This window comes from Lotus japonicus, chromosome 2 (genome assembly GCF_012489685.1).
Source record: "Lotus japonicus ecotype B-129 chromosome 2, LjGifu_v1.2".
Classification (NCBI taxonomy): Eukaryota; Viridiplantae; Streptophyta; class Magnoliopsida; order Fabales; family Fabaceae; genus Lotus; species Lotus japonicus.
The window spans coordinates 40,143,631-40,215,719 of NC_080042.1; the positions used below are offsets into that span (position 1 = coordinate 40,143,631).

At 40.9% G+C, this 72,089-nt stretch overlaps 3 protein-coding genes and 1 long non-coding RNA gene across 4 annotated transcripts; all 4 read right to left on the reverse strand.

Annotated features, from left to right (window-relative positions):
• Positions 1-4,024: 4,024 nt before the first annotated feature.
• LOC130737997 (uncharacterized) lies at positions 4,025-6,448 on the reverse strand. The gene is made up of 2 exons (XR_009019081.1): positions 5,842-6,448; positions 4,025-4,475 (listed from the first exon to the last, which is right to left on the reverse strand). It is a non-coding gene; the product is annotated as an uncharacterized LOC130737997 (long non-coding RNA).
• A 1,604-nt stretch (positions 6,449-8,052) lies between these two features.
• LOC130737998 (cationic amino acid transporter 2, vacuolar-like) lies at positions 8,053-26,113 on the reverse strand. Its single transcript, XM_057589871.1, has 14 exons — positions 25,745-26,113; positions 25,429-25,630; positions 23,407-23,491; positions 22,635-22,775; positions 22,313-22,431; positions 22,040-22,136; positions 21,671-21,843; positions 21,044-21,110; positions 11,324-11,482; positions 10,362-10,617; positions 10,058-10,163; positions 9,765-9,877; positions 8,775-8,850; positions 8,053-8,565 (listed from the first exon to the last, which is right to left on the reverse strand). The coding sequence occupies exons 1-14, from the start codon at positions 25,887-25,889 to the stop codon at positions 8,409-8,411; spliced, it is 1,896 nt and encodes a 631-aa protein (XP_057445854.1). The 5' UTR covers positions 25,890-26,113; the 3' UTR covers positions 8,053-8,408.
• A 1,236-nt stretch (positions 26,114-27,349) lies between these two features.
• Positions 27,350-28,424, reverse strand: LOC130736423 (protein MAIN-LIKE 1-like). Its single transcript, XM_057588258.1, has 2 exons — positions 27,582-28,424; positions 27,350-27,505 (listed from the first exon to the last, which is right to left on the reverse strand). The coding sequence occupies exons 1-2, from the start codon at positions 28,422-28,424 to the stop codon at positions 27,350-27,352; spliced, it is 999 nt and encodes a 332-aa protein (XP_057444241.1).
• Positions 28,425-39,168: 10,744 nt separating this feature from the next.
• Positions 39,169-39,924, reverse strand: LOC130736424 (uncharacterized). The gene has a single exon (XM_057588259.1). The coding sequence runs from the start codon at positions 39,922-39,924 to the stop codon at positions 39,169-39,171; it is 756 nt and encodes a 251-aa protein (XP_057444242.1).
• Between the last annotated feature and the right edge of the window lie 32,165 nt (positions 39,925-72,089).

Below are 72,089 nucleotides of genomic sequence, written 5' to 3' on the forward strand. Positions count from 1 at the left end.
TTTCACTTTTCGGATGTCCGCCGACGCTAATTTCTTTGCTTCGAAACCCTATTTTCGAGCAATGGATGAAGACTTTTTCTATTCGGGACTTCTAACGAAGATTCCGTCCGCGTTGCCAGATTTGTTTCGACGTTTCCAATCTTTCTTCAGAAGTAAGTTTTGTCGTCCGGCGATCACAGCAAAAAGTAGTTTTTCGGGACAGATTTAACTTACACCTCTTTTGAGATTTTCGATATCGTTTTTCCCATATCATAGATATTTGTTTTGAGTTCTGGATTTCTGACGCCAGAATCTCTCTTAGAATTCCTTGGTGAACGTGCTGCAAAAATCGGAATCGCGAAATTTTCATTTTCCCGGGATTTCGCCCGCCTATAAATAGGCGAAAAAGCAAAATATCTTTCATTTTCCTCCATTAGTGCCCCAAATTCGTGGAGAGCAAGGGGGGAGGAGATTTTCGCGAAAACTTGACCAATCTTCGTGCAGTTCGTCCCTACTTCTAGGTATCAATGTAACTAACACGATTCCTACCTCTGATTGTTGTTTCTGTTGCGTTTCTGAAGTCGTTTCTGTGCTCTAAGTTTTGAGCTTTTTCTAAAATTGTCCGATTTCTCTAATTTCTCGCTTGGGTTATGTTCCTTACGTTCCCCTGAGTCTAAAACCTCTGTCTGTAAACTCTGATTGCGATTCAGTTGTCCAGGATCTGAAAAACTGTTTCAAAACCTTTTTGTCTCACATTTCGAAACTTTATTGTCGAAAAGTCATAATTTGACTTCGTGCCTTTAGGATTTGTTGTCACGGATGTCATGAGGATCGTTGCTGTCAAATCTGTTTTCAGAACTGATAACTTTGAAGTTTTGAGCCCTTATTTTGGACCAAAATGCCCCTGCGTAGTCGTATTTCGACCCGATTGTCCGAAAATTGTTCTGACAGTTTCTTTGCCTTAGTTTTATCCTAAAACTACCTTGTGAATTGATTTGATCGAAGAAAAAGAGCCGAAGCTCTTTTCTCCTTATGGCCGTGGGCTATTTCCTAAGGGGGGGGAGTGTTTCGTTTTCGAAAACTTGTCTTTTCGTACCTGATTGTCCTATTCTGAAGCTTTAATGCTTTGTCTATCGTTTATGTATTGTTTTGCGATCGAACTAATCGATTTTGTTTGGGTTCTGCTTTGTTTTTCTCCGAGGTTCAGTTGAGGGAACTTTGGAAGACTCAGAGCAATTGTTTGAGGAGAACTTTGTTTGCGAAGCTGGAACAGCTCGAGGTTAGGGCAACTTACTATATATTAGCTATGAATGCATGATAGGCGTCGATCAATTCGACTTATGCTTTACTTTGATGTTGATTGTGTTGATGAACTGATGTTGTGATGTTGTGCTTTGTTGGATTGTGCGTTTTGACGCGACTTCGGAGTGGAGATTCATTGATCTGGTGATCTTTGATGTTTCGGGTTGGATGAACAACCCTAGGCAAGTTCAAACGAGGGGTTTGGGACTTAGCCATTTGTTGGGATTCGTTGGTTTACTTAGACTTTCCCCGGGAAACTTCTTTTGGGTGGTTGGTTTTCGGAAATCCTAGAATGAATAGAATTTTGTAAACTAGAGACTTTGGGAGACTTAGACTTTGAGAAATAAACTCATAACCTGACTAATTCAATTCGAAACGTTTTTACTAAATGAATAGTTATAGGAGAACTCAAGGGGAAAACATTTACGAAAGACGGGGAAAAGTCGACCTTTGTTGTGGGTTTGAAGAGTTATCGGAATTGGGGAAAGCCACTAAGGTGAGCTATGGTGATGATTGAAGTCACCGAGTACTTTAGTACTCTTGGGGAGTGTTGTGGAGCCGTGTTGTATTGACCGACACCTAGTGCTCTTGTTGTTTGGGCGGTGTTGTATTGACCGACACTAGACCCTTGTGTATTCTGTGGATCGAGTTGTGTTGTATTGACCGACACTTACTCCGAGTTGTGTTGTATTGACCGACACTAACTCATGGGTTTGTTGAGATTGGGTTGTGAGCTACACACTTTCGTGGTAAGGGCGATTCGTTGTTTGGCTAACCATATTGCATCAATCGGGTGAATAACGGGAATGGTTCACCTTGCATAAATGATGAATAACGGGAATGGTTCATCATATGGTGAATAACGGGAATGGTTCACCAAGGATGAATAACGGGAATGGTTCATCCAGGATGGATAACGGGAATGGTCCATCCATAGCGAAGAACGGGAAGCTTCACTGAGGCGTGAGACTTCGTGAAAGCATGGAACTTCACTGAAGCGTGAGACTTCGTGAAAGTGAGTAAGCTTCACTGAGGCGTGAGACTTCGTGAAAGCAGAAACTTCACTGAGGCGGGAGACCTCGTGGAGACGAGAACCTTCGCTGAAACGGGAGACTTTGCGGAGGCGTACACCTTCGCTGAAGCGGGAGACTTTGCGGAGGCGTGCAACTTCACTGAAGCGTGAGACTTCGTGAAGGCGCGAAACTTCACTGAAGCGTGAGACTTCGTGAATGTGTGAGATTTCACTGAAGCGTGAGACTTCGTGAAAGCGTAAGACCCCATTGAAGCGTGAGACTTCATGGAAGCGTGAGATTTCATCGTCGTTTACCCTAGGGCAACGACAGGGAACATTGGTTTAGTTGGATACGTGTGTGTTGGGAGGACGATACATTGTTTGACTAACCTTATCACCTAACTTCATATGTTGAGATTATGATGATTTGATGCTGATGAACATCGTTAGGTATTAATGATTGAACTGTGTAGGAGATTCGAGAACATGTTATGTATATACCTTAGAGTAGGCAATACATAACTTATATGTATAAATATACAACATATGTATATATCCCCTTTATCACAAGTTGATTGTATATCTATTGTATTCTGTAAGTTGACCCTAGCGCCTTGGCTTTGTTTGTATGTTTGTGTTTGGGCGGTCGGCCTGCTGCCAGGCGTCTGTCAGCCGGTTCGTGATGATTCGTTGTGCGGGAAAGACCCGGAGCGGAACGACTATTACTGAAGCTTTCGACGAGGACCCGGACTTCATGCCTGATCGAGGGAGGTTCGATGATAGTAGTGTGGGGTATGGGTGGTTAGAGTCTTTTGGAGTTGGTTGTTACTGTAATAGCTCTGATTCGTTTTGCTTTTGGGACAGGGTAGGTTCCCGATGCATGGCTTTTTGTGTGGTTCTCTTACGGAGGGATCACAGTGAGTCAGTCGGACCATAGGGGTCTTTGCTTAGGCCATTTTGAGGCCGACTTTCTCCTAGTGGTTTGTAATTATACTTTTTCTCACTCACACTTCTGGGTCTGTATATATTTGCCTACGGGCACACTACTTTGGAGTCACTGCGAGTGTGTGTGACGTGGAAGTGCAGTTGAGGCTGTACATGTTTATATTTGATGTATGTTGGTTAGTTTAGTGGTTGGGTTTTGTCTTTACTTCCTTATCGTTTTGATTTAAAGGAAAGAAAACGAAAAAAAAAATTACCTGTTTTCCGCGTAAAGATTATTTTTGGTTACTAAAGTGACACCTGGAAATCGGGGTGTTACAATTTACATTTTTAATTCAATTTTAAAATTTTCTTTAATTCAACTTTAAGATTTACCTTTTATTTAATTATTATCAGAATACAATTAATATTAAGATTTATTTTTTAAATTAAATAATCACACTAAATTATTTCAAAAAAACTATTTTGTTTAATGAATGTTTGAATATCCATATGGGTTAGAAGTTAGGGTTAGATGAGTTAGACCCGTGTGTATTTTTCAAAAAAATTAACATTAAAAAATTTAATGTGTTATAAATTCATAAAAATGGCACATAATAACCAATATTTAACCGGTACTTTAATTTCGAGAAAAATTAATAATCACTATTATATTTGAAGAGAAAATTAAAAATCAGCTATTTGTTTTTTATTTTGTATATATTTGATTTATTAACCTTTTAACATAAAAGAGGTATGACCTCTAAACTTTTTAATTTTTTTAACATTATATATGAATTTTAGAAATCATTTTCATTAAATATTATGTTATTTAATTTTAATTACAAAAAAAAACTTTAAACTATACAAAATATCATTAAAAAATTTAATACTTTTATGCTCTCCTTATTGGCGCTAAACACACTTTTCGTATTTAGAAAGTGAGGGAAAAGATCCCGCCCAAGTCTTGTTCCACCATTTTGGATCTTAAATTACTAAGCTTCTTCACCGAATTTTTATCTTCTTGCTCCCTCTCCCCTACCACCCTCCTCCCCGCCGGTTCAGCACCCAACCAAAGAAGGTTCCATTTCGTTCCAATCACCTCATTCACTTATATTTGATCCTTGTGTCATATTTCCTTCTCACAGTGAGCATCCACCCACTTTTATGCCCTGGAACGTATGCATTCATATCTCAATACATTTTAATTCAAAGCAGCAAGCTGTGTAGGTATGCTTCCAGTCAGTTGATTACAACAAAGCTGCAAATAAAGTGAAAACAACAAAATAAGCATAGTGCCAAGTTTGAAAACCCAATAAAGCCACATAACCAAATAAACACCAAGGTTGTTGTTCTTGCCAAGGCCAGAATCTAAACTATGTAGTAACTAACATGCATTTATAGAACTAGTCAAGGCTAGAATCTAAGCTGTGTGGTGATTAACTTGCATTCAGTAAACACATTATCAGTTTCCCCAAAAGCTTATAATGACCACTTTCATTTTTAGAACTTAATAAAAAGAATGCTTTCAAAACTAAATGTAAGAAGTAAGAACTAGAATGCAGTAAAATAGTAGCAGCAATGTTGCGATAGTTAAATAACTAACATACCAACTTACCAAGAGCCTAGTAGCCTACAATAAGATTAAACACATTTGGGGGTCATCATCCATTGGGGTACAACAACCAACTATGCCTAGAGAGCTGAATCCTGCATCTAAACTTTCTACCAAGAAATGAGACAAGTTTGAAGAAATATTGCTGTCTTCATTTTTCTTTTTGTAAATCTGAATGTAAATGCCTTGACTAATCACGTTAAGATTGAATCAATGGACTGTTCTATTATTCATCATACAATCAATGTGTTTTTCAATCTCTAATATTTTTAAAAGATGACTGAAATGGAGAAAAAGCTCTTGGAAAATTTTGACAAAACAACACAAAGGGAGAGTCAAGCTGCCTAACATAATGTCTGGAAGATTTTAGCATAATGTTAGAAATTTACTGATGATAAGTAGGCCAGCAAATACCACAGAAGACAAGCCTGGCCACAATGCAACATCTTTTGCAAAAATAATCAAAAGCTGTAGCCAAATTGAGACTCTTCATGCAGCTAAATTAAAGGACATTATGATATTTGAGGAACATATTATTTTCTACTTGTCCCTTGATCAAATGCTGTATATGCAAAATGTTAACATTTTGGGACCCTGTAATGAATATAGTGTATGCTTGAAAGTTCAGCAAGTAATAAAACTAACACAAGGGCCAAGGCAGTGGCCTAATTTAATTCTACCAAGAAAAAGTAAATTGGAAACCCAGAAAAAAGTAATTCACAAACAAAACAAATAACAGAAACCGTATCAGAATGAAGGCATCACAATATGATGACTCAAACTAATCAACCAAATTGAATAGACCCGGTAGAAGTTCAACAACACCAACGTGCATAGATTGAAGAAAAGTGATTGTTTCATTTAGAAAAAGATAAATTAATCCTCAAACTAATCAGTCACACCATCATCAAACAAAGTTACAAATTAAAAGAAACAGTTCAAGGTCATCACCAGTTAAATAAAAATTACAAATTTCAGTGGAATAAAAGGAGAAAAAACAATAAAAGAAAACCTGATTCTTCGCAGTGGTAGAGCTATGTTAGGGCTTGCGACGGTGGTTGAGGTTGATGAGTGCGGTGGTTGAGGTGAACGGATGAACATGGTGGTTTCAGAACAGATTAAATTAACACCCTCTTTGCGGTAGATGAACATACGAACCAGTGGTGGAGGTCTCGCTTCAGCGTTGAACAACGGAGGAGAACTCAAACACACAAGAGAGGATGGTGGAGGTCTCGCTTCAGGGTTGAACCACGGAGGAGAACTTGAGCACAGAACAGAGGTTTGAACGCGTGCCTTGCTTCAGGGTTGAATGCCGCCTCGCTCAGACATGTAGCCGAGGGGTAGATTAGCAATAGGGTACAGATGAACAGACCACGACAGCGACACAAGAAGAAGATGTAGAACCCAACTGAGAAGATGAAACATGAGGCAGCGACGACACGAAGAAGATGAAGAGCACGCCTCACCAGATTACGACCACGGCAGCGACAACAAGAAGCAAATGAAGAACCCGGCTGAGAAGATGAAGAAGGCGGCGGCAACGACACGAAGAAGATGAAGATGTTCACGAGATTGGGGTTCTCTCAAATAAGATTTTACCCCAAAATAAAATTAAAATTAAAAACATAAAACATTTTATGATAATTTAGTATGATATGGTACATTTCTTAATACAAATAGCTGAAGGACCATATTTTGAATTTCAGAAGTTATAATGACATGGCACATACAAAACACCCACTTACCACATGTCATTCATTGATTGGCTTAAACAGAAACAACATTATAACCCCCATGAGGAACCATCATGTAAAAGTTTGCCTTATTTTCGGTTATGATCTTTTATTTTTAATTGGGATCTTTCAGGAGCTTATTAATTTTTTGTTACGATTTTTTTCTTTTTCTATTTAAGTAATTGTAAGGCATAGCCATTAATTCGTTTTTTTATTATAATAAAATTCATGTTTTTCTCTTCTTTTCAGGTTAATCCAAAGTTTGTTCTTAAGATTAGCGCTTTACTAATCCTTATTACGTTTCCAACTGCATCACATCAAAAAAGCTCCTGAATTAGCGTCCAATTGGACTTTGGTTGAATGTTTTGCCCCGCTGTAAAACATGTGGATAGCAAGTCTCTTATCAATACTATGGTCGAGGCACATTGGCAGGAGTCCCTTGTATCTTTCCCAAGCTTCAAATAGGTTTTTATCATACTTCTAGAGATCCTGAAGGTTAAAGGTTAAGTATCTGGCTAGGAACTAGGAAGACATACTTTTTTTTTTATAGGCAATATAAAATATATTGAATGAAAGTACAAGGGGTACTTCAACCCAATACAAAAGAAGAGAGTAGATAAAATTACAAGATAAAAGCAGCAAAATACTGTAAAGAAATAAACTTAAGCTAACCCACCCGTAACCCCTCCAAGGAAGAGAGACCTTAGAAAGAGGCCTCATTAAAACCTTACTAGGAAAAACCCCCTTGGGAAAACCTAGTGAAGGAAAAAGAGTACCTCTTACTAAGATCAAAACGACACTTCCAAGGAGTAAATACCAACATAAATGAGTATATCATTAACACACCAGCTGCTCCTAATTCTTTCCAACACTGCTTGAATTGAGTTCAGTTAGTGGGGTCCACCTAATATGAACCACTTTTTAGTGGTATAACTTTGCACCACTATGTTAATTGTCCATTTTACCCCTGTTCAAAAAATTAATCCCATTAAAATCCACCCGGTAATACCAATATTTTTTTCTTTTTATAAAATAATTTTTTTTAACAAGGGTAAAATGGACAATTGGTATAGTGGTGCAAGGTTGCACCACTAAAAAGTGGGGCATATTATGTGGCACCCAGTTAGTGATCGACCTTTTGTTACATATATGGCTTTTGTACATAGCTTTACACGTTTTTAGTTTAAGAAATTTATGTTACTCTTGATCCATTAGGATGTTGATTCCGCAATTGCAGATATTGTTGATAACAGAAATGGTGATGTGTCTTCTGCGGTTAAGGTCTCCTCCATGTCTGTATTTTTTCATGTTCTGCTTATGTAAGATGAATGGTACCGTTGTCATTTGTTTTATTTTCAAACTTTTTTTTTGAACATTAAAACCTTTATATTGATTTTAACATTTTTGCATTAAAATTATTCACGTTAAAGCTCAAATAAAATTAGTCCAATAGACAGATACATGTGGTTTAAATAAAAAAAAAAAGCAAGTATACAATTTTATGGATCTATTCAATAATGCTTTTTCAAATTTATCTCATTCACAACTTAATCTAACATTTAATATTATTATTGCTCCGCGCGGTGCACGGTTACTGATACTAAAATTTTACAATCAACTACTATAACTTCATTTTTTTTTTCTCAAGCTATTTTTCATATTAATGGATTCCATTTTTCTTCTTTTGAAGAAAAACCAATCCATGAACTAAACCACCACTAATCTTTATTCATTTGCTGTACAATGCTTGGATATACCACAAGTGAAGCAGAAATGTTCTCTTGAGCTTGGCTAAAAGAAGCTCAACATCTTGTTGATATTTGGCCTATTAACATGTGCTTGCAGATTAAGCAAGACAGCTTGTAGAGGACTGATAGGTATTATCCACATGAGTTGCAGGGACATAAACTGCATCTTTTAGAGAACTATGGGTTCGGCCATATAAAACATAAACAATTACTCCTAATGCTAGCCATATGGAAACACGTGCCCAAGTATCAGACCTTGAAAAATAACACATAAGAATCAGATGAGTACAATTTGGATAAAATAAAATTGATGAGTAAAAAAGGAATTAGATATGAATTAGATATGAATTTCAATTAATGTCCACAAAATCTTTTATGGACTAGAAGACTAGTAGTTTGCTAGCTTCTAAAATCTGAAAGGAAATTTCTATGTGCATTTAGAATTGAATATGATGAATACTAACCCAAGATTAATAAGTAAATAGCAATTGATGAGAATGCAAGCTATAGGCAGCAGAGGCACAAATGGGCAAATGAAACCTGAAAACATATTAATAAGAGTTATTTTTTGCACCAAAGCCGAACTCACAGTGAAGTTGAAGTATTGGAATACTAATAAGAAGTTTTTCTTAAACTTCCTTCAATCTTATTTTTATTAATTTCATGGCCAAGTCAATTTCTGACAGTGATACTACTTGCACAGGAACATGACACTAATCCCCGACCTTAATCGGTCAGTTTAATTTTATGGTTAGAAAGTATGAAAATGGAAAAACAACCCATCTCGAAACACTTTTTGTTAAAGTAGCAAAAAGTGATGTGCTGTATTTTCTTTTTCATACTTTCCAATGGTAAAGCAAAGAGATTTGCTGTGTGTAAATTTATCACCAGAATAATAATTTGGCTTAAATATGTTGGAGGTCCCTCTAAAATAGGAGTCCTTTGGTTAAGGCCCCTACAAAATATTTTGGGTGGAATAAGCCCCAAATGTGAAAATAATATATAGTGATAAGCCCCTGCCGTGAGGTTCCGTTTAATTTTTGATGATTCTGCAAACGGCGCTGACGTGGATTATATTTTTTGAAAATAATTAGGGTGCCACGTAAGTAAATTAGGGTTGAAAAGAATAAAAAAAATAAAAACTCAAGTAAAAAACCCAAGTAAAATCCCCAAACGTACTTGGGTTTTTATTTTATTTTTATTTTTTTCAACCCTCAATTACTTATGTGGCACCCTCTTTAATTGAATAATTTTCACAAAATATAAACCACGTCAGCGCCGTTTGCAGAATCATCAGAAATTAAACGGAACCTCACGGCAGGGTCTTATCACTATATATTATTTTCACATTAGGGACTTATTCCACCCAAAATCTTTTGTAGGGGCCTTAACCAAAGGACCCCTATTTTAGAGGGACCTCCAACATATTTAAGCCTAATAATTTTAAGCCAAACCTCCTGAGTGCCCAAAGTTGTGTCTTGCATCATCTTGCTCCATACAGGTTAGGAAGACAAAACCAGACAAAAGAAGAGTCCCACCAATTCCACATAATGCAAAGCGAAGAGAACTAGCAGTTGCAAACATAAAAATGAAGAAGTTAGTATACCAAGAAGTACCAAAATAGCATAACCGAAGAACAATATTTATAAAAATATCTGCTGCTAAAGTACTTGTGCATTGGATCATGAATAAAAATTTATCAGTGTATGTGCAACTTGAAAAATGAAATATCTGCATCTAAACTGACCTGAGAAGAGTTATATTTGAAGCTGCAAATGTAAGGACAAACACGCCCAAACATGTGAAAGCTATTACCCAACCAATAAATTTTCGCCTATTACCATTATGAATATCTGCACTCAGAAACAAATAGGAGTAAGAAGAAAAACAAAATATCTCAAATTATAGTAGGAGAGGCCAAAAAAGAAATTGCAATAGCAGTAAATTGGTGTAGGTTACTGAAGCAACATTGATTACATAAATGGAGAAATAAATTTACATTATGAATCATAGAGAAGTTAGTAAACAGAAAGGGAAGAAAATATACTCACAGTTCTCTACAGCAAGATATTTACAATTAAAGGGATAATCAATTGTTACATCCTCTTTAACAAGTAAAGGTTTTTTATTCCCAGAAGTAGCACCATTTGCCTCTGTATCCTTTTCATTTGTCTCTGAATGGCTCCAACTATATTCAATTGGTTCTTGGAGAGAAGGGGGCAATGGAACCACATCTGGTGGAATATATCTCAGTATCAATACAGAGATTGCCACCGTGGTGAATGCAAGAAGTGTACCCACACTAACCTACATGAGACAAGCCAAATAGAGATTAGTACAATATATACATACAAATCAGTAACCATCTTTTTACACATGACAATTACTAGTGCTAGTAGGCTCATGCAGGATACTAGAAATGCCTCAGAAATACTTTTATAATTTCAAAAGAGCAGGGAAATAGAAAGACAAGAAAAAAGATAGCCTGAATTCACACAGAAAAAACACCTATCCATTCATTCGATAGGTTTCATTCATTTATCAAACTCCGCTCAAGAAGAACTAATATTAGAATACAGTCGACAAATTTTGCACTATGCATAAAGTCACTGTGTGTCAGTATTTTTCTTAGAGCACAGTAATCATGCATAATGAGAAACCCCTATGCATAATGTTGCATTATAACTGTCTAACTGTGGAACTGTTATAAATAGGAAGCTCCTAAGTTTTGTTTTTTCCTCCCAAACAAGATGTAGGATAAGTTGGAAACACTTTAAGTTTGTATCAGGCTTTGTTCTTTTTCTGATAATCTTGTCTTAGAGTGTTTTGAGATGTAGTACATATATTTGCTATGGAGAGTGTCAATGTACTGGAGTTATCGAGTGGTCGAGAGAAGTTTATGTATTGTAAAAAAATTCATATTATTGTGCATTTGGACTGAGTTATGACATATTGAAGCTGATAATCCTCACAAACACAATTAGGGGATATATTGTTGCAAAAATAGACGTACCATCCCAGCCAATTCAGAGACTTCCATGGTAAATGCCAAGACTGCAGCACCAAGGCCAGTAGCTATTGTACCCTTCACAGGAACCTGAGTGCGCTTATTTATGTCTGAAAAAAATTGTGGCAGAAGCCCATCCCTTGCCATAGCCATCAAAATTCTTGGCTGAGAGACATTAAAAAAAAACGCATTAATAATTTTACCTGGTAAATAGGAGACTTCAACTTCAACCAAACATTATTTGTTTTGGTTACATGAGGGTAGGCCCCAACAAACATTAATTTCTAAGCATAGACAAATGTTGATATCAGGCCAATGGAAACATGAATATATCAATTTAGAAAGTTATAGACATTCAATAATAATGTTAAGTAAATTTAACACGTTACTCATTTTAACACTCTCTTTTTGGTTAAAAGTAATATAGGTCTCACTAAATTAAAAGTTGGTCCTATATAATTTAGTAGATACTACGTGAATTTCAATCATTAAAAAAAAGTGTTGAAAATGAAATCCAAATTGAGTGTTGGTAGCATTTCTAAAATAATAATCAACAAAAATAATTCAGTTGTTCTTTTTTTAACGAACTTGTTTGTAAAAGTCCCTTTCAAGTCAAATATATAATAATTAATTTGGACGGTTTTTTGTTAGAAGTACCTTTCACAAAAATAAATAAATAAATAGGTACATACACTTTTATTTTAAAGCCTAAATTTGTTTGACACACATGTCTATCTTACCGTTTCGACCCAAATTGCTTTTGTTATCTTTCTCGCTTTTTTAATTAAATAAATATAAATATTTATTGGTACAACCGACCACTTGGTTTGCTTTTGTCTTTGAAAAAAATATCGAAGAAGGCAATAAAGGATTCGAGCCCATTTCTCATAACTGAAAAACATGTCTCTGCCTCATTGCAATGCAATCAAACGTGAGTCGCTCATCGTTATGCGTGCACTCAATCAATCAATCAATCTAACTTGTCACAACCGAAACAACAAGTCTTTAAAGTTTAAACCACATCACTCTCGCTGCACTAACCAAACTACCAAAGCAATAATAATCATACCTTAAATTAAATGCGTACAATCTCAACCACCAAACCTTTATTCCCCTAACACTTGTCCAAGCTATGATCACATCATGCGTGTGTTGCGTGGAAGCCACACCCCTAATTTCTATATTTTAAAACTAGCTCTTTGCTTTTCTTTCAAGCAAAATCATTTTAATTAAAAAATAGATTATAAAAAGAAATTAAAGTTATTTAAGCATATTCTAATTCTAGCCTATGGTTTTTTTTTTTGAACTGTGATCTAACTATAGTTGATTTACTTGTATTTTATGTTTGGATGGATACTTTGTTTAATGGACTTGGCTTAAAAAGAGGCTTTTGATTTCGTCCTTTTCTTTTTGTTGGGTTTATGTAGTGGGTTAGATTCTTTTGTATATTAGGTTTGGATTTAAGTCAGGAGGTAGTTAATTCAGTTTTATTTTATTTTATTTTAAATTGATCTTTTGTAGTATCTGAGCTAAGCTAATATTAATTAGGCTGAGTTTGTCAACTTTTCGTAAGTATTTTTGTTTTTGGTCAGCATTCGTAAGTATTTTATATTTGAAATATACCAAAAAAACATGTACAAATTAACACATATCATCTTTCAAAAAAAAATCGAAATGTCTAGAAAACAGGAATGAGTTATTTTTTTTTATTTTTATTTTATAGGCAAATGTTAGTGGTTAGTTGTTAGTAAGTTAGAAAATCTCTTGAAAGTTCCCCTTCCAGATTCGAACCCTGGGTCTTCCCCTCCCCAACCCTTATGTTCCCTAGCTCTTACCACTTGAGCTAACTCTCGGGGAAAAAAAAAACACTTAATATGAATTTGACTTATTAGTTTGTAGCCCTCAGGAATGGGTATATATAAAAAAAAACCGTAAGTTAATGAGTTGACTTATTAGTTTGTAGCCTTTTTATGAATTTGTTCTCTTCGCAACTCTTTCACTTAATATGAAATTTAATTTAAAATTATTCTTGATATTGACCAAATCAGAAAAATCAGAAAGAATAATTTAAATGGAAAAAATTAATTAATACATATTAAGAAAAATTTACAATAATTAATTAAATGAGATAATGTAAAAATTCTAAAGGGGCCACTAAACATAGAAATACTATTCTATAGAAAAAAGTTTCTCTTGAGGGGTGATAGTTCCATTTTCATTATAGGCAGCTTAGTCCCCTGATTCTTGGTATAAAATTAGTATTGAACATTTTAAGAAATAAATATATAACCAACAAGAATTTTATATAAAAAAAAATGGCTTAATTGCACTTTTCGTCCCTGATCTATACCCCTTGTGCAATTTTGGTCCCCTTTGTTTAAAACGAGCAATTTTAGTACAACAAAAATCTAAACGTGACAATTGGGTCCTTCCGTCAGTCTCTGTTTAATTTCAAACGGAATATTCTTATTTGGATTCCTTTATACTAATTACACCACCATGAATGACACATCAGTAAATAAATAAAAGAAAATAAATAGAACAAATTAATTAAAAAAAAATTAAACCCTATTGAACCCTAATCCTAAATTTCTAACATCTCACATCTGAATCTCCATGGCAGCCCACAATCACCGTCCCTTCTAACTCCCTTGAATCCTCCTCTACCCTGCAACCAGTGCATTAAGCACCTTGGAGCACCTTCATCTTCCTCCATCATCCACAACTGATCTTTTCCTCCACCTTTGAGCATCTTCATCTTTCTCCACTTCATCTTCACACACGAAGAGAGAGAAAGCTAGATTGAGAGGGGAAAGGGTCCTAGATGCACAACAAGGAGAGCGATTGGTGCGAACTTGGTTGCAGAGGTCATGTGACGGCGGAGTGGAGCGGTGCTTCGTGGCTCCAACTTGACGATTCTTCCTCTTTGTTTTGTAATCGCATTTTTAATCGATATACTGGGTAAAATTTGGAAGGGAAAGTGGCTTCGCCAGATCCAATACATGTCTTCCTCCACTGTCCTTTTTTTCGTTCTCCCTCTATCGATCCTTTTTCACTTAGCTTCTTCGATGGGGCAGCAATTAAGCTGCAAAAGATGGGGATCTGTTGCAGTTTGCTCAGCCTTGGATGCTCCCTCTCTTTCATGTTTATTGGTTCTCCTAGTGGTAGAAGTGGCATTGTTCTTCTAGTCTCCTCTAGGCACCTGCATGTGCATTTTTTTCTTTTTCTTTTCCTCTTTGCCTCACTGGACATCATGTGCGTGTTTTTGTTTTGTTTGGATTGCTGCCATCTTGGTTTGTGGGGTTGGGTTCTAGGTAATGTGAATAGGTTGTTTGTGTTTTGGAGATGAAGATGAAGGTTGATGTCAGAGATTCTGAATTGTTTCCAGATTTTGTTTTTGTTGTTATTGATTCACTGAAGATGAGGATGGAGGGTGACTAGAGATTAATGATTTGTTTTGGATTGAAGTTAAATAAATTATGATTTTTATATTTTTTAGAATTTTAATTAATTTTATTTTTTATTACGTGGAGTCCAAGTGGCATCTGAGTGGTAAAATGTGTCAAGACACATCATTAATGAGCGCCACATACGCAAATTCTGTTTGAAATTAAACGGAGATTGACGGAAGGACCCAATTGTCACGTTTAGATCTTTGTTGTACCAAAATTGCTCGTTTTAAACAAAGGGGACCAAAATTACACAAGAGGTATAGATCAGGGATGAAAAATGCAATTAAGCCAAAAAAAAAAAAAGACAAAACTTTGAAATGCTATTACTTTTTTAGACAAGTGGGTACAAAAATAAATATTTTGTACAAGTTAAATCTGTAAGTTTTATAAATTACTCTTTAAATGTGTTTTCTTGACTTGTTATAATGTTTCATTGTTATTTTATCTTTTTTACTAGCCTGTATGTGTTTAAATCATGTTTTGTCATGATGTGGCAGATCTCTTCTTGCCTGCTTCATTTTTAAATTAAAGAAGAGAATGACCCCCTATTTTCAAACTAATTGAAGGATGTAAAAGAAAAAAAAAACAAAATGAAGGAACAATTAAAAATTAAAATGTCTCTTTCTCTCAAAAAGTTTCCTTCCGACCAACTATATAGTAGTTAATTAGGGTGTAGGGTTTGGTCAAGCGGCGGCGGTGAATCACATGCACTTTGGCAGTGACGGTGCCCACTCCACCTTCATCCAATCACGTTACGTGGTTTCCATTTCTGCAATAGAAATTTTTCTAGCACTGTTTTTTGCGTTTCGAAGGCTATTTGCCAGCAAACCTGTTACCTTGTCTTCACGATGGAAAAGGGAAAGAAGAAAATCCTTGCGGGGTCTGAAGCCAAGGTTCTGAACCTGGGTCCGTTGAAGGTTAGTCCCCGGCTGGGGAAGGACGTGTGGTTGGTGGGGAAGCTGCTGTGCCGGGATTCCTTCGCTGACCACACCTTCCGGAATGTTTTCCATGATCTGTGGAAGACTCGTAACGGCGTGGAAATTCGCCAGGTGGAAGAAAATCTCTACACATTCAGATTTGCTTCCAAGCATGACAGAGATATGGTGCTGCAATCGGGACCCCGGGTTTTCAACAGATTTGCTGTGGTGCTCGAAGCTCTGGATATTAACGTCCATCCCTCAAAGGTGCCTCTAACCCGACTTCCCTTTTGGGTTCGTGTGTTCGACTTACCATACAGTTGCTGGTCTGAGCAAGTCGCTAGGGCGCTGGGAGGTGCTTTTGCAGGTTATATTACAAGCGATCGGCGGGGTAACAATCGCCTTGGTGCTTACTTCCGGTTTAAGGTCTGGATAGACGTTACTGTCCCGCTGCGTAGGGGACAGGTCTTAGCACTTGATGATGGAGGACAATTAGAAGTGTTCTTTCAGTACGAAAAGCTGCACAACCATTGCTATATTTGTGGCTTTCTTGATCATGTGGCAAAACACTGTGACAAGGGTCCGCTCGCACCAGAGGAGGAGGCTCCGTATGGCGGGCTCCGTGCAGAGGAGTATGACAGAGACCGTGGGTTTTCAAACAAGAGTAGCAAACTAAACAGGTCTTCTGGCAGCGGTGTGGAACAGACCACAGGGCACAAGGAGGGGAAACCAATTGCCACCCGAGAGGAAGATGATGTCTATGATGGCTTAGCTGGCGAGTTCGAGGATTATGAGGAAGATGATACTGAGATTAATCCAGAAGCTGTTTTAGAGGGAGGTCCAGATGGTAAAACAGAGCTTGAGAACCCGGGAGATAAACGGAAAACATCACAGAAGCTCTCCACAAGTGGAACCATGAACAGGTCGCATAGTGGCGACGGAGGGCCCTCTAAGAGTTCTACTCCGAGGGGGACAAAGTGGCAAAGGAAACGGTCCGGGAACTCATCTTCTGCTCCGGACCGGTCAGGAACGGGGGCAACACCTCCTCTAAAGAAGATGAACACAGAGAATGGATTGGGATCGGCGGAGACTGCTAGGCAGTCCCGCCCACCTCAATGAAGCTCATAGCTTGGAACTGTCGCGGGCTTGGGAACCCAGGGGCAGTTCAAGCCGTCAAGCGGCTAATTTCTACAGAAGCTCCCGACGTGCTCTTTCTTTCAGAGACACGTAAATCAGCACATGAAATGTTAGCTATGCGTTATTCTTTTGGTTTTGCTAATTTGTTTCCTATAGATTGTGCAGGTAGAGGTAAATCTCGTGCAGGAGGCCTTTGTTTGCTTTGGAATGACGAGACAGAGGTTCAGGTGACACATGGTTCTCTCAATCATATTCTTTGCATGGCAGTTCACCCAGAGACAGTGACTAGAATGCAGATTCTTGCAATTTATGGTTTCCCAGAGTCGCATAATAAACATCGCACTTGGGAATTAATTCAGCGCTTGAAGCCTCCGGATACAACACCTTGGATTTGCTTGGGTGATTTTAATGATGTGTTGGGTCCAGATGACAAATTGGGAGGCGACCCAGTTGACGTGCACCATTTACAGATGATTAGCCAAATAGTGTCAGATTGTGGTCTTACTGATGCGGGTTACTCGAGCTACCGTTTCACTTGGTCCAATAAGCGAAGCATACCTGCATCCATTGAGGAACGTCTTGATTATGCTCTCATTAATGAGAGTTGGAGGGCCCTTTGGCCGTGTGTGGAGGTCTCTCATCTTCCTAGACTGAGTTCAGATCATAATCCCATCCTAGTCTCATGCGGGCATCGCAGAACAGAAGTTAGTCGCTCAGGCTCACGGATGTTCAGATTTGAAGAGGTGTGGCTACAGGATGGTGATGAGTGTGCAGAGATAGTGGCCGCGATATGGTCTGGAGAGCATGGGGACATTACTGGAAAAATTGCTAACATTGGAGAAGCTCTTCAAGCATGGGGGAGAGAAAAGTATGGCGCTATTCCAAAAAAGGTGTCAGCTATGAAAACCCGCCTTCAGAATCTCCAGCATAGTGTTCAGACAGAGGTGGTGGTAGCTGAGATGAGGTCTACAGAGGCTGAGCTGGATAATTTGTTAAAACAAGAAGAGATCCTTTGGAGCCAGAGGTCTAGAGCCACTTGGTTGCGCCATGGGGACCGAAACACAAAATTTTTCCATCAGAAAGCGACCCAGCGCAGGAAGAGGAATAAAATTGAAGAATTAGTGGATGACGACGGGAGAAAATGGACGGATATCAATAATATTGCTAGGGTTTTAACTGACTATTTCTCTCAACTTTTCAGCACGTCTAATCCAATGGAGATAGAGGGAGCCACTAGTCTCGTGGCAAACCGTATCACGGAGGGCCATTTGGCCGTTTTGAACTCCCCCTTTACTAGGGAGGAGGTGGAAGAGGCTATCTTCCATATGCATCCGACAAAGGCTCCTGGCCTTGATGGTTTACCGGCGCTTTTCTTTCAGAAATTTTGGCACATACTCGGAGATGATGTCTCTAATTTTTGCCTGGAGGTGTTGCACAACATAATTTCACCAGGTTCGATTAATAAAACTCTTATTGTTTTGATTCCTAAAATTAAAAAATCTGTTCATGCAACCCAGTTTAGACCTATTAGCTTATGTAACGTTATTTTTAAAATTATTACAAAAACTATTGCTAATAGGTTAAAGATTGTCTTATCTGATATTATTGTTGGGCCTCAAAGTGCTTTTGTTCCAGGACGTTTAATTACGGATAATGCACTTGTGGCATATGAGTGTTTTCACTTGATGAAAAAGAAAATGTATGGCCGTAATGGCATGATGGCTTTAAAGTTGGATATGTCCAAGGCCTACGATAGGGTCGAATGGCCGTTTCTTCAGAGTGTGCTTCATCAGATGGGTTTCCCTTCTGCATGGGTGTCACTAATTATGGCCTGTGTGACGACAGTTCAGTTTCAGGTGATGCTTAATGGCAATCCACAGGTTCCATTTGATCCAGGCAGAGGGTTGAGACAAGGGGATCCCCTCTCCCCTTATTTATTTATACTTTGTGGGGAAGTTTTCTCTGCTCTGATTCAAAAAGAGATTGTTGCTTCATCTCTTCATGGCATTAAGATTGCCCGTTCGCCATCTGCTCCTATCATCTCACATCTTCTTTTTGCAGATGACAGTGTAGTTTTTGCTAGAGCCACTATGGAGGAAGCTCACACTATTCGTAATGTCCTTGCTTCCTATGAGCAAGTTTCTGGCCAGGTCATTAATTTTGACAAATCTATGCTATCCTGTAGCCGCAATGTTCCTAGTCCCCGCTTCAATGAGCTGAAAATGCTGTTGGGTGTGAAGGCTGTGGATAGTTATGACAAATATTTGGGTTTACCCACCATTATTGGTAAGTCAAAAACCCAAATTTTTAATTTTGTCAAAGAAAGAGTTTGGAAGAAGCTCAAAGGGTGGAAGGAACGCTCCCTCTCTAGAGCAGGACGAGAGGTTCTTATTAAAGCGGTAGCTCAAGCTATCCCTTCTTATATTATGTCGTGCTTTATCTTACCTGATGGTTTATGTGCAGACATTGAGAGAATGATTAGCCGGTTTTACTGGAGTGGGGATGCTTCCCGACGTGGGATCCATTGGCTCAAATGGAACTCCTTATGCAGGTCCAAGCTCGATGGTGGGATTGGCTTCCGTGATTTCAAAGCTTTCAACACAGCTTTAGTAGCCAAGACTTGGTGGCGTATTCAGATGCAGCCAGAGTCTCTTTTGGGCCAAGTTTTTAAGGCCGTGTATTTTCCCCGGACCACCCTGAGTGCTGCTAAGAAACATGCGCGGCCAAGCTATGCTTGGACTAGCATTTCACGCACAGCATGGGTGTTTATGGAGGGAGCTCGATGGAATGTTGGTGATGGCAAAGAGATTGATATTTGGAGGGATAATTGGCTTCCAAGTGGAAATCCCCTTATTTATCGCAATGATTTAGCCCAAACGGGTAATCTAACTCATGTTTGTCATTTGATGGTTCATGATATGCAGGTCTGGGATAGGGATCTCATCGAGCTAGTCTTTTGGCCACCCACAGCGAAGGAGATTCTAGACATCCCGTTACCTTGGAAGCCATCACCTGATGCACTATTTTGGCCTTGGACAATAGATGGGGTATACACAACCAAGACGGGCTACACTTTTATTCGTCAACGACGCTTGCATGATGAGGCCTCCACCTCGTCCAACAGGGGTCAAAATCAGCAAGCTAGTTTCTGGAAAGCTGTTTGGAAAGCTCATGCTCTACCTCGGGTTAAGGATGTAGTGTGGCGAGCTGTTGTGGGTATTTTGCCGGTCCGCCATGCCTTACGGAAGCGCGGGATTGAGATTGAAGATGTGTGCCCCTTCTGCCAGGACAGCGCGGAAACAAGTGCCCATGTGCTCTTCCAGTGCCCGATAGTGGCACGTTGGTGGTATGCAGCTCCCTTGAGCGTGCGGTTTCAACCAGCAGAGGAACTAGCAGAGTTTGTTAAGCAGATTATGGCCACTAAGGATGATGAGGTAATTGCTATGGGTTTCACTCTTATTTATGTTATATGGGAGCATAGAAACAAGTCAGTTCATGACTATGTTCAGCCCTCCTTGGATGCGGTTCTGCAACGTTTGGCTGCTCTGCTGTGCTATGATGATGCGGCGGTTCTTCCTCACATGGCAACCAGCACCGCTGATCAACAACCAATGGTGTGGAGAAGACCGGTAGGACAGTTTATTAAGCTGAACTTTGATGCTTCTTGGACTTTGGCCACAGGTGCAGGTATGGGTATGGTTGCGAGAAACTCACATGGTGAGGTCATGGCTGCAGCTACTAATGGTCCTGTAGGCGCTCTTTCATCTCTTGTTGCAGAGGCTATGGCTTTCAGATGGTGTATTTCTTTGGCTCGAGATCTTGGTTTTTTCCGGGTGGTGCTCGAAACGGATTGCTTGCAACTGTTTGAGGCTTGGCAGCAGAACAAGCGTGGTGCTTCTTATTTGTTTTCTGTTTTAAATGACTGTAGGGCAATGGTCTCATTTTTTATTAGCTTTCATTTATCTTTTGTTCGCCGCTCTGGCAACGCAGTAGCTGATTCTTTGGCTAAGAGCTCCTCAAAATTTTCCAACGTTGTTTGGATTGAGGAAGTCCCGCCAGAGCTTGACCTTTTGGTGTCTTCAGATGTTTTAGCCTCTATGGCGCTTTAAGTTTTAATATATTATCCACTTTCAAAAAAAAAAAATTAGGGTGTTATAAATTAACTGAACCCATAACTTACAATTTATGAATAGAGAACATTAAGGTTCCAATTAGATTACCTGAGGCAATATCCCACCCATCAATGCTGAGCATAGAGCTGTAAAGGCCCCAGCATTTACAACGTATCTGCAATCACAATTAGAAAAATTGACTTTGGAAACTACTTTGTACTTGTTTGGTTTTGCATTTGATGAAAAGCTGCTAAACCATAGTTTAAGCAAAATAATTTATCTCTCGTGTATTTTTCATCAAACTCTTACTTAGGAATTCCATAATCAATATTAAACTCGCTACACAACTGCTGGATTGACTAAGCTTTATAAAAATCAAATCCACTAAGTGTGTATTCGGACATACTTCTTCAATTAATTCTAAAGTAAAACCAATTTTGCAAAAAAGTTTATGTGAGTAGGTTTTGGGTTTCATAATTGTTTTTTATTAAGAAAATCTGATTCAAACAGGCTATAATATAGGTCATAGCTACAATACTTAGTGCATGTTTGGAAATCATTATACAATTGATTTCAAAGCTAGAATTAATACTTGGAAGAAACTTTTTAGTTTCAGAATTGATTCTCATAAAAGAGAGATTAATCTTTTAACATCCTATCATTGTCACCATTGTATTATGTAAAAAAATAATAAATATTTTGAAGGATGATAGAGCTGCAAAATTATACACTTACGCTGCCCATTGCATCCCATTGTCAGCAAATGCAGATGATATGGGGGTCTCAGAATGGATAGCATAATAAGGTACTAAACCGACAACAACAATGGAAACCATCATGTATAATCCACAACAGAGAAATAGTGATGCACCAATACCCAGTGGCAGATCTCGTTGAGGATTTTTCACCTGTTGGTGAAAGTAAAACATTAGAGAAGCTTTTGGTGAATAGCTTCTAGGTGACAAAATCGATTTTAAGAAAGAAAACGGATTCAAAATGCTAGAAGTTTGAAATCCTCTTATGCACCATAAAGAAGAATTGGCATTTCTAATCCAGAAATGGCCAGCAGCATGAAGCCTGGTAATCTGGTATCATCATATATACCTCTTCAGCAGTGCTGGCAACTGCATCAAATCCTATATATGCAAAAAAGACTGTTGCTGAACCAGCAAGCATCCCATCTACCCCAAATGGAAAATACCTATTCAAGCAACAGACAAGTATGTTACAAACTTAACAATTGGTTAACATATTCTTAGCTGTTATGATATCTAAGCTCAAAGCACACATGTTCAACAAAAGAGTCTCAGGATGTGTTATTTTTCTGCTTTTAAACTTTCTAATAGTAAACCACATGAACTCAAAGATGTAAATTACCCAGTAGGAAGTTGATATCCAACCCATCCAGATTTGAATCCCAAGTAACCACCAGCTACTATGACAAAAATCAAAGCACATATGTTCACTGATGTGACTACACTTTGTACCATTGTGCTCTGCATACAAGCCAAGCAGGAAAATTAAAATGAAAACTCACGTTATTAGGTGCAAGGGTCACAATCCATTTATAAAGAACACATATAAAATAAATTGCACCAATAGAAACTCTAGGCCATACAGTTCAGAAAGCTAAACTATGTTGAAAATTCAAAATAAAAACAGATCAAAGAAGATTATTGTAATAGAAAAAATAATGTACCTCTTTGATCCCAGTACAAAGAAGTCCAGTAATTATAAATACTATAATTGCTGCACAAGGGTCTACAACAATGTCAATCCCAGGAATACGGTGACTCGCTAGAAAGCTGGGCAAATTGTCCACTCCTCCAATAAGTGCAGCCTAACCAGAGAAATTGAGAGACATACATACTAGATATAAAAAATTACATCACTTAATTTTTACTTGCAAATTTAAACAAATAAATCAGCTAGAGAATTATTCTATCATTGCAAAGAAGACACATCCAACAGAATTTTGAGATTTGCAAAAGAAAAATGCATGTTTGGATACACGGTGAAAAATCATAGTAAATTTAAATCATCATGGTTAGAAGTAACTTCTCTTAGCTTTGGGGCTGTCCTTTGTGATTTTTTTGTTGGTATCTAGATACCAGTAAGATTTAAACCCTGGACTTAGGAAATTTTAACCCATCAAGTACCATTTAGGCTATCTATACAAGTTGTCCTTTGTGATTTTGATTTCACTTATTTTATATTGTGTATCACAAAAATTATAGCTGAAACTTATCTATTATCAAAAACAAAAATAAAATATTTCCAATAGAATGGGTGATGAATGACTCATTCAAAAACATGCTTAAATAGGGAAAGCACTAAAGAATAATTTATACATATAATACGCTAAAGATGAGTCAACCTCAATTATTAGAACGGATTAAAACATGATGACATAATCAATACTCTCTAAGAAAGGGATATACTCATATACTAAAAGAGTTAAATAACGCTACCATATTGGGGGTTATGCCACGAGCAACAGCAGCTCCACCAATTGTATATTCCAATATTAAGGCCCAACCAACCAACCAAGCAACTCTACAAACAAAGTATGAAGAAATATAATAACTCTCAATGGACAATCTTGTAATTTTCTGTATATCTAAAAGTCATGTAAACGGGAAACACGCCTTAGAGCATCTCCAATGGTGGGATCTTATTTTGGGACTTAACTCACTTTTTGTGGGCCCAGACTGCCACATAGGATTTAAGACACTCTTAAGGTCTCCATGCACATTTTGCTCCAGTGGTTGGGATCTTATTTTACTTTTAGTTGGACCCACACTACCCAATATATTTATATTATTTATATCCACGTAATATTAAATTAAATTAAATTATAAATTCAATACAATTTAAATTATATAAAAAAAACGGAATTTAAAAAAAAAAAGGCCCAAACAGGCAGAAAAAAAGGCCCAAACCTTCTAGTATGAACCTTCACCCTCTGATGCTCCTAACACAAACCTTATTTCCGCCGCCTCTCAGTTTTCTTCCTCTCACTTCCTTTCTCTCTTCTTCCTCCGCCCCTCACCTTATTTTCGCCGCCGCCCTACTCCTCCTAAACCGCCCCTCAGTTTTCTTCCTCTCCCTTCCTTTCTCTCTTCCTCTTTCCACCGCGACCTCACCTCATCTCCTCTCCTCCACCAACCTACATCCACCTCCATGTGAGAAGTCTGATTGTGGGTTTTTTATTTTTAGCAAGGTGAAGGAGCTGATTGTGGAAGCCACAGTGAGGACACGCCAGCCACAGTGAGAAGTCTGATTGTGGGTTTTTTATTTTTAGGAAATTTAGGGTTTTCTTTCTATTTTCCCAATTTTTTGTAATCTGATCTTTGATCTTTGATCTTTGTAACATTATGTTTGTAATTTGTATATTATTATCATTCTTTATCAATGAAATTGGATCAGATTCAGTTTCAGTTTCTTTCCCTCTATTTTTCACTTTGGATCTGGTACTGAATGAGAGAGAAAAAATAATATTTTAATTAAGATCCCAGATTTGAGAGTGCCTGAGCTAAGGCACGGATCTTAGCAAAAACTAAGATCTCATGCCATGTAGGATACCCCCAATGGTGAGATTTAATAAGATCTGGATCTTATTTTAAGGTCCCAAAATAAGAACTCCATTGGAGATGCTCTTAAATATCTACAAGATAGGAAAGAAAATACCATCATTCGCAAGTTTGTCCAGAAAAAGACACTATCAACCTTCACCCCACCAGAAATAATAAAAAATTCAACAAAAAAGGCATCAAGTCTGAAAAAGCATTTCAATCTTTAATAAGCAAAACCAACATCATAATTAGAAATTAAGAGTGTGTTAGGTTCTGTTGGAGAGAATAGTTTCCTCCTTGAAGATAATAATCTTTCAATATTATCTAACAAAATATACTTTTCAATAAATATATCTAAATATAAATCACTTCAAAGTAAGAAGAAATATATGTAATTTTCTGTTTAGCTAAAAGCCATGTATACGGGAACACGCCTCAAACGTCTCAAACAAGGAGATGTACCATCATTGGCAAATTTGTCAAAAGAGAGACACTATCAAACCCCCCTCCCCACCAAAAAAATAGTAAAAAATTCAACCAAAACAAGGACATCAAGTAATCTTCCCTGCAGTCTCATAAACCATTTCAATCTTCAATATGCAAAAACAACATCATAATCTGAAATTCAGAGTGTGCTTGGTTTAATGTTGGGATGATATTATTGATGTTTGAGAGTCATTTTTGAAAATAGAAAGTGTAATTTCTTCACCCAATATAATCAATTAACTTTTTGTTTCAAATTTAAACCACTTTGTTTTCAACTCAATTTTACAAAAAAAAATCAATTACGACAAACGCTAATCCAAACAGGCACTCATGGAGCTTTTAACAACACCATCTATAACATAGCAATCTTCCAACCAAAAGGGAAGAGATGAAAAGCAGTAGAAGAAGATGAAGTGAGGTACTACTACTTACCCTTCCCCAACACATATGTATGAATAGTGATACGCACTCCCAGCAGAAGGACAGCGACTAGCCAACTCCGCATAGCAGAGAGCTGAGAGAGCAGCTGCAAATCCAGCAACCAGAAACGAAAGCGGCAAAGCCGGTCCAGCGTGCTCACGCGCCACCGTTCCAACCAGAACATACACACCAGCACCAACCGTAGCACCCACGCCTGAATCGAATTGAATAGAAATTCCCCCAAATCAATAAATCAAAATTCGAACAACAGTACAAATCAAAAACTGAAGAAAAAAAGAAACAGATAGAGAAATTGAAATAGAAATACCAATTGCCATGAGATGCGGAACAGTTAACTCCTTGGCAAGTTGGTTCTCAGAGTCGTTGCTGGTCGTCCCTGCAGAATCCACCTTCTTCCTCCTAGTCACGAAACTCCATGGACACGAGTTCTGTGAATCAACACGAACCCCCATCACAATTCACAAATCTCTTTTCTGTGTGTGTTTTCCTCTTTTGCTCAACAAGAGTGTTATTTGTTGTGTGTGCTTGGTTCTTGAACAATAACAGAGAGAAGAAGAGAGGTTGAGATTGAGATTGAGAGAAAGAAGGAACGGTTGTCGTTGTTTTTGGTTAATGATTGTGCCGGATTGGAATATTTATAAAGTTGTCAAGGGAGGGAAACAGATTACTCTCCTAGTGGTCCTTCGCTTCTGGCAGCGGGTCTCTCTTTGATATGACGACAAATAAAATAACCCGCTTATTTATTTTTTATTCCTTTGTCCATTATTGTCATCTTCGCCTTGGTATTGGCCAGGACTATTTGTACCATCCCTCTTTACTATCCACACCATCCCCTTTTTTATAATCCAAAAAATACCCCCAACATAAAAAACATACAAAGTAGCAAAAAAAAAAAAATACTCTCACAACTCACCTTCTTCTTCCTTCTTCCTCTTCCACTCTCACATTCCCCATCCCTATTTCATCTTCTAAATCAAGACATCACACACCTTTGAGGTATTTGAAGCTCCAAATCAGTGTAGAAAATAAGTGGGTGAGATCAAGGAAGAATCAAAGCGCAAAATAGGTTTGTTTTTGAGATTTGTACTGTTTTTTCGCGTAAATCTGGGTAGAATATATGGGTTCTGGTTCGTTCTGCTGTCAAGATAGCGGACGTTGTCTTGTTTCCGCTATCAAGATAGCGGAAACTACCGCTATCAAGATAGCGGAAACTACCGCTTCTAAGATAGCGGTAACTACCGCTATCAAGATAGCGGAAGTTACAGAAACTTAAATTACGGATATTGTTGCAGGTTCTGGTTTTGGGGTTTGACTTGGTGAAGTTTGTTGTCTATTAGGAGCATTATGGAAGCTGGAACTTCTGAGGTTGATAATGAACATGATGGCACAATTGTTGTTAGGGTGGATCTCACAAAGGCCTTTACTACTGATAAAGTAAGTATTAAAATTGTTTAGTAAGGACTTGCAGATACTTTATGTGATGAGATAATGATTTATAATTTTTGTATGTGCAGGCTTTTGCATCCCACACTGATCTTATTGATTGGGCTCGCTGTGTAGGTAAAGAGAATGGTTATGTTGTTATTGTGATTAGGTCTGACTACGGATCTGCAAAAAGGAAGCCTTTGATAACATTGGGATGTGAACGTGGTAGGAAGTACAAACCAGCGGCTAAAGTGTTAAAACGCAGTCAAACTGGAACAAAAAAGCCTGATTGCCCTTTCAGGCTAAGAGCAAGGCCTGGCGCGTTGATGGGCGATGGAAGGTGATAGTTCATTCTGGGATTCACAACCATGATTCAGCTGAAACATTACAAGGTCACTCTTTTGTTGGTCGTCTAAATCCTGATGAAAAGGTCATGGTGGGAAGTATGATTGAGAAAAGGGTTAAGCCAAGCGACATGTTGATTGCACTAAGGGAGAAAGTTATCAAGATTAAGTCTTTTCTGGTCCACTTTCTTTGTCCCCCTGAATGCCAACCACCTCCTAGCCACAGGCATATCCGCTTTGTATTGAGGGAACTCCTTTCTCTCAAACAGCGACCCAGGAAAACGTGCATATTCCCACGCCTGCATATCTAAGGTGTCAGTATTAAAATACAAAAAAATACAAATGAACTTAACAACAAATATGTCAAATACTGACCTGTAGCAAAGTCAAATACCCAGCAACTGTCCTCCCAGTCTTTTTGCAAGCCTCCCCTAACTGACCATACAAATATGCCAACGCCACCGCACCCCATGCATACTGACCAGCCAAGCTAATATCCCTGAAAAGCTCAAGATAGGCAACACTGACAGACGTGTTACTCTTATCACAAAAGAGAGTCATGCCAACCAAGCGTAACAAGTAAGCTCGGGCTGCTTCTGTCCATTTCGATTCCTTCACACGGTTTTTCACAAGAGCTAGAAGCCAAGCATAATGAAGACTAGGACCTCTACACCTCCGAAACTCATCCTGCACCTCCTCAATTGTCACCCCCAGCAAATCAACAACCACAGGGGCAGCCTCTTCCTTAGTCGGCTTGCCCAATGAGAAAAAGGACCCTACCACAGGGATGTGCAATAGAGCTGAGACGTCATCTAGAGTGATCGTCATCTCGCCCCACGGCATATGAAATGAGGACGTCTCTGGCATCCATCGCTCAACAAAGGCGGTCACAATGCTAAGGTCAACTGAGCCGCCGTTACAACTATACGGAAGGTGTCCCAACCCTGCAGCTGCCACAAGTGTCTTCACATTGTCAGAGTAGAATTTTACAGGAAAGAAGTGTTTTCCATGATGATGAATCTTCAATGGGGCCCTACATTTGAAGTCAGATCGCACATATGACTTCCAGACGTCATGCGCTATATGCTGCCCAAACTTAGGCAACAGAGAGAGGTCATAAGGACCTCCGGGATACCAAACACCCTCTGTTCCATCACCATCCTCAGACTCTCCATCCTGCTCACTATTACCATCCTCATCACCATCTTCAGAACCCATCTCAACCTCATTCTCATTATCATTCTCATTATCATCATCATTCTCATTCTCATTCTCATAATCATTGTCATTCTCATTCTCATTCTCCAGACCATCACCATCCTCAGCACCCCAATGTCGTGCATTAACCAGCACACCCTCCTCAACTTCTCCCACACCCTGAGTCCCTTGACGATCTCGGCGAGCGGAAGCATGAGTTCGCGAACGGTCTCGGGGAGGATGAGGTGGTCGTGAAGCCGCTCCCACAACGCGTTGTGTATGTTTTGTCCTTGCCATCATGCCTGTGTTAACAAAGAAAATCAATGTTAGTTCTTTATTTACAAAACAAAACCCAAAGCACATATTAATAAAAACATGATTTTATGGCATCACAAGTTTCTGGCCTACACATGATATGAAATCTGTAGCTGACATGATTTCAGGCTAATTAACCAGAAATCAGAACTAATTTGAATCACAAAGGAAACAAGCTAGAATATTACAAATTATAACAAGCTAGAATAAAGGGAACAGACCTGAGAATATTACAAAGGAAACAGACCTGTGCTAGAATATTACTAATTTTGAAAATCACATATTAATACTGCAAATTATAACTCCTGTGCTTCTTGATCGAATTACCCTACCGCTATCATAGTTGCGGAAACTACCGCTATCATAGCTGCGGAAACTACCGCTATCATAGCTGCGGAAACTAACCCGCGATGCCACACTACCGAAATCCTTGATTGCGGAAAGGTGAAACTGTGTGGGTTTTTAAACTGGCTAACAACTCGGAGGGAACAACATTGGGCAAATGGAATGAAAAGGGAACAACTCAGAGGGAAAAACCGTGTGTGGGTTTTTAAGCAAACCAAAGGGAACAACTCAGAGGGACTTACTAGAGTCAAGGTTCCTTCTGAAATTGAGTCCTTCTTCCTCTTTCTTTCTTCTCCTTCTGAAATCGTGATGGTGATGGACAACGGAGAAACCGTGATGGAGGCTAGGGTTTTGGTGGGGAAATGTGAAGGAGGACCGTGATGGAGGCTGGGACTTTGGTGGGGAAACCGTGAAGGAGATGAGGAAATGACCGTCAGAATGAGAGGAGATGAAGAGGAGGAGATGAGGGCCGTGAATGAGAGGAGGGAGATGGGAGATGGTGCAGCCGTGTAGATTAGGTTTTTTTTCTTCTTCATTGGAGCAGTTATTTTTTAAAATATTTGGGGGTATAAGTGTATTTTTGCACTTAAGGGGATGGTGTGGATAGTAAAGAGGGATGGTACAAATAGTCCTGGCCATCATGAATTGTCCGCTCTCCATTCAAAAAAAAAAAATGAATTGTCCGCTCTTCACTACTAGGATTTAGCCCGTTATCTTGTGCGATGCACGGGTAATTTTCAGCGGAATTAACTGTTGATTCTAATAATTTAGAATTTAGTATTCGATTATGTATTTAGTATTTGATATGCGTGGGGTAATAAAATGCTTAAGGGTCTGTTTGGATTAGTGTTTCAGACACCAAACGCACGTTGCGTCCTGGAGAACGTAGTTTACCAGTTTACTTCAAATGTTTGGTTTGACATTTTTGCCAACGCAGCAACACAGATCCGGGCCAAAACAACGTTGAACAAGAAGCTATAAATCAAAGCGGCAGGGTCCAACGTTCGCGTTTGACCATTGAAGAATTATAAAGGCAAGCCATAATTTTGAAGTTTTGGCTTTCAACAACTCTGATCTATTGCATTTCTTGCTCTGTTTTTGGTTCCTCTGTTCCTGGGTTTGAAGAGCATGGTAGCTAAATCGTGCTTCCTCCTTTAATGCTCAAGCTTGCTGCTGAACACACCTTTGTGGGACTGAGACCGTGCACCTGCGAGCTGCAACTATAAGTGTGAGGGAGAAGAAACTAGGAAAATAGCCAACAAATAAGAAAGAGGAGATGCAAGTCTCATATTTCTTAGGATAAGTTATTATTATTATTATTATCTTTTACATTAGAACTTGGAAGCAAACCAGAAATCCAAGAATTTTTTTTTCTAAATAATGTGAAAAATAATATTAATTGGCAAAAAGGGGTACAAAAAATTTAAATTAGAGGAATGGGGTTGTTTTAGCCACATAGGATAGAGATGTAGCCTGGTGTTGAGTGAGATTTGCAAGAAAAAGGCGAGCATTTCCGTGCAACGCCTGTTTTAGGAGGCAGTGATGCCACACGTATGTGGCACAATGGGAAACTAACTTGTGTCATTTTCTGCACTGTCAGCGTTTGACCAGGGAGAGTTTTCCATTCTCGCGCACTTTCCTTAAATTATACATTTGTATTTACTAATTTTACCGAAAATGAAAGTGAAAATGAATTATGTTCATTCGAATTATAATCCCAATATAAATTTCCATACCCTAACATTCAAATAAAATCCCAAATCAATTTCAAAACCCTAATTTCCCTCAGACTCTGCAGCAACGGTGGGAGCTCATCTCTATCGTCACTTCGCCGGCGACGAACATAACATCTCTGCTATTTCCCGAAGATCGAATTGAAGGCATTCGTGAACTCCTCCATCTGTATGCGAAGAAAACGATTGAGCCATTCGCGATCACCACAAAGGCGTCGACCACCTCTGAGATCAACACACGATTCAACCTTTATCACTACAAAGGTACTCTCTGGTTTATGGTTTAGGGTTACGGTTTAGGGTTTATCACTACCAAAGTACTCTGGTTGTCTGATTCGATTTAACTGGCTGATTGTGAGGTACATTGTTAATGCATTATCATAACTAGCTTCAGGGCATGCAAATTCCCAATTTTTATGTTTTTTTAATAAGCAAAATGTTCATTTTAATGAGGTACTAGGGGTACCTCAACCCAAATTGTACAAGTGAAGAGGGGGAAAGAAAACAAAACTCAAACGCAAAAAAGAGGCCGCCTAAACTGTCTAAACACAACATTTTCCTTGCTGCCCAATATTAAACATCAAAAATACTTGTGTAGAAAACAAAATGCAAAGGAAGTCTAAAAAACAAGTTGCAGATCCAAGGGGTGAGAAACCGTCGCAACATTGTTAATGCATTAGCATAACTAGCTTCAGGGCATGCAGTCTCAATATTGTTTGATATTGTGAGAGTACTCTTTTTTTTTTAAAAGCTTGCCTTTAGGCTAAGATCAAGTCTAGTATCTGCTCTTATGAGTTTAATACTGTGCGGCAAATGCTTATCAAATTTATGTAAAATTGCATTTGTAAACAGTGTACTGTGAAAACTTAGAGTTTGTTAACTTTAATCACATTACATCGTTGATTTGCCCCTATTAGTATATACTTGTGAAGAAGTTTTGCTTATACTCAAACTGGTTCCAATTTTGTGCTTGTGGTAAGCTTCTGAAGTGCATTATGTAATCAATACAGATCTCACCCCTCCATGGAATCAATACTTTCTAATTTGTTGATGTTTTCTTAGGTAATGGAGAGTTCTTCATCATCTTCCTGTACAAGAAGGTTATCATCATCAGCTGGGGGGGGATAACTGCCTACTGTGCTTTTGTGGCGTTCCCTCCATTATCAGAAATTCTAATACTGATAGGAACCCTAGGAGGAAATTTTGGGGTTGTGGAAGATATGGCCTTGATACCACACACTGCAATTTTTTTGTATGGTCTAATGAAATGAAGTCAGGTTTGTATATGCTTTTCAATGGATTAGTGAGGATCAACAAAGACTTGAATGCTGCGGTGGAAGAGCAGAAGGGGGAAATTTTGTGCTTGGAGAAAGAATTGGAAACAACAAGGCTAGGAGTTGCTTCTCTTGAGATGAAATTTAAAAGAACCATGATTGCTGCAGTTTTTATCATTGCTTTAATGTGGTTTAATTTTGTTGTGATGAACCGGGTGATTTAGTTTAGTTTAGACGAATTTTTTGCACCTATATTTATAACGCTGACACTGATTATCTAACATGGAGCTGATTTGTGTACGCTGAATGAATTCTGGTCTTCATCTTGTTGATTCAAAGTTCCATTGTAACACCCTCTAAACCCCGCGTAAATATTATAGCATAAATCAGAGTAAAATGCATAACATAGAGAGTATCACATTTAATCTCAAGAACATAATACAAAAAAATCTGTCATGCTCATAATAAATATATAAATATTCAAATTTAATGTCTAACATCATATGCATAGCACAACGGATTTATTTCAACTCATAGATAAAACATAATCCAAAAGGTAATAAAGAGAGTTCATAAAATAACTCTTAACATCAATGTACAAAACTTAGCGTTTCCCCGTGTTACATAACAGAACATGACTCCCCTAACTAAACCATAAATGAAAGACTAGCTCCTCAAACTAACCCTCGCGAGAAGCTCCACTATCCTCGATACCTGAGCGATGTCGCATAGAACATCATTCCAACAGAAGGGTGAGAACTCATATCATATGGATAAGCATAACAATAAGTAATGCAAAAGCTTATAAAAATTACCCATAAATTTCTCATACATAATTAAGAAAATATATCATGAAATTTAGTATAATCAATTAATTTTCAAAGTATGTCAACACTTCATAATCATAGCTTAGACAAAGCAAATATAAATATCACCAATTACCACAACAACAAAATTCTCCAAAGATATTGTAGTTATCATTGATTAACATTAACAACTCCCTACAGTAACATATATGACTCAAGTGTGACTCTGTGCAAATGTCTTTGGTACCAAAGTTGTTATCCTTAGCGGTATCACCGCGTCCACTCCAGACAGATAACCACCAATAAAGCCCTCGCTCTAGGCTTCAAAAACACTCCAATTTTGGGACAAGTCACTAGCCTCCACGAGAACTAGCAAACATTGCCTCTTGACAACTATGCAGTGTATTGTGCAAAATCAACTAACATATGCATATTCAGACCATCTCCAAGTCTTAATTATTTTAGCATATTCATCACCAATTCAACAATACAAATCATCTCCAATTTCACACAACATAGCTTACATGTTATTAATTATACAATTTGCAGTCACAGTAACTTAGCAACTCAACACATAACTTCAATTCAGAAAAACAACACCAAAATAATAAACTATTAAACATATATAAATTTTTATCATGGTTCCGTATACACGTTTTGTAATTTATGTGAATTTTCATGTCAAAATTCGAAGTACATAATTCACGAAAAATCTAACACTAACACCAGTTCGTGAGAAACGAGACAGATTAATCAATCCTCACTAAATTGCATATAACACGAGCTACAAATGTCGGTGTTCTATCCAAGAACATAGAGATAAGGTACGGTACCTAGAGTGAAAGGATCGTGATGTGAGAATCTAGAGAGAGTAAGAGCGTAACCGCTTAGAGAGAGAAAGTAACTGAATTTCAATCTTGTTATTTCTCAAATGAGCTTAGAGTCCCTTACAATTGGTAACAGTCCCCTACTTATAGATTTGGGGGTTGGGCTCGGCGCCCCTAACTTCTCTTAATGGGCCAGTTGGGCCTCCTGGGAGAATGCCCAATTTCCCGGCTTGCGCGTCGCCCCGGGGTTGGAGAGCCTGGGCGAGGTCTCTCTAGGTCTCTCGCCCAGTCCACAAGTCCACAAGACACCGAGCTCGAGGCATGAGAGCTGAGTGTGTCTTTAAGAAGAAACCTGAGGCGACGATCATGAGTAAACTAACTAATGTCAAGGCCTAATGACTTAAAACAATTGCCAACATGGCTTGATAACTAAAGCCTAAGAATAATTTTTTGGTTCTCCTAGCAAGTTTCTTCGGTCCCAGGAGTCGACAAGTGGGCTTGTGGCGACAGCGCTTGTCTCCTCGCCCCGTTCCAGCCGTGATCACCATGGACCATGATGTCTTGACGCGTGTAAGTCACATGTAATGTATTGGAATAATACAAAGGTCAACGAATCTGTAGAATCTGAACCGCTATCTCCGATATGTCCCCTCAAATCATAATAAAGTCTGTCAATTTGAATTCAAACCAATGAGCTTCAACCGTTGCAACTTTTCATTTAATGTGCCGTTCATGTTCCCCCAAAATCCCCGTCACGTTCCCCTGTGTAATCATTTCATCTTGCCACGATGGGACACAATTTCCCAACCGCTACTCACCCTAACTTTTAAATTCCTCCTTGCTCCACCATTCATCACTTCTGGAATCCTCATAACCAATTAAAATTGACGCCCTAGCACCCTCTTCCCTCTTCACTCTCACTTTTTCCCCTCGACAAGAATGACTTCCCCACGCCGTACTAAAAAAATCTTCTCGATCCCAAAGCACTGCTCCTGCACCTCCACCTCCAGTTGACCCTACTTCCTCCGGAGGACTTCCCCTTGGCGAGGAGGAGATCGCCGCCTTCTGGCGCCGGGTGTTTGCCACCCTTCCCAAGTCCGCGGATAAAACCCCCGTTCAGGAGGCCATTTGTCAGCCTTCTGAGCTATCCTCTAATGAGTCCGTTACTGAGATGGCCCGCCAAGCCGGTGGGCTTTGTTACGAGAAATCTCTTGAAGACATTCTGGTCACCGGGAGGTGCCCAACGATCCGCCGACCCTCGCAGTACCGGGCGGTTGACCATGGCGTGGAGGGACCCCACTTCTTTTATGTCTACGAATACTTATTCCTCGACCTGGGAGTCAAACTGCCTTTCTCCCCCTTCCTTCGCCAAGTTATGAGGGAAATCAATGTGGTCCTGTGCCAACTTCATCAGAATGCCTAGGCTTTCATTCGGTGTTTAGAGATTCTTTGCAACGCCGTTGGTCTTGAACAAAAAGCCACCCACTTATTTTACTTCTACGCCGTGGAGCCGAAGTCCTTAAAAACCAAAACCCCGGGGTGGGTTTCTCTGAAATCACGTACGGGCCGACAACGTCTACACCCCTACAAGAGCAACGTCAAGATGGGGCCCGGTTGCCGGTACTTCCGCATAACCGTGCATCCCACTTACCCTGAAGCTTTCACCCTTTAGGACGAGACTGCCTTGTTTCCTTTCTACTGGACCAAGAGCCCCCGCGTCGTTCCGTTGCCATCAGAAGCGTTGCTGAGTGATGAAGATAAAATCATCCTTAGCTTTCTTGCCGGGCTTTCGGTCCTTGAGTGCTCATAGTTGCTCGAAGCCGCTCGCAAGAACACCCTCAGCTCATTCCTAGGAGGAATGAGTTTCACCAAGGTCGAACTGGAGTGTGCTCTGGCTGCCAAAGCATTTGAGTTTCCTCCCGTCTTCAATACTGTCGGCAGTAAGAGAAGGCGCGCTGCTGTGGATGCTGACGCTGGGACCACCATCCCTCCCTCAAAGAAACGGGTCAGAGGGTCCACATCGGTCGGGCTGGCATCAGGATCTGCAATCGACACTGCCTCCCCTGAGGCTGGCGGGACAGCGCCAGACATTGCTGCTCCTGGGCCCAGCGAGCCAACGCCCGACGCCGTCATTCCTCTAGAGATTGACGAGTCGGCGCCGGGTTCTAACAACAACACGGCTCTCCCTTCCCCAATGAAGGAATCCCACAAATCCAAAGAGGCTGATCCTGGCACGGATGGAGGGACCGGAGCCACGATCCCTCCGCTGAAAAAGAAAAAGAAGAAAACCAAAGGAACAGAAACCAGCAAGTCATTTGTTCCTTGCCAAGGCATGGTGGGCGAGGACGAACCAAACCCCAAGGGAGAGGCGGGATCCTCGCCCCTCCTCAAGGAGACTCTTATTGGTCAAAGTGTTCTTGATGGCGCTCCTTTTGATTTCCCTCAAACAATCCCTCCTTCTGACCATCCATCTCAACATGTTGGGGTAGGCTCACCCAGGGCCTTCCTAGTCCACGCAAGGAGTCGTAGTGACGAGGATCAAGCTCCTGCCGTCTCACCTTCCCCGCGCCCTTCTTCTCCCGCCGTCGGTCATCTGAACGCTGACGAGAAGGAGAGTTCTCCTTCAAACCAGCAACCCACTCTTGTCGACTTTATGCTGACTTACCCTTTCTTTGGTAATATGAAAGGAGCTGAGAATCCTGTCGACATTATGCTGACTGATCCTTTCTGTGGCACAAGAAGCCATTTGATCATTTGCCAGTTTTGTCCTGGCGAGTACTTATAGTTGCTTGGGTCCCAATAGCCATGTGGGTTGCCCGAGACTTAGCCTAGCTTTTGGTTCTCGCCCATATTTCGGGGAGGTTTTGCTCGCCCATATTTCGGGGAGGCTTTTGGGATACGTAACTTATCCGCACACATCGCCAACGAGTAATCAGCGGTTTGCACTGGACTTTCCGGAGCGATCCCCAGACATCAAGGTCGTGTTGGGATCGCCACCTTCAGAGAATTTTTCCCACTAGGCGACCGTGACATTTTAGTTGGGTTGCTAATCGAGTAGCGGCGGTTCGCGCCGGACTTTTCGGAGCGATCCCCAGACATCAAGGTCGTGTTAGGATCGCCACCATAAGAGAATTTTTCCCACCAGGCGACCGTGATAATTTAGTCGAGCTAGGAGTAATGCTAGGAATATCCTTTTGTATTTGATTTGTAAAAATATTTTACATTCGAGGGATGCCTCGTTAAAAAACTCTCGTGGTGGAGAAAAAGACTGCATCTTTAGTTTTGTCCTAGTTCTTCAGTTCCATCAGATCAAAGCACCACGCCGAGCACCTCGTCCTTTATACCCGATGTGCTTGCCTCCCACTCGTTGTTATTGCTAGGTTGATCCCTTCGCCAGCTCGCCCCACAGTAGCGAGGGACTTCACTTATCTTGCTTCCCTGCTTGCCGCGCCTAGCTGCCCCTGGCTTAAAAATTGCCGACCCTACTGGTTTCCAATACCCTGCCTTTCCTTTTCCCTTACCCGCGCGGCGGCACGCTGGGCTCCTTTTCCCTGCCCTTGGCTTGTCTCGAGGTCGCTCAAATGCCTTGGGACTACTTCGTTCGCCGCCACCGCGCTGGAGGCTCCGCTGATCCATTCCCTGCACCACTGCCCCTTTTTCCTCTCTCTCTTCTTGGCTTGTACCCGAGAGAGTCGGTTTCCTGAATCTTGGCAGCCCCCAAAGCGTCGTATCCTTCTAACTCCAACTAAAAAGGTCAAAATTGTCCTCTACTAGCTTCTCTAGGTGCCTTTCTTGATTGGTCGTAAGCCTGGGCTTGACCGCCAGCACTCCTCTGCTGAATTTATACCTCTCCAAACCCTCTATTACGTTCGCCCAACGCTCTTCCGCATGTGCATCCGTGAATTTTCTGTTTCTTCCTGTCCTGCCATCTAGCCTTCTCTGACCTTGGTTGTTCCTCAATCTTTCTATCTTTCGATCAATCATTTGCTCCAATCTTCCTGGTCTGTTTCACCCTTGATCCTGCACGCCCTGCCCATCTTGATCGCCCCCTCAGACCTCAATCTCGTGGCACCTGTGTCCCTCGCGGGCTCCCTTCTTTCCATACAAACTAAGGCAGTTTTTGTAGCACTCTCTCGCTCTTCTCTGATCGAACACGATTTTTCCCACCTTTCCGCAGAGTACTGGATACTTTTCCGCCAGGTGAGCCGTTGAAATCACTGTGCAGAGACGATTGAGCGTGTTCCGTCTGATGATGACGTTGTATGACGCCATGACCTGCAATACCAAATACCTTACACGCAGAAGCTTGGAGTTTTCATCAACACCAAAGACCGTGTCTAAATCCAGGTAGCCACGCACCCATACCTGCTCTACTGAAAAGCTCACCAGAGTCCCCGTGTATGGCATCAAGTCCTTGTCTGTTAAACCCAACTGATCGAACGCATCGCCGTAGATAATGTCTGCCGAACTTCCCTGGTCTAAAAGAACTCTTCACACATTAAAACTATTGATCCTTACAATTACTACCATAGGATCATCCTTATGTGTCTTGATTCCCTCGAAATATGCTGATGATATCACGATATCTGGGTGATGAAAACCGAATGGGGTTTCATACTCTTGCACTGATGTCACCGCCCTTACATGCCTTCGTCTCGCCGAGGCTGTGTCGCCGCCTCCACCAAAGCCACCTGCGATTGTATTTATCGTCCCAACTGGTGGTTCGAGATCTTTGTTGAAGGTTTCTTCTGCCCCCTTCTTCCTCATTGCCAGCGTTTCCTTCTTGTCCGTTGTAACATCCCGATCTGACGACTGGCCTCACGGTAACAACACGAGTCTTTTCAGTGCGCTTTGTCCTCACTCGCGCACTTCCCGGGAAAACTTCCCAGGAGGTCACCCATCATAATATTGCTCCAAGGCTAGCACACTTAACCATGGAGTTCTTATGAGTTGGGCTCCCGAAAAGAAGTTGCAACTTGTTGTCATGAGTAGTACCAATCAAATCTTTTATGCCCTCCTCAACTGTATAGTCCATCCCTACACAGTCTCGGAATACCTCTTGTTCGGGTGTGAGATCGGCTCATTCCTGTGACCCTCCGCCTAGAAGCCTGCCAGGAGCCGCTCCTTGTCCGTGCCTCATTGCACCGGCGATCACTCCCCGCCCTCGTCAGCCCCGGGTGTCACATCCGTGGTCGGCGTACGACGGCGATCGTCCCGCCTGCGATCATCCTGCTGATGGCCCCCTTTATACCGATTTCCCTGCTGTCGTTCGCCGCGCCAGCGGTCACCTCGATCATTTAACGGCGAGCGTCCCGCCCGGATGAGCCTTTCAATCTCATTTTTCAAGGTGAAACAATCCCAGTGTCGTGGCTCGCCGAGCGATGAAACTCGCACCACTTTGTTTTATCCATCGCCACTCGAGGCGGGTCGGTCTCCTTCTCGCCTTCCTCAATCGCATGTGTGGCCTAGACCTCCCAAATTAGCTCCGTCAAATGCGCACTTAAACTTTCCCCCGTCTCTTCTCGCCGGCGGGAGTCGGCCTGATGCCACAGGCGAAGACGCTCGAAGCTTTCCTTCCTAGGGTATAACGGTTCCTTCGTAGCCTTCTCTGCTGACTTTACCTTCTTATCTCGCTGCTTATTGCCTTCTCCTTTTTCTTTACTTTGTTTGCCTTTCGACGACGCGTCCCTCTTATCGCCATCCTTTTCCATTTTTGCATGCTTTATTTTGAAAGCATCATCCTCCTCGTCCAAGATGTAAGTGTTTGCCCGCGCCCGGATCTCTGCCATCGACCGAGCCGGTTTACGGCTCAACTTACTGTTCAGCTTTCCTGGCTGCAGCCGGTTCTTGAAAGCGCGCGCGTAAGCATGTGGTTCTGACTCCTCAATTTTGACAGACGCCGCACTTAATCGCTTCACATACTGTTTCAAAGTTTCACCCTCTGATTGGAGGACATTGTATAGGTCTTCGATCGTTACCTGCTTGGTTTTGCTCGCGGAGAACTGGACGAGGAACTTCGAAGAGAAGTCACGAAAATTTGTGATATATCCCCGAGGCAGAGTCGTAAACCAAGCCATGGTTGTGCCTTTAAACGTCGATGGGAACATCATGCATTTCACTGCGTCGGAAGCAGCACTAGTTACCATTTTCGTGTTGAAATAAAGCAGGTGCTCCTTTGGATCAGCCTTTCCGCTATACGTTTCAAGAACGATATTCTTCATGTTGTCCGGGATAGCCACCTCCCTCACCGCCGCTGAGAATGGCTCAAACTCCGCCACGGCCTCGGCTTCGCTCTCCTTCGTCTTGTTGCTCGAAGCGATAATACTCTAACTGCTCCTGTAAGTAATCGTTCCGCTGCCGTATATCATCGACACTGCGGATCAGACGCCTCCAATCTCGAGTGCGCCGATGACCTCTGTTGCTCCGGTGAGGATGGCGGAGAAGGCAACGGAGGTGTTGGAGAGGGAGGAGGGGGAGGCGGAGGAGGAGTCAATTGCTCAGATTCTTCGCGGCGAACCTGCTCGCGTCGCTGCCTTCCTCTCACGCGACGCGGTGGCGAACCGCACCGCTGCTCCTACTCTCCATCGCGTCGTTGACGACGTGTCTCCATCAGACTTCACTAGCTAACCAAGAATTCAACCAAGAATCCAAAAACCGAAGAGAATTGCACGGAAAATCGAACTTCTCTCAACCAAATCACAATCGATGTAGTTCGGGAATCGAAATCTACCGATCCCCACAGATGACGCCAAATGTTCTATCCAAGAACATAGAGATGAGGTACGGTACCTAAGTGAAAGGATCGTGATGTGAGAATCTAGAGAGAGTAAGAGCGTAACCTCTTAGAGAGAGAAAGTAACTGAATTTCAATCTTGTTATTTCTCAAATGAGCTCAGAGTCCCTTACAATTGGTAACCGTCCCCTACTTATAGATTTGGGGGTTGGGCTCAGCGCTCCTAACTTCTCTTAATGGGCCAGCTGGGCCTCCCCGGAGAAGGCCCAATTTCCTGGCTTGCTTGTCGCCCCGGGGCTGGAGCGCCTGGGCGAGAGACCCTAGGGTCTCGCGTCTCGCCCAGTCCAGTCAGAACGACGTGAAACCAGTGGCAAAAGTTTCATAATAGAAAGGGCTACAACTTTTATGAAGACTACTTCTTCAAATTAGGTCACTAACACAGCTCGAAAAATGGTTCAAGAGCTCATAAATTTCCCGCGAGCAACCCGCGCATCATGCGCGCCTATCTTCTACCCACAAAATTTGGGAATTTAAGCATCCTAGGGTTCCTAAATCATGCTTCCTATCATTACCCACTATCATACTAATCCATAGAACATGAATCCAAACCCTTACGTCTTGAAGATCAAATTCTAGGTTTTCTTCTCTTTTCTCCTCTCCTTCTTGCTTTTCACGTGTTCTCTTTGTCTGCTAACTTCTCCAATTCTCAAATTCTGATTTTTTTTTCTATTTCAGTCCTATCCCTTAAATAGTCATAATAATGGGCCCCACTCTCAATTACTCACACAAAAACCTAACAACTTTATTTGTCTAAATCTTATACTATATCACATAAGATTTAAATAATAATCACATATATCACTCATACATAATTTAAATAATTTACTTTCAGCCTTCTGGCAGAGCTCTTCAACTTCAGTCATACAGGCTGAATCCTGGGATAACTGGGCAATAAGACACCCCGCGCGTAGGAGGCTCGAGATGGCTTCTTCCGCCACGCCATCAAGGTCGGAATTCTCAGCTCCTCTCATGTTATCAAAGAAAGGATCAGACAACATGACGTCGACAGGTGTGGGTTCCTGGTTTGGAGGAGAATTTTCTTTCTCGACAGCGTTCGGATGATTGACAGCAGGAGAACAAAGGCGAAGAGAGGGCGAGACAGCGAGAGCTTGATCCTTATCGTTACGAGCCGCTTCACGAGTTGGGGAAGCCTTGGGAGAGCTTACCTCAGCCTGTTGGGATGCATGGTCAGAAGGGGATACTGTTTGAGTTGGATCAGGAGCGGCGTTCCCGGAGACACCTCGGCCAGCGGGAGACTCTTTAAGAAGGGGCGAGTTTCCACCTCACCTCCTCTGGGGTCCGGTGCGCCCTCGCCCACTACGTCCTGGCGAGGAGCAGATGATTTGATGGTTTTGACCCCCTTGGTTCCCTTTTTCCTTAGCTTCAGCAGGGGGGGCAGTTATGGTTTCTCCGTCTGTGCCAAGGTCAGCTTCTTTGGATTTGTGGGAATCTTCCGCCAAAGAGGGAAGAATGATGTTGATGGTAGAACCCGGCGCCGGCTCGTCAGTCTCCGGAGGAATGACAGTATCAGGCGTGGGTTCGCTAGACCCGGGCACTGCAATGTGTGGCATTGCCCCGCCGACCTCAGGAGAGGGCGGCGCAGGCTCAACTGATGCGGATCTGCGTACCCGTTTCCCTGGGGAGGGGGCGGTGGCCTCGGGGTCGGCATCTGCGACAGTGCGTTTCCTCTTATTTCCGTTAGTGTTGAAGACGGGAGGAAATTCGACGGTTTCGGCGGCCAGGGCACGCTCCTGCTCGGTTTTAGTAAAATTCATTCCTCCGAGGATTGAACCAAGGGTGTTCTTGCGAGCGACCTCGAGCAATTGGGAACACTCAAGGACCGGAAGCCCAACGAGAAAGTGAAAGATGATTTTATCCCCATCACTCAGTGACGCATCTGGCGGCGACAGAGCATCGCGAGGGCTCTTGGTCCCGTAGAAGGGAAACAGGGCAGTCCCGTCCCGAAGGGTGAAAGCCTCAGGATAGGTGGGATGCACGGTTATACGAAAGTACCGGCGCCCGGGTCCCATCTTGACGTTGCTCTTGTAGGGGTGGAGACGTTGGCGGCCCGTGCGTGATTTCAGGGAAACCCACCCTGGGGTTTTGGTTTTTAGGGACTTCGGCTCCACGACGTAGAAGTAAAAGAAGTAGGCGATTTTGGTTCAAGGCTAACGACGTCGCAGAGAATCTCAAAACAACGGACGAAGGCCCAGGCGTTCTGATGTAGTTGGCAGGGGGCCACGTTGATTTCACTCATAACTTGGCGAAGAAAAGGGGAGAAGGGTAGCTTGATTCCCAGATCAAGGAACAAATATTCGTAGACATAAAAGAAGTGGGGTCTCTCCACGCCATAATCGACCACACGATGCTGCCAGAGCCGGCGAATCGATAGACATCTCCCAGTGACGAGAACCTCTTCGAGAGATTTCTCATAGCAAAACCCACCAGCCTGGTGGGCCATTTTAGTAACAGACTCATCAGAGGACAATATAGAAGTTTGGCAAATAGCCTTTTGGACGGGGGTTTTATTTGCGGACTCTAGGAGGGTGGCGAACACCCGGTTCCAGAAAGCAATGATCTCACCCTCGCCTAGGGGGAGTCCTCCGCAAGGAGGAAGGTCAGCTAGAGGCGGAGGCGTAGGGGCCATGCTTCGGGATCGAGAAGATTTCTTAGTACGGCGTGGGGATGTCATTCTTGCGGAAGGAGAAGAGTGGGGTGAAGATAGGGTGCGGTGCTAGGGTGAAAGTTTTTGGCAGGATGTAAGGATCTCAGAAGTGGTGAATGATGGAACAAGGGGGATTTAAAGGTTAAAGTGGGAAGCAGTTGGGAAATCGTGTCTGGTCTGGTAGAGACGAAGTAATTGGGCTGACTAAAACTTATGTAACAAATGGGCCGTGCAACCCATGGTCCAGCCGGACCAAAACCCAAGCTATAAATAAAAGAGGACCGCCCAAGCGGCTGGGACCTATCATTTCACGCATTTTTACTCACTTTGTTTACTTTCGCTTGCTCTCTAAATTGGTTAGCCTTAGTCTGGGGTTCTATACCGGAACATTGGCGCCCACCGTGGGGCCGAAGGATACTTTCCTAGGCTTCGTTTTTCACCACGATGGTGACTCAATCCGGGGCGAACGGAGAGAGGAATCATGTTCAACAAAATGATGTTCCTCCCGATGTTCTTCAGCGGATCATGGACGATTTAAATGAACTTCGTCAACATAATCAACAGTTACAAAATCAACTTACTGATCTCAATCAGACTCAGGGTTTACGAGAGGGCGATCGAAGAATAGCTGAGACGGTGGTGGACTTTCAACCTTTCACAGAGGAAATAGCGAATACCGCCGTCCCAGACAATTTGAAGACGTTGAAGCTTGATTATTACTATGGTGATTCAGATCCAAAGGACCATTTAGTGTATTTCAACACGAAAATGGTCATTGTAGGCGCATCAGACGCGTTGAAGTGCAAAATGTTACCATCAACTTTTAAGAAATCGGCAATGATTTGGTTTACAACTCTGTCGTCAAGGTCAATTGTCAATTTCACAGAATTATCTACAAAATTCTTGTCTCAGTTTTCTACCAGTCGTGCACAAAAAGTAACTCCGGCGACATTATTTAATGTTCGTCAAGGACCAAATGAGACTTTGCAGTCTTACATGGGGCGTTTTAATCAATTATCTGTTCATTTGGAGGATAAAATGCCGGAAATTTGCATTGCAGCTTTTGAATTGGGTTTGAAGCCGGGTGGTTTGAACAGTAATTTGAGTAGAAAACCTGTGGAGACGATGGCGCATTTACGCGAAAGGGTACAAGGATACATCAGGGAGGAGCAGAGTGATCAGATCAAGAACAACCGCCCGAATGCCGCGGTTCCAGGGCAGAAGCAGCAGTTTGAGGCGAAGAAGGGAGCGGTTGCAGATCAATATTCGAAGGGATGGACCGAACGTGGCAACGTAGGGTATAATAATCGTAACCGTTATGACGGCCGATTTGATAACCGTTCTAATTTCAAAAATCGTGCTCAAGCGTATGGAGTGCGTGGGCCAGGACATTCGATGACGTGGACTCGGAACCAAAATGATCGTGCAGTACCTTTGGCGGTTAATTTGACTGAAGCTTTGCACACGTGTTTGGAGGCGAACGTTATTCGTTTTCCACGGCAGCCAAAGCCGTCAACGGGTTATGTGGATAAGAAGAAGTGGTGTGAGTATCATAGGATTTCGGGACATAATACTGACGATTGTTTCACGCTGAAGAAAGAGATAGATAAATTGGTGAAGGCTGGATGTGTGAAACAGCTTGAAGGGCGAAGCAATTCTGATGAGGCAGGCACTTCAGTAAGGCGAACTGAAGATGGAAAAGAAATTGAGAGCGATGGTCAAGATAGGCAATCGGATGGAAAAGCAAAGGGCCGGATTCATTCTATTTTCGGTGGATTTCGCGGTGGAGGAATAACTAACTCAGCTCGTAAGAGGTACGTCCATTCCATTAATGCTATTTATTCTAACGATTGGGGAAGTTGGGCAACCAATCAACCCGATATAACGTTTACTGTGCGAGATTTTGAGGGAGTACAACCTCACGAAGACGATCCAATTGTTGTAATGCTGAGGATTGCTGATTATGAAATTGATAGGGTACTTCTGGATCAAGGAAGCTCGGCGGATTTGATTTATGGTGACGCTTTTGAAAAGTTGGGGCTAAATGAATCTGATTTATGGTGGGTTTTTCTGGAGAAAAAGTATTTGTTCGAGGGTATGTGGAATTGAAGACTGTCTTTGGAGAAGGGAAGAATGCGGAGACATTTGCTATTAAGTTTTTGGTAGTAAAATGTACTTCGCCGTACAATGTACTCATTGGGAGGCCATCACTAAACAGATTGGGAGCGATCATTTCTACAAGACACTTAACAGCGAAGTATCCATTGAGCAAAGGAGGAGTTGGAGTTTTAAAGGCTGATCAAATGGTTGCTCGAAAGTGTTATTCAGAAAGTTTCAAGCAGTATGGGCACATGGGAAAGAAGGCAGTGAAAGAGGGGCATCGAGTCTATGAGGTGGATATAGAACAGTCAGATATTATTTTGGATCCTCGAGAAGGATTCATTGAGCACAAGATGAAATCAGAAGAGGAAACTAAGGCGATCCGGATTGGTGAGCGAAATTTGAAAGTTGGTGTCAATTTAACTACAAGTCAGGAAAACAGGTTAGTAAAGTTGTTATCTGAGAATATAGATTTATTTGCATGGAGTGCAAAGGATTTACCAGGAATCGATCCGGAATTTATATGTCACAAATTGGCTTTAAATCCTGGGGCGAAACCTATTGTTCAGTTCAAAAGAAAGATGAGAGAAGAAAAGGCAGAGGCAGTGAAGGTGGAAACAAATAAGTTACTGGAAGCTGGATTCATTAGGGAGGTTAAGTATCCAACTTGGTTGGCGAATGTTGTAATGGTGAAGAAGGCTAATGGAAAGTGGCGAATGTGCACGGATTATACAGATTTGAACAAGCATTGTCCTAAGGATTCTTATCCTTTACCGAATATTGATAAGCTTGTTGATAGGGCGTCAGGATTCGGAATGCTTAGCCTCATGGATGCATATTCAGGGTATCATCAGATAAGAATGTACCAGCCTGATGAAGAGAAGACAACTTTTATGACAAATCAGGCGAACTATTGTTATCAGACTATGCCATTTGGGCTGAAGAATGCGGGAGCAACATACCAAAGGCTGATGGATAAGGTGTTTGACAAACAGGTGGGGCGGAACATGGAGATTTATGTAGATGACATGGTGGTCAAATCAGAGGAAATGATGGCACACTGTTCTGATCTCGAAGAGGCGTTTGGCGAGCTAAGAAAGCATAACATGAGACTTAATCCAGAAAAGTGTTCGTTTGGAATTCAAAGTGGAAAGTTTTTGGGTTACATGATCACAAGGAGAGGAATTGAGGCGAATCCTGATAAGTGTAAGGCGATACTTGATATGCAGAGTCCAACCTCAGTTAAAGATGTGCAGAAATTAACAGGAAGGATAGCAGCTTTATCTAGGTTTCTTCCGTGTTCTGGGGAAAAATCAGCACCATTCTTTCAATGCTTAAGGAAGAACAAAACTTTTCAGTGGTCTGAAGAATGTGAAAGGGCGTTCCAAAGTTTGAAGGATCATTTATCCAGGCCACCAATTTTAGCCAAACCAATTCCAGGTATTTCATTATCAATGTTCATTTCCATATCTGATAATGCAGTTAGTTCAGTCTTGTTGCAAGAGAATAAAGATGATATGAGGATCATATATTTTGTGAGTCATGCTCTTCAAGGAGCCGAAGTTAGATACCAGAAAATTGAAAAGGCTGCATTAGCTTTAATTATATCCGCCAGGAAATTAAGACCTTATTTTCAAGGCTTTCCAATTGTGGTAAAAACTGATTTGCCACTTCGCCAAGTTTTGCAAAAGCCTGATCTGGCTGGAAGAATGGTTTCCTGGGCTGTTGAGTTGTCAGAATTTGAAATCACTTTTGATAGGAAAGGTCTGGTTAAAGCACAGGTATTGGTTGATTTTGTCAATGAAATGTCTTCCAGTGAGAAAACTATGGAAGTTGGCGAATGGAGTTTGTCTGTAGATGGTTCATCCAATGTCAAGGGAAGTGGAGCCGGAATAATCCTAGAAGGACCAGGTGGCGTGACAGTTGAGCAGTCACTCAAGTTTGACTTCAAAGCAAGCAATAATCAGGCAGAGTATGAAGCTATAATTGCAGGTTTGAAGTTGGCGATCGAGATGGGGGTTAAGAGCATAATGATTAAAACAGACTCTCAAATAGTTTCCAGGCAAATTCAGGCGAGGGATGCACAGCTGGCTAAGTATTTATTGAAAGCTCAGGGATTGATAAAGCAGATAGGCACAGTGCAGGTCAATTATGTTCCGCGGGAGGAAAATACAAGGGCGGATATTCTGTCAAAGTTAGCAAGCACCAAGAAGCCGGGGAACAATAAGTCAGTCATCCAGGAAGTTTTAAGCAGCCCGAGTATCGAAGAGGATGAGACAATGATGGTGTTAACTTTAGCAGATTCAGATTGGATGGGGCGTATCAAAAAGTGTTTGGAGGCAGAGGGCTCTGATGTGCTGACATTTTCTAAGGATCAAATTCACGAGGCAAGTCGTTACACATTGCTGGGAGATCAATTGTACAGAAGAGGGATTGGAGTGCCTTTATTGAGATGTGTCTCTAAAGATGAGGCGGAAAGAATCATGTTTGAGGTTCATGAAGGTGTGTGTGCAAGTCATGTGGGGGGCAGATCTTTGGCGGCGAAAGTGCTCAGAGCAGGGTTCTATTGGCGAACTTTACGAGGGGACTGTATGGAATATGTGAAGAAGTGTGATAAATGTCAAATTTATGCAGATTTACATAAGGCGCCGCCTGAAACTCTTAGCTCAATGAGTTCATCGTGGCCATTTGCAATGTGGGGAGTGGATATTCTGGGACCGTTCACTCCAGCAGGTTCTCAGATCAGATTTATTTTGGTTGCGGTAGACTATTTTACTAAGTGGATTGAGGCGGAATCAATGGCGAAAATAACAGCAGAAAAAGTCAAAAAATTTTATTGGAAAAAATTGGTTTGCAGATTTGGCGTTCCAGCAACTATCGTCTCAGACAATGGAACACACTTCACTAGCATGAGTGTGAAGGATTTTTGTGCAGAAATGGGAATTGAGATGCGATTCGCCTCAGTTGAGCACCCTCAGACAAATGGTCAAGTAGAGTCAGCGAATAAAGTTGTTCCGGTATAGAACCACAGACTAAGGCTAACCAATTTAGAGAGCAAGCGAAAGTAAACAAAGTGAGTAAAAATGCGTGAAATGATAGGTCCCAGCCGCTTGGGCGGTCCTCTTTTATTTATAGCTTGGGTTTTGGTCCGGCTGGACCATGGGTTGCCCGGCCCATTTGATACATAAGTTTTAGTCAGCCCAATTACTTCGTCTCCACCAGACCATAAGCCCTCAAGACACTAAGACTTTGTGTAAGGCGAAAGTGTCTTTGATAAGCCCTCAACTATTTACATCACATAAAATGTCAATAAAGGCGTATAAATTCAAATACTTATAAACCTTAACAAACACCTAATGAACATCATCTTTGCGTGTTGAATCAACTTGTCACATCCACTCAGCTGTCACTTCATATGCCCTTACCATGGCAGATTTCAAAGCCCTTATTGCTTTTCCTGCCATAAATACATCAAGTAGATATCCTGCATATTTTTGGGAACTTGGTGCTACAACAGTATCATGCGTTTTAAAACTCCATTAATACAATCATCAAAATGGAAGTAAATGCAATAAAGCTGTTATTGAATGTATAAGCGAAAAGTTGTATCTTTTCTCGAAACGTCAACAATTTTGAAACGTCACATCCCCCGGGCTAAAATACCCCCTCAGTCTACCCCTGCAACAAATCTCATCCCTTCAATATTCAAATTTCTCCTACCAACGTGTCCTTTTGATCCAATCGTCAGAACCCGTGCCTCGGGTCCACGTATGAAGGCACGCGTCCATTCGCTCACCATTTACCACACCCTTTCATCTTCATTCCTTTGTCTATATAAAGTCTAAAATTTCTACCCCACTTCCACACTTCATTCTTCCATATTCCTATTCTCCCTCTTACCATAGCTAACAAAAATTCAAACTTTTAGTCCTTCCTATTAAGTTCACTCGACGTTTACCATTTTCCACCCACATTTAGTGACACCATCTCCAGAAAGCATTCAAATCTTCATCGTTCCCAGGTAAATCCTTCTTCCCTTTTCCTTCTGCATAGTTACTACTTTACATGAACATTGGGGCATTTTCAAACCCAGAAACTTGAACTTTCTTCAACCCAGAAACTCATTATAAATCTTGAACTCTCTTCAACCCAGAAACTCATTATAAATCTCTTGCATGCTCGGTCCTACAACTTAACCCAACTCCTACCTTCATCTTACTGTTCTAAAATTTTTACTTTCAGGATTCCTTCTGAAAAAATGGCTGCCAAACGAACACGTAGGGAAACTTCGCCACTTAATGTTCAAACCACTGCAGACTCTTTATGGGTTTCTAGTAAAATCAAAAAACAGTTTTCTAAAATCAATTCCTCAAAAGCTGTCATAGACTTAGTTACCAAATATAACTTTAGAAAAGATGGCCTAGATGCCCACCTGGATATACTTCCCTGTTCCCCTGACGAACCATGTTGCTTTGGACAGCCAGATAACCAAGGGCGAAACTTCACTTACCTCTTTGAAAGCCTCTTTTTCGACTTGAAGTACGAACTCCCATTTTCTGATTTCACCTGTTCTATTCTAACCCTGCTAAATGTAGCCCCTACCCAACTTCATGGTAATGCGTGGGCTTACCTGAAAGCCTTTGAAGTCCTCTGCTTAACCTTAGGCATCGAACCCACTAGCAACAAATTCTTTTATTTTTTTGAAACCTGTGGACGCAACGTTAGGGGCGAATATGTTTCGCTCGCTACAGCTAGAGGCTTGGGGCTGTTTACCCTTTTCAAAAGTCATTACAAACATTTCAAAGGAAAGTTTTTCAAACTCCGTGAGTCTGATCGGTGTAAGGATATATTCTACTTCGATGATGGAAGCCCTCGATTCCCTTTTTATTGGACGAACCAATATGAGGTAATCATCAAAATTCCTGATGACGCATTGACACCTGAGGAACTAGTTAATTGCCGATTTCTGTCAAACCTAGGATTAAACCTTAATGATTTTATGACCGCCCTTTCTAAAAATCAAGTGGGTGTCTACATTGGTAAGGCATCCTAACTTACATTTTCCTTTCCTGCCTCACCTTATGTTTGTTGATATTTTAATGTTCCTCACTTGTTGCAGGCAAAATGGCTCGCCTATCAGAGGAAGATATCCTTCGTTTTCGTTGTGAACAACAAGCTGCACGAGAAAAGAGGAATCCCTCCAAGTCGCTCGCTGATCAAGACACTAGCCATTCCGGCACTGAAACGGGTCGCCCTACTAAGAAGAAGAAGAAGAAGAACGAAGATCCGGCCTCTGCCAAAAGCAAAATCATCAACCAAACTTCTCTGGAACAATTTATGGGCAAAAGCGGTGCTCTGGAGGCGAACAAAGGATGTTCATCAAGCGGTCCGCCCCCTTGCTGGAAGAATTTATTGAAGGAATTTGAAGAATTGTCTTCAACTGAAGTAACTTCACTGTGGGACTCGAAGATTGACTTCAACTCTCTCGTGGAAACAAACTTAGTGTTTGAGGCGGACCGGGAAAAGATGAGAAAGATTGGTCTGAAAGAAGCTTGTCAAGCCATGATGACTAAAGGTTTAGAGATTGCTGCCATCTCTAAAATGATCGACTTAGAATCTGCTGGGTTTGATGGTCTTACCAACGCCAAACTCATTGAGGAAAAAGAGAAAGAGATTGAAAAAATGAAAGCTACAATGAAGTTGTTGGACAAATCCAACAAGGCCAATGAGAAAAAAGCCGCTGATTTGGCATTGGAAGTTGCCAATCTAAAGAAGACTGCCGAGGAGAACAAAGCTTCCGCTCAAGCATTAAGCGAAGAGAATGAAAAAATAAGGGCTGATCTCGCGCAACTGACTACAGTGCACAACCAAATTCTGAATGAGAATTCTAAGATGACAACGGAGATTACTGAACTAAAATGTTCCGTCTTGGATCAATTCGAAGCTGGCTTCGCCAAAGCACTGAATCAAATCTCCTTCCTAAATCCTGACCTGGCGATTAACTTGGAGGGTTCAAACCCTTATGCTCGTATCGTGAACGGTAAACTAATCAGCCCAGATAACGCGGATGAGGAAGGAAATGAAGAAGAAGAAGAAGAAGCAGAACAAGAAGAAAAGAATGAAGAGGAAAATGTCAACACCAAAGAAGGAGAAGGAGAGAACCACTAGCTGAAGGTATGAAAAACGGTAGAAAGGGGGGGTTTGAATAACGTTTTCAGTACAAAACTACCACCTTAAAGATTTAGACAAATCTTTCGAGAACTTAAGTGCTAAAGATAAGAGATAGAAAAGCACACAAGGATTTTATCCTGGTTCACTTGATAAATCACTCAAGCTACTCCAGTCCACCCGTTAAGGTGATTTCTTCCTTCTTAGAATGAAGGCAATCCACTAATCAGGTAAGAGTTACAACTGCACTTGAAACCTACAAGTGACTAACAATTACACTAACTTAGCTCACACTAAGATTCACTCTCTTAGTCTTCTCTAGGATCCGATCAACCTTGATCTCCTAAAGGAACTAAACAAACTGTTTATCAAAGAATTGTTTACAAGAGATTTGCTTCTAAAAAGCTAATAGTAAACACAATGAATTTCAGATGAAAGAAGGCTTAGAATATTTTGAATATGTCTTGCGCGTATGTATTGCTTCTTCTTAGTTTCTTCTGGCCGCTTCTTTCAATCTTCAGCCTCTATATATACTCCAAGGATTAGGGTTGAGCGTTGCATGGGAAATGCTACCGTTGGAGGGCAGTTCTGGAAAATCCAGCTTCTGCTGTGGCTGAGAACATTAGGTAGGTCGTCAGGAAGGTACACTTGCTTTTGTACTTGGATAGCGACTTGACCTTTTAACCTAGGAGACTTCTGATCAGGGGAATACTTCATATTGGAACTTGTGAAGCCGGTTGATCAGAGTCAGAGGGAAAGCACAGATCCTCTGACCATTGTATCTTCTGATTCTGAACTCAGAGGGAAGAACATGGCCTTCAGAGTTTCTTGCTTCTGGACTTCAGAGTTTCCACTATTCAGCTTCTGGATCTTCAGAGTCTTCTACACCATCAGAACATCTGAACCTTCAGTGTTTCTTGGTTATCAGAACTTCTGGATCTTCAGAGCTTCTAGCGACTGAGTCCACATCAGAGTTGTATAGCTTCAGAACTTCTGAAGCTTTTCCACTGTTCATACTGAACATGGTGAATGCGAAAGCGTTGCTTGGGTTACCCTTTATACACAGTGCTTCTGATTTGTGTGAGATTAAAGTTGAGGTCAGAGCCTGTAAATAGCACACTCAGAAAAACACGTTAGAGTACCACAATTGTTCATATCAAAAGGTTAACTTGTAATCATCAAAACATAGAGTTGTACTACTAGATCAAAACTTGATCTTACAATCTCCCCCTTTTTGATGATGACAAAACTAAGATTTTTGATGAACAATTCTTAAACATTAAACTGAATTCACTCAGAGTTTAGAGATATAGAATACGACTTATCCTGATGTGAATAGTTTATCTTGCTCATTCGGAATTCAAGTCACTACTTGATTCTGAGCTTAGCTCCCCCTGAATCTAATACTTGATGAAAACGTTAGTAAAGTCTAGATTCTGAGCTAAAAAATATAAGAGTTCAGAGTGAAAAGCTTATGACATAGATGAAAAACGAATAATCAGAGCGCATAAGTGATCAGAGTCATGGACAAGGTATCAGAGTCTTGGGTATCAGAGTCAACTTAGAATCACTTCAGACTTGTATTTGCCCAGTGACACATCTATGGTCATGAAGGTGGAACTCTTAAAATCTCCAAAAGAAAAATAAGTCACACTAACACATCTTACACATCAAAAACTGGGTTTACTCCCCCTTTTTGTCATAAGCAAAAAGCTTGGGGTGTGAAAAACTTAGCTTGAAGTACAAGGTACTCCCCCTTAGAGAAGGTCTAAGTTTAAAAGAAAATGAAAACGATGTAGGAATCATAGTTAGGCGAAAACAAATAGAAGAGTTAATGCAAGGGATGAACGTTTACCACCGGTCAAGTGAGTAAATAGAAGGGTCAGTTACCAAGAACTTAACCTCGAGAAACTGTAAGAGCATTAACTTTCAGAGAGAAAGTGAAGCCTATAAAAAGCGTTGGAGAGAAAGGTAAGCTTCACACCTCGAATAATTTTCAGTAAAAAAAATGGCATCATACAACGTAGCACTAGAAGAGCTGAGGAAGAAGGCCTTTGAAGAGGACTTGTTCCTGAACATCAGGCATCCAGAGGGTGCAACTACCATCGCGGAGCTGACACGGACACTGCTGGAAGAGGACCTGCGTCCAGAGTTGGAGAGAGACCTGAAGGAATTTCTTGCCTTCGTGGAGGAGGTGCAAGAACTCAGCCGGCTTGAACTCAAGCTGCTGGAAGAAAAAGAAATCTTGGAAGAGAAGCTCAGGACTTCAGAAGAGATTCTGGAGAAAGATGAGCTAAAGGTCAGACTCAACAACATCCAGCATGTACTGGAGCGTCTGGAGAAGAATAGGTCAGAGCAGCGCCAGGAGTGCAGAAGAATGAGGAGGGATCCTCCATTCTAGATTTATATGATGTAAAAAAAATTATGATGTAAACATAGAACAATTATGAATAAAACAAGTTTGGCAAACATATGTGGCACAAAGATGTATATATATATATGTGCATATAGAATCACAAACGAACAAATTAAAATAAGGAAATAAAAAAGAAACAGAGTTTAAATAAAACAACGTTAAATAAAAAGAAAGAAAAAGAAGAGATCCTAAAAACTAAGGTTTGTCAGTGCGGCGCAGAAGTTCCATCATCATTTGCTTCATCTCAATCAGCATGGATTCATGAGTGTCAAGACGTTGTTCCATGATGTCGAGTCTGGATGAGCTTGTCTGAGTAGAACTGGAAGGAACATTCTGAGCAGCTTGAGGATCTGGAATGGAAGCAGAAGCAGCAGGAGTAAACATAACTGGTGCAAGTCGCTCTGCCTCAGCCTCAGCTTCAAGACGCTCTGCCTCAAGTCTGGCTTGTTCAGCCTGAGCTGCTGCTTGACGGGCAGCTTCTTCTGCTTGTTCTTTCTTTCTCTTGGCTTCTTCAATAGCTTCAAGAAGCTTATTTCTCTGTTCTAGTTCATGAAGAGCCACCCTCCTAGCAAGCCTTTGCTTTGCAGCCTCAATGCTCTGACTGCCCTCTGCATGCAGGAGCTGCATCATAATTGGAAACTGAGCCACTAGCCAAGTGCTCAGATTGTTCCACTCATCAGACACACTTTCAGCATACTCACTGAGATCAGTCTGACCGTGCACATTGCGGAGCCTCAAAGAGGCTTCATGATAGAAGATATTGATGCACTCAGAGAGAGATGTGGGTTGAAGGTGAGTATAGGGAATTATGGAGAGGTGGGGTTCAGGAGAGGCTGGATGATTGCTGCTATGGGCTTCAGAGGCACCTTGTGGAGAACCAATGTGAATCATGGGAGCATTGGGTTCAGAGGTTCCAAGGTGAGGGTCTGAAGTGTCAACCAGAGGGTGAGGTGATCTAACCGAGGATTGGTTAGACACTGATTGTTCAGGTTCAGGGTCTGGTTGAATTGGCTCTTGTTGTTCAGGGACAGGGTGAGCTTGTTGAACTAAGGGGTCTGCCTCTTGGATAGGATTGGCCAAGATAGGTTCATCTGGGTCAACTAGACGTTCAGGTCTAGGGCCAGGATATCTCCTAGGGCTTGGACAGGTAAGGTAATACTCTTCCAAGGCAGACACCTTCTCCTTTCTAACCTCCATGAATTTTCTAATTGATTCAGAGGTATTGGAGGGAGGAGAGTCAATAACATTGATTGGGAAGGATACAGGTGTGAAGGCTGTTGAAGAGTCTGTATCCGTGGTTCTGGCAGCAGGACGTTCTGATGCTCTGGGAACAGAGTGATCAGACGTTCTGGGTTGTGGTTCTGTTTGGTTGGGCTCGGGTTGGTCATGGATGATTGGTTCAGAGGATAATGGGTCGTATGGAATGGTAAGGAGAGAGGTTGGATCTTCTGACCTAGAGGTTGGGTTCTGAAGCAAATTCTAGAGTGGTGCTTCAGTAGGAGAAGGTTGAAAGAAGGAGGATCTTGGGGAATGTGGTGGAGAGGAGGTTTGTGCGGCTGGTTGAGATTCTGGAATAGGAGTGAGGGGATTTGAGGAGTGTTGAAGCAAGGCAGAAATAGGAAGTGCATCAAATAAATTCAAATCATCATCAGAAGCAAGTGCATGCTTACTTGAATGTGCTGATGATCGAGTCACTCTGGCAGGAGCTTCAGTCCTTCTGACCACTGCAGCAGCTGGTTCCACCCGAGTAGGCTTCACCACGATTCTGACTTTCTTCTGCTTCTTCTTAGGAGGACCATCCTCACTATCATCACCATCATCATCATCAGGCTTGCTCTTCGGCTTCTTGACCAGAGGGACATCAGATTCCTCTGAGGATTCTTCCAGAATCATCTTCCTCTTGGTTTTCTTCTTGGGAGGAGAAGGAAACTCTGGAGCTGGTGGAAGTCTGCTGACGAAATCATCAAGGTCAATCTCGAATCCTTGAGCCCTGAGGTCTTCAACATAGCATCTGATGGCGTCAGGATGGTCTGCTTGAGTCCACAGAGGGTAGTCATTCAGAGGCATTCTTCTTCCTCTGATCTCAGAAGATGTGTCTTCATGAGCAGGAGCAATCTTCTTCTGGATTAAGCCAATCTTCTTCAAGGAGTTTGCAGTGAAGACATCACTGACAATGGTGCTCAAATCCTCTGTGCAACCAGCATTGATCAAATCTTGCACCAAGTTGCTTTCAATGAGAAAGTCTGAGAGCAGCCTCCCAAAAGGGATATATTTGATTGCAGACTTGATGGAGGCGGTGGTGCGAGACTTCCGGATGCATTCCTTCAAGTAAGAGAACAGGAAGTAGGGAAGGCAGATCTTCTCCTTATTTTGAATGAAGAACAGCATCGCCTTCTGGTTGAAGTTGATGTAATCTGGGGAACTGCCCTTCGGTCTCTGATTGATGCAATTGAGTAGGATCTTGTGCCAGATCCTGAGTTTGGGGTGAAGGTCCATCACCTTGTAACTCGTCTTGCCTGGTTTGAAGGTGGTGTACAGAGCCTGATTGACTATGTCCTTGGTGCTGGGTTTCAGCTTCGATTCCGTCAGTTGGAACCGATACCCATAAGCAGTTTCTGCACCTAGCAGATTCACGAATGACTTCTCCGTGATGATGATCTTCCTGCCAAGAATATGAGATACCACTTGAGTATCATCGCAGTCGGCGTGCTTCCAGAATTCCTTAACCAACTTCTCATACACCGGTCCTCGAAGTCGATTGAAGTAGTTTCCCCAACCTTGAGCTTGGACTTCAGGACGAAGATCAAACCCATTTGCAGCCAAGTTATCGAGGTTGAATCTCCATTCTGCCAGGACTTGGAGTTCCTCAGGAGGAAATACGCAGTGAACGGCACAGCCCCGTTCTGCAATAGGAACAATCTGCTCTTAAGCTTGAACTGGTTCTTGTGCCGGGTTCTCAGAGCCCCTTTGACCCGTTGCCAAACCAACTACCATGTGAGGGAACTGAGGTGCATCTGCAGCAGATCTTCTGGTTTGTCTCACCATTTTGAAGAGGTTGAAGGTTTGAGGTAGAAGATGAAGTTTGAAAGATGAAGAGAGATCGAGAGAGAATTCGAGAGGAGCGGTTTTTGAAAAGCAGAGAGTGCGAGAGTGAAAACCGGAAGTGAACGAGAATCGTGTGTGTATAGTGGGTTTTATCAAATAACCGTTGTTGATTCAAAAAGCACTTTAAGATCAACGGTTGAAAATTAAAGATAGATAGTAACAGTAAAATACACAATCACACACAGGAGATAAGCATATCTACACGCAATCATAACAGACTGTCACACGGGCACAAGGAATTATGCATCAGAAATTCTGACACACGTGTTGTTGTCTCAGCTTCAGAGTCAGTACCAGTGGGCACACACACACACTCTGATTGAGTTACCTTCTGGACTAGACATCTTCTGATCAAGAAGTATCATAGTCAGAGGTTCTGATCCATCTTCACTCTGGACAAAAGTCCATGTTTAGATTTTTCAGAATAAAATTAAATCTATCCTCTGCTAAGGGCTTTGTAAAGATATCTGCCCATTGATGGTCAGTATCAACAAATTTCAGAAGAAGTACGCCCTTCTGTACATAATCTCTAATAAAATGATACTTTACCTCAATGTGCTTTGCCCTTGAATGCAAGATAGGATTCTTACTCAATGAGATTGCAGCAGTGTTATCACAATATATTGGGATATTGCTCTCAAGGATCTGATAATCCTCCAGCTGATGTTTCATCCAGAGCATCTGAGTGCTGCATATTGCTGCTGAGATATATTCTGCCTCTGCAGTTGATAGTGCAATGGTTGATTGCCTCTTGCTTGCCCATGAGACTAGATTGCCTCCCAGAAATTGACAATTTCCAGAAGTACTTTTTCTCTCTGTTCTATCTCCAGCATAATCAGCATCACAATAACCTGAAAGCTTATACTCTGATGTTTTCTTATACATCAAGCCAAGGTTAGTGGTGCCTTTCAGATACCTTAGGATCCTCTTAACAGCAGTTAAGTGGGTTTCCCTTGGATCTGATTGGAAACGAGCACATAAGTGAACACTAAATAATATGTCTGGCCTAGATGCAGTTAAGTATAGAAGTGAACCTATCATTCCACGATAGAGCTTCTGACATACTTTACCACTTTTATCTTCTTTCTCCAAAATGCATGTAGGATGCATTGGAGTCTTGGCCACTGTAGATTCCAGCATATTGAACTTCTTCAGAAGTTCTTTAGTGTACTTGCTCTGATGGATATATGTTCCTTCTGGTGTTTGATCAACTTGTATTCCCAGAAAGTACTTTAATTCTCCCATCATACTCATCTCAAATTCAGCCTGCATCATCTCAGAAAATTCTTTGCATAGAGATTGATTAGCAGAACCAAATATAATATCATCAACATAAATTTGCACAATTAAGATATCATCTTTATAAGTCTTGCAAAAAAGAGTTGTATCTACTTTACCCCTTACAAACTCATTCTCCAGAAGGAATGAGCTAAGTCTCTCATACCATGCTCTGGGAGCTTGCTTCAGACCGTAGAGTGATTTCTTCAATTTGAACACATGGTCTGGTCTCTTTTCATCTTCAAAACCTGGGGGTTGATGAACATAGACTTCCTCTGAGATATAACCATTTAGGAAGGCACTCTTTACGTCCATCTGATGTAGAACTATGTTGTGATTTACTGAGAAGGAGATCAACAGTCTGATTGCCTCCAGTCTTGCTACTGGAGCAAATGTTTCAGTGTAGTCTATTCCTTCCTGCTGGCTGTAGCCTTGAGCAACTAGCCTTGCCTTGTTTCTGACTACATCTCCTTTCTCATTTAGCTTGTTTCTGAATACCCATTTCGTTCCAATAACATGGACACTCTCAGGCTTCTTCACTAAGCTCCAAACATCGTTCTTGGAAAATTGATTCAATTCTTCTTCCATGGCCAGAATCCAATCCTTGTCCTGAAGAGCTTCATCTATGGACTTGGGTTCAATTAAGGACACTAATCCTTTCAGACTCAGCAAGGTCTCTTCAGAGGGTCTGAAGGCAGATCTGGTTCTGACTGGTTCATCTTTGTTGCCCAGAATCAATTCCTTAGGGTGAGCTGCAGTGATTCTGCTCTTCTTCAGAGTTTGTGAGTTAGAGGGACCAGCTTCTTCCTCTGGTTCATCTTCCTCTGGCTCAACTTCCTCTGGAGCTTTGCCTTTGTCAGAAACATTAATGCTTAAATCTGCAAACTTTTCAACTAGCTTTGACTGGTCAGAGTCAAGCTTATCATCAAATCTAACATGAATAGATTCTTCAATAGTCTTAGCATCAGTATTATAAAATCTAAAACCTTTAGATCTATCAGAATAACCAAGTAATAGACACTTAGAAGACTTAGCATCAAATTTATGCAATCTATCCTTAGTATTGAGAACATAACAAACACAGCCAAAAGGATGAAAATAAGAAATGTTGGGTTTTATGTTCTTCCACAATTCATAAGGAGTCTTATTCAGAATTGGTCTCACAGAGATTCTGTTCTGAATGTAACATGCTGTATTTACTGCCTCTGCCCAAAAGTGCTTAGCCATGCCAGTTTCTTGGAGCATGGTTCTAGCCATCTCCTGAAGAGTTCTGTTCTTCCTCTCAACAACACCATTTTGTTGAGGAGTTCTGGGACAAGAGAAATCATGTGCAATTCCATAGGAATCAAACAGACTCTCAAACTTGTCATTCTCAAACTCTCCACCATGGTCACTTCTGACACGCACAATCCTACAAGCCTTCTCATTTTGCACTTGAGCAATGAAGGTAGAGAACACAGCATGAGACTCATCCTTGCGGGTAAGAAACTTTACCCATGTCCAGCGGCTATAGTCATCAACGATAACCATCCCATATCTCTTGCCACCTATAGACTCAGTTTTCACTGGTCCAAACAGGTCGATATGCAGAAGTTCTAACGGCCTTGAGGTTGAGACAACATTCTTTGCCTTGAAAGGGACTTTTGTGAATTTGCCTTTCTGACATGCTTCACAAAGAGCGTCTGAAGCGAACTTCAGATTGGGTAAGCCCCTGACAAGGTTTAGCTTGCTCAGCTGAGAAATCTTTCTCATACTGGCATGCCCTAACCGTCTATGCCATACCCACTGCCCTTCATTAACAGACAGAAGGCACTTCACATTCTGAGCCTCCAACTCAGATAATCTGATCTTATAAATGTTGTTCTTCCTCTTGCTGTTAAACAGAACAGAGCCATCGATCTGACTTACAGCCCGGCAGGACTTTTGATTGAATATAACATCATAACCCTTGTCAGCTAATTGACTTATAGACAATAAGTTATGTGTTAAGCCGTCTACCAATAAAACATTATCAATGCATGGACTACTATCTACACAAATAGTGCCAGTACCAATAATTTTACCCTTTTCATTTCCTCCGAAGCCAACTTCGCCTCCAGGCTTAAGTTTCAGCTCTCGGAACATACGCTTTTCTCCCGTCATGTGACGCGAGCATCCACTGTCCAGATACCATGATTGGTGTTTCAGTGGAGCTATCAAGGATATCTGCAACATAGATAATCTTGTCCTTAGGTACCCACTTTCTGGGTCCTCTTTTGTTAGTTACCCCAGAGGTTCTGATCACCTTGGGTGTCTCAACATAATATTTTAAAGGAATATTTGCATGATATTTAGTCATAGAGAAAGATCCCTTTTTAAGAGGGTTTTTAGCAATTTTAGCAGGTACAGGATCAGGCAATATGGTACCAGAGGGAACAAAGCATTCATACAAGGATTTAGCTTTAGACACAGAAGGCTCATTTCTAATTGGTTTAGAATAGCCAATGCCATGCATTCCATTTCTGCTTACGCCATAGATCATTGAAGCCATTAAGCTTCTATCCACGCTTTTAGCTAGGAATCTTTGAAAAGACTTTTCATACTTAGATTCATTTCTACAATCAGAGGCATCACAGGCAACAATTTCTTCTAACTTAGCAATCTGGTTCTTAAGCACAGAGTTAGAATTTACCAAAGCATGATTTTCATTTTTCAAATCAGAAATAATTTTCCCATGTTCAGAAGGAGTCTTGGAGACAGCAGATAAGTTCTTTTTCAACTTTTTATGCTTAGACAATAAAGAGTTATACTTATCCATGATATCAGACAAAGCATGTTTCAGTTCAGAGGTAGAGAAAGAAGCAAATACCTCATTTTCATCGTCTGAGTTAGGATCTCCTTCTGATTCTGAGTCAGAGTCAACAGCTTCCTTTGACTCTGCTCCTTTGTCTTTGACAATTGCCATGAGTCCTTGGACTTCACCATCAGAGTCAACATCCTCTGACTCTGATTCATCAAATGTCACCATCAGACTCTTCTTCGTCTTGAAGTGCTTCTTTGGCTTCTTGTCTTTCTTCAACTTTGGACAATCACTTTTGTAGTGCCCAGATTCTTTGCACTCAAAACATGTGACTTCCTTGATTGAAGACTTCTTCTGGCCTGAGGACTCATACTTTCCTTTTGCCTTTCCAGAGCCTTTGAACTTGCTCTGCCTGTGCTTCCAGATGCGGTTGAGTCTCTTGGAGATCAGAGTCAGCTCATCTTCATCAGAATCTTCTGATGCTTCTTCAGATTCTTCTTCTTCAGCTTGAAGAGCCTTTGACTTCTCAACCTTAGCCTTTTCAGATTTGGATTTCAAGGCTATGGACTTTTTCCTCAGATCTTGCATCTCTGAGCGTTTCAGCTCATGGCATTTCAAAATGCTGATGAGTTCTTCTAAACTCATGTTCTCAACGTCTCTCGTGAGCTCTATTGAAGTCACCAAAGGCATCCAACTTTCAGGAAGACACCTGATGACCCTTATGACATGATCTTTTGTTGTGTAGCTCTTGTTGAGAGGTCGTATGCCAGCTACAAGCAATTGAAATCTGGAGAACATTTCTTCAATGGACTCATTCGGCTTCATGATGAAGGATTCATACTTTTGGATTAAGGACAATGCCTTTGATTCTTTGACTTTCTTGTTTCCTTCATGAGACATCTTCAGAGAATCAAAAATGCCTTTAGCAAACTCACGATCTGTAATCTTCTGGTACTCCTCATAGGAAATAGCACTTAGAAGAATTGCTCTTGCTTTGTGATGTTGTGAGTACAGCTTCTTTTGATCTGCAGTCATCTCTGACCTTGGGATCTTCTTGCCATCTGCATCAACTGGACGCTCATAGCCATCCACAATAATATCCCAGAGATCTGCATCGAAACCCAGAAAGAAACTTTCCAGTCTATCTTTCCAATATTCGAACCTTTGACCGTCGAACATAGGAGGCTTTGCATTGTAACCATCTCTTTCAGTTTCACTGGTGGTGGCAGCCATTGTTTTTCACACCGGCCCGGATCACTGAACACTGTTAGGTGTGGTAATCAGAACTTGCGCTCTGATACCAATTGAAGGTATGAAAAACGGTAGAAAGGGGGGGTTTGAATAACGTTTTCAGTACAAAACTACCACCTTAAAGATTTAGACAAATCTTTCGAGAACTTAAGTGCTAAAGATAAGAGATAGAAAAGCACACAAGGATTTTATCCTGGTTCACTTGATAAATCACTCAAGCTACTCCAGTCCACCCGTTAAGGTGATTTCTTCCTTCTTAGAATGAAGGCAATCCACTAATCAGGTAAGAGTTACAACTGCACTTGAAACCTACAAGTGACTAACAATTACACTGACTTAGCTCACACTAAGATTCACTCTCTTAGTCTTCTCTAGGATCCGATCAACCTTGATCTCCTAAAGGAACTAAACAAACTGTTTATCAAAGAATTGTTTACAAGAGATTTGCTTCTAAAAAGCTAATAGTAAACACAATGAATTTCATATGAAAGAAGGCTTAGAATATTTTGAATATGTCTTGCGCGTATGTATTGCTTCTTCTTAGTTTCTTCTGGCCGCTTCTTTCAATCTTCAGCCTCTATATATACTCCAAGGATTAGGGTTGAGCGTTGCATGGGAAATGCTACCGTTGGAGGGCAGTTCTGGAAAATCCAGCTTCTGCTGTGGCTGAGAACGTTAGGTAGGTCGTCAGGAAGGTACACTTGCTTTTGTACTTGGATAGCGACTTGACCTTTTAACCTAGGAGACTTCTGATCAGGGGAATACTTCATATTGGAACTTGTGAAGCCGGTTGATCAGAGTCAGAGGGAAAGCACAGATCCTCTGACCATTGTATCTTCTGATTCTGAACTCAGAGGGAAGAACATGGCCTTCAGAGTTTCTTGCTTCTGGACTTCAGAGTTTCCACTATTCAGCTTCTGGATCTTCAGAGTCTTCTACACCATCAGAACATCTGAACCTTCAGTGTTTCTTGGTTATCAGAACTTCTGGATCTTCAGAGCTTCTAGCGACTGAGTCCACATCAGAGTTGTATAGCTTCAGAACTTCTGAAGCTTTTCCACTGTTCATACTGAACATGGTGAATGCGAAAGCGTTGCTTGGGTTACCCTTTATACACAGTGCTTCTGATTTGTGTGAGATTAAAGTTGAGGTCAGAGCCTGTAAATAGCACACTCAGAAAAACTTGTTAGAGTACCACAATTGTTCATATCAAAAGGTTAACTTGTAATCATCAAAACATAGAGTTGTACTACTAGATCAAAACTTGATCTTACACTAGCTGCAAGTCTTGCTCCTTTTCCTTTTAGCAAACTATGTAAAAGACCTCCGGTCTCTTCAACTTTCGTCCCTTTATTCCTTCACTTTTATGTACTGAACTTTTCCCTTAACGTAATGAATTTCCTTTCAGCACCTACATGAGTACTTCACATTATACTTGTTTCGCCTAAAAATCCACATATGTCGTAATTTCTTCGCCTAAAATCTAAAATTTCATAATTTCTATAATAACACTATCCCTAATTCACCCAAACAACTATCACAGAAACTAATTCTATAATTGAACATAACTTTACTAAATCATCCAAGTTATCATTTAACTTGAAAATATAAGCATAACTTCACTTAGTTATTGAAATTATCATATAACTTCAAAATATAACTTAACATAAATGACATTTACTAACCTTCACCCAAATCGGTACGCCTTCATCATTTAGTTAAGTACGTTACCCTCGCATTTTACCGTACATAGTAAAATACTCTTGAGTGAATCTCTTTAAATGTTGTAAAGTTTAAACTTAATCAACTACTTTGGAATCATAAGGCCTTTGTGTACATAACCTAGTCAAATTTTTCATTTTTGACATAGTTTTCATGGAAATCAAAGTCAAAATATTTGATTTCATTAGTATGCTCGCGTGGAGACTTGTGCTTAGTTTGGACAAGCTTAAATCCAATTTAAGGCTGTGCTTATGAATTCGTGGTCGAATGCTCTTGTTTTAAGAGACTTACTTTTTTCTCAATTGTCTGACGTCGCCCAATTGATAGACCTTAGTTGATAAGTTTCCGCTATGGGTAAAAGGAATAAGTAAAATGATACGCCCTTGATCATTTTAAAAAGGTTATGCCTCGTTAAAAACTCTCCCGCCTGGGGTAGAGAAAAGAGTGCATACCTGTTATTCGTTAATAATTGATGCCTCGTTAAAAACTCTCCCGCCTGGGGTAGAGAAAAGAGTGCATCAAATTTAGTCTTACACAACAAACATAGTCTTAAACGATACAACCAACAAACGTAGACTTCAACACACACAAACTGAAACAACGAAACATGGTCTTGGACAAACATACACTAAACCAAACTGTACAACACAAAACAAACTGAACGAACCACCATGCACTTCAACTGTAATAGTAACGGAGATGTTGTGCATTCCAAGCCCTTGGGACCCTTCGCCCCGATAACTCCTCCAAATGATAGAACCACAGACTAAGGCTAACCAATTTAGAGAGCATGCGAAAGTAAACAAAGTGAGTAAAAATGCGTGAAATGATAGGTCCCAGCCGCTTGGGCGGTCCTCTTTTATTTATAGCTTGGGTTTTGGTCCGGCTGGACCATGGGTTGCCCGGCCCATTTGATACATAAGTTTTAGTCAGCCCAATTACTTCGTCTCTATCAGACCAAAACTCATTCTCAATGGAATTAGAAAGCGTCTAGGCGAAGCTAAAGGATTGTGGGCAGAAGAGTTAATCACGGTCATTTGGGCGTACAATACTACTCCTCAATCAACTACTGGCGAATCGCCTTTTAAGTTGACTTACGGGGTAGATGCTATGATCCCAGCAGAATTGCAAGATGTAACTTTCAGGGTGGCAACTTATAATGAAGAGCAGAACGACTTGAATAGATTGGTTGATCTCAATTTAGCAGAGGAAACGCAAGCAGAAGTTTGTTTGAGGCAAGCAATGGTAAAACAGAGGTCGGAAAGGCGATACAATTCTAGAGTGGTTCCGAGACAAATGAAAGTTGGAGATTTGGTTCTGCGTAGGAAGGCGAAGGGGCCTGATGATTTGAAGTTATCACCTAATTGGGAAGGACCTTACAGGATTCTGCGAGAGCTTGGTCAAGGGGCGTATCATTTGGAGGAGTTATCGGGGCGAAGGGTCCCAAGGGCTCGGAATGCACAACATCTCCGTTACTATTACAGTTGAAGTGCATGGTGGTTCGTTCAGTTTGTTTTGTGTTGTACAGTTTGGTTCAGTGTATGTTTGTCCAAGACCATGTTTCGTTGTTTCAGTTTGTGTGTGTTGAAGTCTACGTTTGTTGGTTGTATCGTTTAAGACTATGTTTGTTGTGTAAGACTAAATTTGATGCACTCTTTTCTCTACCCCAGGCGGGAGAGTTTTTAACGAGGCATCAATTATTAACGAATAACAGGTATGCACTCTTTTCTCTACCCCAGGCGGGAGAGTTTTTAACGAGGCATAACCTTTTTAAAATGATCAAGGGCGTATCATTTTACTTATTCCTTTTACCCATAGCGGAAACTTATCAACTAAGGTCTATCAATTGGGTGACGTCAGACAATTGAGAAAAAAGTAAGTCTCTTAAAACAAGAGCATTCGACCACGAATTCATAAGCACAGTCTTAAATTGGATTTAAGCTTGTCCAAACTAAGCACAAGTCTCCACGCGAGCATACTAATGAAATCAAATATTTTGACTTTGATTTCCATGAAAACTATGTCAAAAATGAAAAATTTGACTAGGTTATGTACACAAAGGCCTTATGATTCCAAAGTAGTTGATTAAGTTTAAACTTTACAACATTTAAAGAGATTCACTCAAGAGTATTTTACTATGTACGGTAAAATGCGAGGGTAACGTACTTAACTAAATGATGAAGGCGTACCGATTTTGGTGAAGGTTAGTAAATGTCATTTATGTTAAGTTATATTTTGAAGTTATATGATAATTTCAATAACTAAGTGAAGTTATGCTTATATTTTCAAGTTATATGATAACTTGGATGATTTAGTAAAGTTATGTTCAGTTATAGAATTAGTTTCTGTGATAGTTGTTTGGGTGAATTAGGGATAGTGTTATTATAGAAATTATGAAATTTTAGATTTTAGGCGAAGAAATTACGACATATGTGGATTTTTAGGCGAAACAAGTATAATGTGAAGTACTCATGTAGGTGCTGAAAGGAAATTCATTACGTTAAGGGAAAAGTTCAGTACATAAAAGTGAAGGAATAAAGGGACGAAAGTTAAAGAGACCGGAGGTCTTTTACATAGTTTGCTAAAAGGAAAAGGAGCAAGACTTGCAGCTAGTGGTTCTCTCCTTCTCCTTCTTTGGTGTTGACATTTTCCTCTTCATTCTTTTCTTCTTGTTCGGCTTCTTCTTTTTCTTCTTCATTTCCTTCCTCATCTGCGTTATCCGGGCTGATTAGTTTACCGTTCACGATACGAGCATAAGGGTTTGAACCCTCCAAGTTAATCGCCAGGTCAGGATTGAGGAAGGAGATTTGATTCAGTGCTTTGGCGAAGCCAGCTTCGAATTGATCCAAGACGGAACATTTTAGTTCAGTAATCTCCGTTGTCATCTTAGAATTCTCATTCAGAATTTGGTTGTGCACTGTAATCAGTTGCGCGAGATCAGCCCTTATTTTTTCATTCTCTTCGCTTAATGCTTGAGCGGAAGCTTTGTTCTCCTCAGCAGTCTTCTTTAGATTGGCAACTTCCAATGCCAAATCAGCGGCTTTTTTCTCATTGGCCTTGTTGGATTTGTCCAACAACTTCATTGTAGCTTTCATTTTTTCAATCTCTTTCTCTTTTTCCTCAATGAGTTTGGCGTCGGTAAGACCGTCAAACCCAGCAGATTCTAAGTCGATCATTTTAGAGATGGCAGCAATCTCTAAACCTTTAGTCATCATGGCTTGACAAGCTTCTTTCAGAGCAATCTTTCTCATCTTTTCCCGGTCCGCCTCAAACACTAAGTTTGTTTCCACGAGAGAGTTGAAGTCAATCTTCGAGTCCCACAGTGAAGTTACTTCAGTTGAAGACAATTCTTCAAATTCCTTCAATAAATTCTTCCAGCAAGGGGGCGGACCGCTTGATAAACATCCTTTGTTCGCCTCCAGAGCACCGCTTTTGCCCATAAATTGTTCCAGAGAAGTTTGGTTGATGATTTTGCTTTTGGCAGAGGCCGGATCTTCGTTCTTCTTCTTCTTCTTAGTAGGGCGACCCGTTTCAGTGCCGGAATGGCTAGTGTCTTGATCAGCGAGCGACTTGGAGGGATTCCTCTTTTCTCGTGCAGCTAGTTGTTCACGACGGAAACGAAGGATATCTTCCTCTGATAGGCGAGCCATTTTGCCTGCAACAAGTGAGGAACATTAAAATATCAACAAACATAAGGTGAGGCAGGAAAGGAAAATGTAAGTTAGGATGCCTTACCAATGTAGACACCCACTTGATTTTTAGAAAGGGCGGTCATAAAATCATTAAGGTTTAATCCTAGGTTTGACAGAAATCGGCAATCAACTAGTTCCTCAGGTGTCAATGCGTCATCAGGAATTTTGATGATTACCTCATATTGGTTCGTCCAATAAAAAGGGAATCGAGGGCTTCCATCATCGAAGTAGAATATATCCTTACACCGATCAGACTCACGGAGTTTGAAAAACTTTCCTTTGAAATGTTTGTAATGACTTTTGAAAAGGGTAAACAGCCCCAAGCCTCTAGCTGTAGCGAGCGAAACATATTCGCCCCTAACGTTGCATCCACAGGTTTCAAAAAAATAAAAGAATTTGTTGCTAGTAGGTTCGATGCCTAAGGTTAAGCAGAGGACTTCAAAGGCTTTCAGGTAAGCCCACGCATTACCATGAAGTTGGGTAGGGGCTACATTAAGCAGGGTTAGAATAGAACAGGTGAAATCAGAAAATGGGAGTTCGTACTTCAAGTCGGAAAAGAGGCTTTCAAAGAGGTAAGTGAAGTTTCGCCCTTGGTTATCTGGCTGTCCAAAGCAACATGGTTCGTCAGGGGAACAGGGAAGTATATCCAGGTGGGCATCTAGGCCATCTTTTCTAAAGTTATATTTGGTAACTAAGTCTATGACAGCTTTTGAGGAAATGATTTTAGAAAACTGTTTTTTGATTTTACTAGAAACCCATAAAGAGTCTGCAGTGGTTTGAACATTAAGTGGCGAAGTTTCCCTACGTGTTCGTTTGGCAGCCATTTTTTCAGAAGGAATCCTGAAAGTAAAAATTTTAGAACAGTAAGATGAAGGTAGGAGTTGGGTTAAGTTGTAGGACCGAGCATGCAAGAGATTTATAATGAGTTTCTGGGTTGAAGAGAGTTCAAGATTTATAATGAGTTTCTGGGTTGAAGAAAGTTCAAGTTTCTGGGTTTGAAAATGCCCCAATGTTCATGTAAAGTAGTAACTATGCAGAAGGAAAAGGGAAGAAGGATTTACCTGGGAACGATGAAGATTTGAATGCTTTCTGGAGATGGTGTCACTAAATGTGGGTGGAAAATGGTAAACGTCGAGTGAACTTAATAGGAAGGACTAAAAGTTTGAATTTTTGTTAGCTATGGTAAGAGGGAGAATAGGAATATGGAAGAATGAAGTGTGGAAGTGGGGTACAAATTTTAGACTTTATATAGACAAAGGAATGAAGATGAAAGGGTGGGGTAAATGGTGAGCAAATGGACGCGTGCCTTCATACGTGGGCCCGAGGCACGGGTTCTGACGATTGGATCAAAAGGACACGTTGGTAGGAGAAATTTGAATATTGAAGGGATGAGATTTGTTGCAGGGGTAGACTGAGGGGGTATTTTAGCCCGGGGGATGTGACGTTTCAAAATTGTTGACGTTTCGAGAAAAGATACAACTTTTCGCTTATACATTCAATAACAGCTTTATTGCATTTACTTCCATTTTGATGATTGTATTAATGGAGTTTTAAAACGCATGATACTGTTGTAGCACCAAGTTCCCAAAAATATGCAGGATATCTACTTGATGTATTTATGGCAGGAAAAGCAATAATGGCTTTGAAATCTGCCACGGTAAGGGCATATGAAGTGACAGCTGAGTGGATGTGACAAGTTGATTCAACACGCAAAGATGATGTTCATTAGGTGTTTGTTGAGGTTTATAAGTATTTGAATTTATACGCCTTTATTGACATTTTATGTGATGTAAATAGCTGAGGGCTTATCAAAGACACTTTCGCCTTACACAAAGTCTTAGTGTCTTGAGGGCTTGTGGTCTGGTAGAGACGAAGTAATTGGGCTGACTAAAACTTATGTATCAAATGGGCCGGGCAACCAATGGTCCAGCCGGACCAAAACCCAAGCTATAAATAAAAGAGGACCGCCCAAGCGGCTGGGACCTATCATTTCACGCATTTTTACTCACTTTGTTTACTTTCTCTTGCTCTCTAAATTGGTTAGCCTTAGTCTGTGGTTCTATACCGGAACAGTGTCCCATCGTGGTAAGGTGGAATGATTACACTAGGAGTACGTGATGCGGTTTTTTGGGGAACGGGAACGGCAATAAGTGAAAGTTGCAACCGTTGGAGTTCATTGGTCTAAATTCAAATTGAAAGGCTTTATTGTGATTTGTAAGGACATATTGGAGATAGCGGTTAAGATTTTGTAAGGATTCGTTGGACCTCGTGCTATCCTAATGAGTTACATGTGGCTTACACGCGTAGGTTCATCATGGTCCACAGCGAACGTTGCTGGAACAGGGCGAGGGATCTGAGCGCTGTCGCCCCACAAGCCAACTTGTGGACTCATGGGATCAAAGGAATTCGCCGGAAAAGTCAAAGAACTGGTCTTAGGTTCTAGTTATCACGCCATGTTGGCAATTATTTTAAGTAGTTAGGTTTGGCTTTAGGTAACTTACTCGTGATTATCGCCTTGTATCTGCTTTTTCTTTAAAAGACACACTCAGCTCTCATACTTCGAGCTTGATTTCTTGTGGACTTGTGGACTGGGCGAGACCCTAGGGTCCCTCGCCCAGGCGTGCCAGCAAGGGGCGGCGTGCAGAGCCAGGGAGTTGGGCCTTTTCCCAGGAGGCCCAACTGACCCATTATGAAGAGTTAAGGGCATCAAGCCCAACCCTCGAAACTATAAATAGGGAGCGGTTACCAATTGTAAGGGACTCTTAGCTCATTTGAGAAATCAAAGCTTGAAATTCAGTTACTCTCTCTCTCTAAGCGGTTATGCTCTAAACTCTCTCTAGATTCTCACATCACGATCCTCTCACTGTGGGTACTGTACCTCATCTCTATGTTCTTGGATAGAACATTCAGCCTGGGCACTTCTCAAGTTCCTAATTAAATTTGCACACAATTTCTTCCTTTACCATTCCAGAACCATAACTTAATTTCTGCGAATGGAGAAACCAGTGAGGGTTGTATCATAGGTGTAGATGATGGTGGCGAGGTGGGGGGAGGATGGAGGAGCAGCGATTGTATCAATTTGATTTCATGGAAGAGTAGTGTTTGCCAGAGGCCTACCAGTGTACCACCACACATTTATCATCATCTGGTATTGAAAAGGATAATATTAAAATAAAGTTTTTTATTTTTTTAACGTTAAAATAAAGGTTGCAGAAGCTTCTGTAGATTTATACTAGTAGCTCATCGTATATACAATTACTAGTACTTTTACCCGTGCGATGCACGGGGGATATTCATTTTTGTGTGTTTCTTTTAACTTGCTTGTTTTTTAGAGATATTTTATGGATTAAACAAACTAAATTTATTTTAGATATATGAAATCAAAAATTTGTAATTTTTTCTGTACTTATAGTTTGTTTTTGTTTTTTTGAGTTGCTATTTTATGTTTATCTTTTGTATTTGTTTTACTAAATGCTCAATTGATGGTATTTTTATATCTATTGAATAATTTATTGCATAGAGTTAAAGTAACATATATTTACTAAAAATAGCCACGAAAGTTTTTTGCAATTGAACTAATTACATTGAGAATAAAGCTGAGAGTGTATTGTTGCATATTTCCTGTAAAAATATCTTCTTCATATAAAACTGTGAAAGACTTATTTGTAAATTACATTTGAAGTTCTATGAATATTGTTGTCATCACTATCGCAAATAGAGATTCTTAATCTTTACGGTGCGTGGCTTTGGAGAATGTTACATATAATTGGTCATGTGAAAACACTTATTTGGAAAATATAACCCCACTTTTTTAATGATTGTCCTTAACTTTTGTTTATTATCATGGAAAAAGAGAATGCTATAGGAAATTGTGTACTTTGAAATTTAAAAGGAATTTTACTATCTGATGAAGTTAATGTTAATCTTGGTACAGACACTCTTTGTCTGGCATTTGCTCTAGAGATAACCTTTGCTTCCAAACATATGTCCTCATTCGAGTAATAATCAAACGTGTATCATTACACATTTCAGTTGATTGGTCTATGTTCTTATAAGCATTATTGAAGCACCAATTTTTAACCTTAATTGACAATTAGACAAACCGGAAGAGTGTATTGTGTTTAAAAACTCTAGTGTGTGGATATCATATTGGCTGTCACAATTGTTGTATGAATACATATCGTCAGTCAAATAAGTTTTATCTTCTTCAAGCAACAATGACATCATGTATTTATTCAAATTATCAACGATCTCATTTGTAGGAGTTAAAATAGCACAATGTTGACAAAATTGTGGATCTTTGTAGTTTTCAAGGAAAGATGGATAAGTAGACTTAACTATAGAAGTCATTGGATCACTTGTATGTGGAATAAAAAATTCTCGAGAGATGTTCAGGGCATTTTCATCTTATATGTGC

What these genes read in the sequence shown, in the direction of transcription:
- LOC130737998 (XM_057589871.1), bottom strand. Translation starts at nt 25,889, where the DNA reads ATGGGGGTTCGTGTTGATTCACAGAACTCGTGTCCATGGAGTTTCGTG. An exon ending in TGGGTGGGATATTGCCTCAG is followed by an intron (nt 11,483 to 21,043) that starts GTAATCTAATTG and finishes AATGTCTCTCAG; the next exon opens with CCAAGAATTTTGATGGCTAT. An exon ending in ATATCTTGCTGTAGAGAACT is followed by an intron (nt 10,164 to 10,361) that starts GTGAGTATATTT and finishes TTCTGAGTGCAG; the next exon opens with ATATTCATAATGGTAATAGG.
- LOC130736423 (XM_057588258.1), bottom strand. Translation starts at nt 28,424, where the DNA reads ATGGGTTCTGAAGATGGTGATGAGGATGGTAATAGTGAGCAGGATGGA. An exon ending in GGTATTTGACTTTGCTACAG is followed by an intron (nt 27,506 to 27,581) that starts GTCAGTATTTGA and finishes TTAGATATGCAG; the next exon opens with GCGTGGGAATATGCACGTTT.
- LOC130736424 (XM_057588259.1), bottom strand. Translation starts at nt 39,924, where the DNA reads ATGAAGAATATCGTTCTTGAAACGTATAGCGGAAAGGCTGATCCAAAG.